Source organism: Papio anubis, chromosome 16, assembly GCF_008728515.1.
Source record: "Papio anubis isolate 15944 chromosome 16, Panubis1.0, whole genome shotgun sequence".
Taxonomy (NCBI): domain Eukaryota; kingdom Metazoa; phylum Chordata; class Mammalia; order Primates; family Cercopithecidae; genus Papio; species Papio anubis.
This window is the reverse complement of record NC_044991.1, coordinates 8,041,026-8,110,082: the sequence shown is the minus strand read 5'-3', so window position 1 is coordinate 8,110,082 and position 69,057 is coordinate 8,041,026. Positions and strand designations below refer to the sequence as shown.

At 51.9% G+C, this 69,057-nt stretch overlaps 3 protein-coding genes and 2 non-coding genes across 7 annotated transcripts; 2 read left to right on the top strand and 3 right to left on the bottom strand.

Moving 5' to 3' along the window:
- The first annotated feature begins 3,454 nt into the window (after positions 1 to 3,454).
- On the top strand, positions 3,455 to 10,327 carry SERHL2 (serine hydrolase like 2). Of its 2 annotated transcripts, XM_031656229.1 has the most exons (8): positions 3,455 to 3,561; positions 4,492 to 4,641; positions 4,786 to 4,899; positions 5,202 to 5,243; positions 5,601 to 5,620; positions 6,049 to 6,123; positions 7,883 to 7,992; positions 9,785 to 10,326. In XM_031656229.1, exons 1-8 carry the CDS (start codon positions 3,558 to 3,560, stop codon positions 9,915 to 9,917), a joined length of 648 nt encoding a protein of 215 aa, XP_031512089.1. In that variant the 5' UTR covers positions 3,455 to 3,557; the 3' UTR covers positions 9,918 to 10,326. The 2 variants fall into 2 exon arrangements, with proteins under 2 accessions (XP_031512089.1, XP_031512090.1); XM_031656230.1 differs by lacking the exon at positions 5,202 to 5,243 and having other exon boundaries at positions 9,785 to 10,327.
- An 8,821-nt stretch (positions 10,328 to 19,148) lies between these two features.
- Positions 19,149 to 19,250, bottom strand: LOC116270861. Its single transcript, XR_004179166.1, has one exon. It is a non-coding gene; the product is annotated as a U6 spliceosomal RNA (small nuclear RNA).
- A 6,110-nt stretch (positions 19,251 to 25,360) lies between these two features.
- On the bottom strand, positions 25,361 to 33,211 carry RRP7A (ribosomal RNA processing 7 homolog A). The gene is made up of 6 exons (XM_031656121.1): positions 33,087 to 33,211; positions 31,378 to 31,520; positions 28,261 to 28,378; positions 27,690 to 27,889; positions 27,227 to 27,317; positions 25,361 to 26,310 (listed from the first exon to the last, which is right to left on the bottom strand). The coding sequence occupies exons 1-6, from the start codon at positions 33,157 to 33,159 to the stop codon at positions 26,225 to 26,227; spliced, it is 711 nt and encodes a 236-aa protein (XP_031511981.1). The 5' UTR covers positions 33,160 to 33,211; the 3' UTR covers positions 25,361 to 26,224.
- Positions 33,212 to 34,857: 1,646 nt separating this feature from the next.
- Positions 34,858 to 64,824, bottom strand: POLDIP3 (DNA polymerase delta interacting protein 3). Of its 2 annotated transcripts, XM_003905640.3 has the most exons (9): positions 64,658 to 64,824; positions 52,636 to 53,026; positions 51,848 to 51,934; positions 49,556 to 49,651; positions 46,403 to 46,582; positions 45,758 to 45,835; positions 41,849 to 41,978; positions 37,527 to 37,593; positions 34,858 to 37,111 (listed from the first exon to the last, which is right to left on the bottom strand). In XM_003905640.3, exons 1-9 carry the CDS (start codon positions 64,714 to 64,716, stop codon positions 36,934 to 36,936), a joined length of 1,266 nt encoding a protein of 421 aa, XP_003905689.1. In that variant the 5' UTR covers positions 64,717 to 64,824; the 3' UTR covers positions 34,858 to 36,933. The 2 variants fall into 2 exon arrangements, with proteins under 2 accessions (XP_003905689.1, XP_003905690.1); XM_003905641.3 differs by lacking the exon at positions 51,848 to 51,934.
- Positions 64,825 to 65,113: 289 nt separating this feature from the next.
- Positions 65,114 to 65,263, top strand: LOC116270923. Its single transcript, XR_004179224.1, has one exon. It is a non-coding gene; the product is annotated as a U12 minor spliceosomal RNA (small nuclear RNA).
- Positions 65,264 to 69,057: the final 3,794 nt, after the last annotated feature.

Sequence of the window (69,057 nt, the reverse complement as noted above, 5' to 3'; positions counted from 1 at the left end):
GGCGAAACGCAAAGGGAACCCGCGTTCTGGGCTGAAGGCGAGGTGTAAGCAAGGATACAGGGTGAATTAGGGCAGGTGCGCCCACAATGCGGCGCTCCCAGCATTCCTGATTAGATGTAGGTACTCTGAGGAGGCAGGCCAGAGGGCTTTCCATGCCGGGGCAGGAATCCACCTCCCTCAGCCCGGTGATTGAAGCACCGGAGACTCCCACACAGGGAAGTAAGATCGGAGTTCCAGCTGAGCTCCAGCGGGGAGCTGGTGGCATGGCGCGAAGTGATTTCTCTTGTCTTCCTGGGGTGACGACAAGCCAGCCCAGAGGGTGGGAGGAGGGGAGGGTCACAGGAATGGAAGTGAAGACAGGCAGGTGGGGAAAGGCCGAGGTGTGATAACAGGATGTGAGTGTGAAGATGAGGATGGGGGGTGGAAGTGGGGGGACTGAGGCCACGAATCTGCCAGACAGAGAAGGGACTGGGTGCACCTGTGTTGAAGGGGCTGGTGGAGCCACAACAGATTGAGGTGAAGATGCTGGAGGTCAGGTCCCCATCCCGGGGTCAGGCTGGAGCCTGGTGCCCAGGCATAAATTTGGTGTCATCAGTGAAGAGGGGGTGCGGATGGGTCCTCAGGGCTGAAGAGGAAAGAGACGAACCCACCTCACAGGGGTTCATGTCTCAATGCCTCTGTCACCCCAGGATCTTCGACCCCTTGCATAACTTGTAAAAGGGTCCAGGCCCATGGAAAGCCAAACTGTTTACTGAACTGATGGACTGTACCGTGCATGGACCTTTCTAGAAGCAGTCCTGTCATCTCCCAGCTCCTAGCTTCCCCAGGGCCCCACCACTCAGAATAAGGGCCAAGCTCCTCGGCCCCACATGCAAGGCCCGTCGTAACCTCGTGCCACCCCAAGCCCCAGTCCATCGCCCGCCCTTGCCCACTGTTTCTAGCCATTGATAACCTTCCCTGCATTGCGGCTCCACCGGGAAGCTCCCTTAACTTCTGCAGCCCAATGTCTTCTCTGTCTCCAGGGGTCGGCTCCCCTGTCCCGGTCCAGGGAGAACTCGCTCCACAGATCTCTCCCCGCCTCGGAGTACTGTACGGTGGCTCCCCACTCACGAGCGCTGCCGGACTGGAGCCCGAGGGACCACATCCCATTTACTCCCAGAGCTTCCAACTAGCAAATGGTACTGAAGGAACAGGAAGTCCTGTTTTGAGAGCCCCCCAGCTAAACTGGGGTTTCAGTACCAGAGCAGCCAGCAACCTGCCCTAAGCAGAAAGGTAGGGGGCTAGACGTGGGTGCGTGCAGTGCACCTTACACAGGATACTTCTTGTAACTAGTGGACAACCTCATGCCTAGTGTCTGACCTATGACCAGAGATCCCTCACATGGGAAAGGCCTTTGTGGCTCTGCTGAGACTTGTGTCCAGTTTATGCTGCCTGCCTATCGGGCTGGCCCCGGGAGCCCGGCCTTGGGCAGCGCCTGGTTGTTCTGGTGGAAAGTGCAAATTCAACCCACCACTGCAGCAACACACAAGTCCAGAGATTTTTAATACAGAACATGGGCAAGGAAAGTGTAGAGAGACTGGAGGGAAGTCCTCATCCCTGGTCATGGGAGGCGGGAGTGAAGAGTCAGGCAGAAAGAGCGCGTGGCGACTAACAGCAGGTAGAAGGGAATGGTCAGGGGCCAGTAAGTTTGCTGGCTGTTCTTTTTATTTTTTTTATTTTTATTTTTATTTTTTTTTTTTTTGAGACGGAGTCTCGCTCTGTCGCCCAGGCTGGTGTGCAGTGGCGCGATCTCGGCTCACTGCAAGCTCCGCCTCCCGGGTTCACGCCATTCTCCTGCCTCAGCCTCCCGAGTAGCTGGGACTACAGGCGCCCGCCACCTCGCCCGGCTAGTTTTTTGTATTTTTTAGTAGAGACGGGGTTTCACCGTGTTAGCCAGGATGGTCTCGATCTCCTGACCTCGTGATCCACCCGTCTCGGCCTCCCAAAGTGCTGGGATTACAGGCTTGAGCCACCGCGCCCGGCCGGCTGTTCTTTTTAAAGGAAGCACGGGGAAAGCAGGAGTGCAGTCTGCTAGGCACTAGAGATGCCTCTAAGTGTTTTATTTTTTAGTGGTTGTGGTGGTGGCGTGGGGGAGTCTCACTATGTTGCCCAGCCCTGGTCTCAAACTCCTAGCCTCAAGCGATCTTCTTACCTTGGATTACAGGCCTGAGCCTATTCCCACCCTGTCAGACCTCTAACTTCTTATCTCTGCAGTCATTTGGGTGTGGTATAGGCCTGGAAACTGCCAAGGGTGCCTGAGCCCTGCTGCTTGTAGGAAAAAATTAAATCTTACCAAAATGGACGCCAAGGCAACATAAAATTATAAGAATTCACTACCAGTACTTGGCCAGGTGTTGCAGCTCACGCCTATAATCCCAGCACTTTGGGAGGCCGAGTCGGGCGGATCACAAGGTCAGGAGATGGAGACCATCGTGGCTAACACAGTGAAAACCCGTCTCTACTAAAAACCCCCCAGAAAATTAGCCCGGGCGTGGTGGCATGCGCCTGTAGTCCCAGCTACTCAGGAGGCTGAGGCAGGAGAATGGTGTGAACCCGGGAGGCGAAGGTTACAGTGAGCGGAGATTGTGCCACTGCACTCCAGCCTGGGCAACGGAGCGAGACTCCGTTTCAAAAAAAAAAAAAAAAAAAAGTTCACTACCAGTACATGTTCTTATTTGTCCTAGACTTGCCACTATTTCAGACTCAAAGGGTGCACTTCCCCTCTTTTGTGGTAGGATTTAGTGCATGAATCTGCTCACCCCAAACATCCTCTTCTGAACTTGGGGTTTTCGATCCTTTCCAGGCAGATATTGTTTATAATCCCTCAGCTGGAGGGTTCCTCTGGGTCCCCAGCTTATACATTCATTTGTTCACCTATACAACAACCATTAAGACTTGCTTGTCCAGGCTCTGCTGAGGACCCCAGAACACGGTGGGTACCCGGTGGTCTCAGGCTGTCGGTCAGGGGGCCTAGTAAGCCACTAAACAAAGAGTAGCCTTCAGCCCTGCATCGCGGGCCAGCGAACACTCAGAGGCCCAACTCGCTGTGGCTGCTCCCCAGGCCTGGTCCCGCAAGGACATGGGGGCGGCCGTCAGGACTGCCCAGGGATTGGGGCCCTGCTGGCTTCCAGCCGGTGGGCGCCGACAAGGTGGTGCGAAGGCGGGGCCTGGCGGGTGGGGCGGGGGCCTTCCTGGGGTGGAGCCGGCGGAGTGTAAGCAGGGCCCGCCCGGGGGCGCTAGCAGGGTGGTGAGAAGGCGGGGCCTTCTGAATGCGGACGGGGACTGTAGGAGTTGCAGGGCCTGCGTGGGGCGGGGCGGGGCGGCCTAGGGGTGGGGCCGGCCGGGGCGCAGGGAGGGCGGTGTGAAGGCGGGGTGTGAGGTGTGGAGGCGTGGCCTGCATGGGGCGGGGCGGAGCGGGAGAGACTAGAGGCAGCACCTGGAAGAGCGGGCGTCGCTCCCCTCCGGCGACTGAGCCAGGTGTGAGGGCGTGACGGCTGCGCATTCGCGGGAAAAGAGCGATGGGTGAGAACGCTGCACCAGGTCTCCTTAGACTCCAGTGGGACCAGGAGGCCTCGCGCGAGCGCCCTGCTGCCCACCCACCTGATTGGGACTGTGGAGGAGGGCGGGATGGAGTGGAGGGTTCGAGGACCGCGTCGCCCTCCTGGGTGTCGCAGCTCCTTCCTCGGCAGTCCCGGGGCATAAGAGCGCGACCGGCCGGGAGGTGGGGGCCCCGGGACACGGCCGCATGTGGCCTCGCAGGGTTCCAGGAGCCCCTGAGTTAGCCGAACGTGCGCGTGGGTGTCGGGGGCGCGCAGGTCTCCAGCCCGGCAGGGACAGCGGAGGCTACGAGCTCTGGGGGCAGTGGTGGGTCCTGGAGTCCCACCACCTACCCTAAATTTCCACTCCGTCCCTGTCGCCCAGTGTGATCTTGGGCATGTACTGCAGCGCCCAGTGCCTCAGTTTCCCACTCTGTGGAGTGAGAGTGACAGTGGTCCCACCTGCTGCATGTGTGAGGCTTTCTCACCCCTCTGGCCCTTGGGAAAGGCTAAGGAAACTGGCTGTTGACTCTGTTTACTCCGGTTTTACAGGAAAGGAAACTGAGTCTCAAGACAGTTTAGTACTTTGTCCAAGGTCACCCAGCCTGCAAGTGGTAGGGTCCGGGCATGACCAGCGCACCGACCCCAGCACATTCTAGAAGGTCCTGCCCCAGTTTAAATGGGGTACATGCTGTGAGGCCTGCCTCAGGTTTTTCCAGCCTAACTTATCTTTCCCTCCTCTGGGAGTCTCCACACCCATGTCTGGCTCTCTCTCCCCATAACCTTCTGGGGGCGCAGCTGAGTCTCTCTGGACACGACCCCTGGCTCAAGCACAGCAGGCAGAGATAAGGGGCTCAGGGAGCACCAGCTTCATGGATGAAAGAGAAGGAATGAAAGAGCTGGCTCTGTCTTTCAGGTCTGATCTCAGAGCTGAAGCTGGCTGTGCCCTGGGGCCACATCGCAGCCAAAGCCTGGGGCTCCCTGCAGGGCCCTCCAGTTCTCTGCCTGCACGGCTGGCTGGACAATGCCAACTCCTTCGACAGACTCATCCCTCTTCTCCCGCAAGGTGTGAGGCTGGGGCTGAAGGGAAGTCCAGGGGGAAAGTGGGCAAGAAGGTGAGGGGGGAGGTCTGTAGGGGAGTGAGGAGGGCGGGGAGACAGCTGGCATAGACACCTCTTCCTGCCCTCCAACCTGCTTCTGTCTGTTTCAGACTTTTATTATGTAGCCATGGATTTCGGAGGTCATGGGCTCTCGTCCCATTACCGCCCAGGTGTCCCATATTACCACCAGACTTTTGTGAGTGAGATCCGAAGAGTTGTGGCAGGTAAGAAGCAGTGTATTTTTCGGCACGGGTTGCTCTGGGACACCCCCTCTTAGCATTGGAGTCGGGGTAGGATCCAGGAAGCTGCACTGGCCTGGGAGTGGGCCTCCGCCTCAGCCCCGTCTGCCAGCACCACGGAGATTCTAGGAGTTGAAGAGTTTGCTTCCTCCTGTGGGTCCCCCAAGCTGGTCTCCTGGGTGAACACCCCAGATGCTGGGAAGGGATTTCCTCAGCCCGAGGAGTAGAAGCGAGAGGGCGGGCTGAGCCTGTGCACAGCCGGACCTTCTGGCTCCTTGTGTTTCCAGCCTTGAAATGGAATCAATTCTCCATTCTGGGCCACAGCTTCGGTGAGTACACTGACCAGCAGCTGACTGGGCCCGGAATAGGGCTGGGAGGGAAGGATAGGAGCTACTGCCCCACCGCTTTCCCCTGCGCTTATGAGATCTGCAGAGAGAGATGACAGCATCAGAGATTGACCACTGCGTCCTCTGACCTCAGGCAACTGTTGCAAGGGACACAGAGATGAGGGAAATGTGGTCTTTTGAGTAGTCGGGTCTGATGACGGGGCCATCGTGACCTGATAGTGAGCCCCCACCACCCATCTGGAGCCCCCCTCTCCCTCCGCCACTGGTGGGAAGAAGCTTTAGGGTTTGCAGCTGGGGAGGGAGTGAGGGAATGTCACCCACGGCTCTTTTGTCCCCCAGGTGGCATTGTGGGCGGAATGGTGAGTAGATGGCTTTGTCTGGCCAACTAGGGGTCCCTTGGGTGGGGTAGGGATGGTAGCACAGAGGAGGAAGAAGGTACCTGGGACAGGAAGTGCCTCGTCCTGTCACAGTAATAGTCATTATACCAGGAAGTTGGTGTAAACGGTGGAGACTTCTGGTAGAGTTAATGTTTTCACGCCCCCATACCCTGTCCCAGAGCACCCTGGAGTCCCACCATCGCCAGGGTCTGCAGCTCAGTGCTAGGTGCAGACTTGCGGGTGGTGGGGGAAGGCACACCATAGGATAGAATATTCTCCTTCTGGCCCCTTGGTCAGCACCCTCCCCGAGCCTAAAAGATGTTTCCAGGAACTCCAGGGTCCCCTGGGAAAGGCGGGAGAGTCCTTTCCTTCTTCCCCCTATTCATTCTCCCCTTCTGCTGTCCTCACAGTTTTCCTGCATCTTCCCTGAGATGGTGAATAAACTTATCTTGCTGGACTCGCCGCTGCTTCTCCTGGAATCGAATGTGAGAAGCGGGCTTTCTGCAAGGCATGTCATTAGAGGACCTGACCCGGCAGGCTTCAGCCCTGTCCCTTTGCACACTCATATAGCAGGAGGAGGCGGCAGAGGGTGGGAAAGGGGAGTCAGGGACCCGCTCTCCACCAGAGGACAGCTCTCTGCTGCTTATACCCCTAGGAGTGGTCAGGAGAAGGGGTGTGGGGGACCCCTTGGAAACTGGATGTGTGGCTTTGGGGATCTGCAGAGAATGCCATAGGGCTGACCATCATGCAGTGGTGGGGGTGAAGAGAGCAGAGCCATGGCTGGAGGATGTTGTAGGGCACACAGCTGGGCAGGCGCAGTGCACTCACACCCAGTCGAATGCCTTTACACTGTGTACACGTTGCACCACCACACATGACAGCCCTAAAAGTGAATTGATGGAACAAGTACTGACCTCTCTGGCCACGACTACCTATAACCAGTACTGTCCCTGCATCTGGGTCCTGGCCTGGTTGTTTACCTGCTGGGTGACCCTTGGCAAGTTACTTTGCCTCTCCGGGCCTTAGTTCCCGCTCCTGTAAAATGAGGTTGGGCTGAATGACGGCCAGCCCTGACATCCTGTCATTTTCTTGCCAAGGTCTCAGCCTCTCAGTTGTGACACAACTCCCATCAGTTTCAGGTTTTTTGTCCATAGAAGGACCACAGATCGGCCGGACGCGGTGGCTCATGCCTGTAATCCCAGCACTTTGGGAGGCCAAGGCGGGCGGATCACCTGAGGTCAGGAGTTTGAGACCAGCCTGACCGACATGGAGAAACCCTGTCTCTACTGAAAATACAAGATTAGCTGGGCATGGTGGCGCATGCCTGTAATCCCAGCTACTCAGGAGGCCGAGGCAGGAGAATCACTTGAACCCGGGAGGTGGAGGTTGTGGTGAATTGAGATCACGCCATCGCACTCCAGCCTGGATAACAAGAGTGAAACTCCATCTCCAAAAAAAAAAAAAAAAAAAAGGAAAAAAAAGAATGACCACAGATGCCATAAGGGCAAGAATCATGTCTATCTCTTTGTCACCTCACCCCGAACCCTGGCACCTAGGGAGGGCTCAGTAAATGTTCCTTGCATGAGCTCAGCTAGCTCAGGGACTATTGTGAGGATCCAGTTCACAGATGGCAGACAGCAGACACTCCCTTCTTTCTGCATTTCACCCACTGAATTGACAAGCGCAGTGCCCCCGGGGGCTTCCTCCTGGGTGAGTCAAGAGGGGCATTTGTTCCTCTTGTCCTCCATTCTCACGGGTGGGTAGATGGGAGTTGCCCCCTCTGCAGCCCCAGGCAGTGGGCCCGAGGCTGTCCTCACAGAGTGAGCCACGCATCCTGGGGGAGCTCGGAAGCCCCAGAACGGTGCCCTTTCCACCACTCCCTGTCTGCCACTGAGAATGATGGCATTTGTTGAACCAGAAGAAATCACCAACCCCGATGGTTCATGGCCTCTGGACCCTAATTTCATGCCTTTGCAAAGCACTCAACAGTTGACAGAGATTCCCCAACCTCCCCATCATCCCACCTGATCTCTTCAAGTGTCCCTGGCCGCAGGCAAGACCAGGCTGGCTGTGACTGAGATGAAACAGAGACTGGTTCAGAATCGCGGGACTGACTAGCCAGAGCTGCGCCTGTGTCCACTTTGCTGAGAGCGGCTCAGCGACAGCAGAGGGCAGGGCTGGGAGGGGCGGAGGCCTCGTCTGCAGCCTGGATCCCTGCCCACCCAGCCAACTGTGCCTCCTTAGGAAGTGGAGAACTTGCTGACCTACAAGCAGAGAGCCATAGAGCACATGCTGCAGGTAGAGGCCTCCCAGGAGCCCTCGCGTGTGTACAGCCTGAAGCAGCTGCTGCAGAGGTGAGTGCCTGGTGTGGATGGGGAGCTGTGGGGTCCATGGGAGGACACCCTGTGAGATGTGGGGAAGCGTCTTTCTCCCTCTCACCCAACAAGCCTGTTTCTCTCTGGGGTCACGCTGAGTACCAGGCTTCCCAGGGTCTTCAGGGACGTTATCTCCTTTCCCTCTGCCCCTGCTCCGGCCATGCCCCTTACTTACTCCAGTACCCTCCCCACACCTCTCAGCCCCCGCCTCTCCCCGAGCACACGCTGCTTCCACGCCTTCTCTCCCCTCTGGGACTCCAGCCTGGGCTCCCTTAGCTGGAATTCTCCCCTGTGCTTGCTCACTGGCTTCCCCACTCCTGGGGGCCTCAGCTGGGAACCCTGCCCTGACACCCCCAGGCGAGCTGTCCCTTCCTGCCTCCCTGCAGGTAACCACACCGTCCACCAAGAGCCTACTGACCCCTGGTTCCCGAGGCTCAGGAACCCCACAACCCCACTATGGCTGACTTGGTCATGTTTTGTGCTCCTCCTGGTATCTGTGGCCTCTAGGCCTTGAGTCTCCCACATTATATTTGTTCTGACGGAGAGTTTCTCACCGCCTCTCTCACAAGACGCCAAGACACACACACCTCTTCCGCCCCACTGCCCCACCACACGACGCCACACACACACCCTGCCGCCCACTGCCCCACCACACGCATCGCGCGCGCGTGCACAAACACACCCTGCTGCTGTAAACATGCCATTGAAACACGGGACACAGTCCAGGCTCAGTGGCTCACACCTGTAATCCCAGCACATTGGGAAGCTGAGGTGGGAAGACAGCTTGAGCCCAGGAGTTAGAGACCAGCGTTAGCAACATAGCGAGACCCTGTATCAAAAAAAAAAAAAAAAAAAAAAAAATTAGCTGGTCACGGTGGCACACGCATGTGGTCCCAGCTACTCGGCAGCCTTAGTTGGGAGGATTGTGCAGCCCCAGGAAGTCGAGGCTGCAGAGAGCCATGATCATGTCACTGTACCCCAGCCTGGGTGACTGAGTGAGACCCTGTCTCAATTAAAAAGAAAACAAGGGCCAGACGCAGTGGCTCACGCCTGTAATCCCAGCACTTTGGGAGGCTGATGCGGGTGGATCATGAAGTCAGGAGATTGAGAACATCCTGGCTAACATGGTAAAACCCTGTGTCTACTAAAAAATACAAAAAATTAGCCAGGCGTGGTGGCGGGCGCCTGTAGTCCCAGCTGCTCGGGAGGCTGAGGCAGGAGAATGGGATGAAATCGGGAGGCAGAGCTTGCAGTGAGCCAAGATTGCACCAATGCACCTCCAGCCTGGGCGACAGAGCGATACTCCATCTCACAAAAGAAAAAGAAGAAAAAAAAAAACACAAAAAATCATGGAACACATGCACCCTTTGTGGGTGACCTCCCTTTTCCTCCCTTTTGCTGCACCTTTTTTTTTTTTTTGAGACCAAATCTTGCTCTGTTCCCCAAGCTGGAATGCAGTGCCACAGTCTCAGCTCACTGCAACCTCCACCTCTTAGGTTCAAGTGATTCTCATGCCTCAGCCTCCCAAGTAGCTGGAATTATAGGCACACACCACTGTGTCCTGCTAAGTTTTATGTTTTTAGTAGAGATGGGGTTTTACTATGTTGGCCAGGCTGGTCTCGAACTCCTGACCTCAGGTGATTCGCCCATCTCGGCCTCCCAAAGTGCTGGGATTACAGGCACGAGCCACCATCCCCGGCCCTCCTCTCCTTTTTATCTGACCTCCTCTTTATTGGCCTCCAGGCACCCAGCATCTTTCTGTGTCCCCCAGGTTACTGAAGAGCAATAGCCACTTGAATGAGGAGTGCGGGGAGCTCCTCCTGCAAAGAGGAACCACGAAGGTGGCCGCAGGTAGGGGACTCCGCTGTCCAAGGCCGTTGTATATTTGTCACTATTCTTACTGAGGATGTCAAGGACTTGCCCTAGACTGGGCAGGATACTAAGCACTTTGCAAACAGCATCTCACTGAATCCCCCTCCTGCCTCACTCTCATCCCATTTACAGCAGGAGAAACTGAGATTCAGTGTTGCCAAGCGACCCAGGCGAGGCTATGCAGTTACTGCACATCCCAGAAAGCCACACTCTGGGAGAGTTTGGTCAGGTGTCTTGGACTAAATGTTGGTGAATGTTGCGGCCATGCTCTGCTGGACCTGGGGTGGGTGCCCAGCATCAGGGGCAGGCTGTGAGGACATCCCAGGGGCTGAGTGACTTGGGAGAGGCTTTTCACAATGGAGAGGTACAGCTGGTGTGTCTTGGCTTCAGGGAAGCTTCTGGCACAATCAATTTCTGCACATTGCTTTTTTAACACTCCAGGAATTTTCTTTCGCTGTTTCCTGTTTCTTTTTGGAGACAAGGTCTCTCACTCTCATGTAGGGCTGGTGCGGTGGCATGGCTCACTGCAGCTCCTCCACCTCCCTGGGTTCCAGACATCGTCCCACCTCAGCCTCCTCAGTAGCTGGGACTACAGGTGTGAGCCACTTCTGCACCTGCCCAGGAAATCTTTTTCTACAGGCGCCTATTGCCTAGTGAGGCTGCAGTGAGCAAGAGCCCACCGTCCCTCTCTCATTGGGGCCAGACCTCCAGCATCACAACTCCAGGGGCCGCCGCTCACAAAGGGCACCCCCTGGAGTTGAGCAAGGAGGAGTCCGGGCAGAGGCCTAGATTCTTGGAAGAGAAGCAGATGATAAACCGGTCAACAGGCACATGAGCGGTTAGACATTCTCTGGATGTAACGAGGGAAATACACACGCTCTAGAAGAGACTGGTGGCGGGGCCTGCTCCAGAGGGGTGGTCCGGGAGGCAGCTCTCCCAGGGTGAGGGAACAGCTGGAGGGAGATGCTGTCGTCGGACGGAAAATGTGCTGAGCTGGGCGAAACAGCGTGGCTTCCTGACACGGCCAGCCGAGTGAACATGGGACAGCCCTTTCCCTTTTGAGTCCCCTTGTGTGCTCAGGTGACAAACAAGGTCTTGGGTTTTTTGCGCTCATCGGATCAGGCGAGGTGGGCATGTGCCTTCCCTTTATAAAGTGCTGAGTGATGCAGGGGTCAGAAACTCCGGCACCTGGGGGTAGGTGGGGGGTGTTGTGGAGTCCACCATGCCGGCTGGGAGGGAGGCTATGGGATGTGTAGGGACTTTGGAGCTGGAGCCGGCCCACCCTGGCAGGCAGCTGGGCCAGTGCTAATCAAGTGGGAATTCAGTCTCATGTGGCCAGAATTTCCAGTTGCTCAGCTCTGCAGTTGATCTGCTGAGTTGTGGATTTTTAGGTGTCATGAATCCAGAAATGGATATGAGGTCTAAAGAGCGGCACCTGTGGCCTCGGTCGCCAGTTTGGGACCTGTTGGGTCTTTGTGATCATCTCTGAACCTTTATCTCGCCTCCCTGGAAACCCATCATGGGGAGGGGAGGTCAGGGACCCCAGGCCCAGGCTTCCTAGACATGCCTCACAGATGGCTGACCTAGGCACAGAAGAGAGTGACCATGCCAGAATTGATTAGGGAAACAGAATGGAAGGGTGAGGGAACAGGCAAGAGGGAGGGCTGAAGGAGGCAGGACCCCTGGTCTGGGAAGAGGTCGCTGGCTGGAACGCTAGGTGCGGACAAGCCCCTCTACAGCAGTTCTTGGCCTTTGGGACCCAGCTTGCAACGAATCTTGGGCAACTTCTTAAAAGAAGACAGTATCCCAGACCCCCACCCAGTGCCTCCACGCGCAAGCCAGCTCTCCCAACCTCCTTCCCTGCCAGCCCTCCTGAGAGTTCATACTTGCCTTCCCCTGCCCCCCATCATCCAACCTGATCCCTCCAGAATCCGGAGCTTTAATCACCAAGACACGTTTCCCCACAGTCCCGGAGTTCAGGGTCCAAGGTCAAGGCCTCGGCAGGGCTGGTTCCTTCCGAGGGCTGTGAGGGAGAATCTGTCCCCGCCTCTCTGGCTGCTGGGAGCCTCTGGAGTCTGTTGGCTTGTCTGAGAGGTTCTCTGGATGGGTTAGAGTGCGTGAGGAGGGGAGGGCTTGTGGAGGAGGCAGAGTGGGGAGGGCGGCGAGCATTGCTGGAGAGGCTGCAGCTCCACTTCCTCTTTTGAATAGGAGGGTCTGGGTGGGCCTCATGAGAAGGTGACTTTTGAGCAAAGCAGTGCAGGTGCAGGTGCGGGAGCTGCTCCCACGGACTCCAGGAGGAGAAAGGAGCTGGCAGGACAGGCCTGGAGGTGTGAGTGGGTGGTGCAGGATGGTGAGAGAGCAGAGGAGATGAGGTCTTTATCTTCTCATCTCAGTTCAAGCCCCACAATACTGGCTTTGTGGAAACCATCTTGAAGTGTTCCCATGAAGGAGGGAGGAGCCCACTCTGCCTGTGGCGCCCTAAGGACAGAGGGATCTGTGTCAGTATCTGGCCCCTGACCAATCATATTCACACATGCCTGTAATCCCCGCATTTTGGGAGGCCAGGTGGATCACTTGAGGCAGGAGTTCAAGACCAGCCTGGACAATATAGGGAGACATCCCCATCTCCACAAAAAATTCAGAATTAAACGGCATCACCATGGTGGCGCACCTGTGCTCCCAGTTACTTGGGAGGCTGAAGCGGGAGACTCACATCAGCCCAGGAGTCGGAGGCCTCAGTGAACCATGATTGTGCCACTGTACTCTAGCAAGACCCTGTCTTTTTCCTGTGTTTTTTTTGTTTTGTTTTTTGTTTTTAAAAATCAGGGTCTTGGTCTGTCACTCAGACTGGAATGCAGTGGCATGACCTTGGCTCACTGAATCCTCAGCCTCATGGGCTCAGGCGATCCTCCTACCTCAACCTCTTGAGTAGCTGGGACCACAGGTGTGCACCACCACACCTGGCTAATTTTTGTATTTTTCCATAGAGATGGGGTTTCACCATGTTGCCCAGGCTGGTCTCGAACTCCTGAGCTCTAGTGATCCTACTGCCTCAACCTCCCAAAGTGCTGGGATTACAGGTGTGAGCCACCGTGCCCAGCCAACCCTGTCTTAAAAATAAAACAAAAATACCTGACCCCTGAAGTCTCATGCTATGGGGATGGTTCAAATCTTCATCATAAGCTGGGCTGCATTCAGGTTGCAGGTATGATTTGTTTAACTTGTGCAGTTTAAACAAAAACATTTGGCATGGGGGGAATTTTGAATAGATTGCCCAGATTTTATTTTTTATTGTGCTCTTTTTATTTTTTGGAGGAAGGGCACAAGGGCCCTTATTTTAAATGGAAAGATTTTATGTAAAGATACAGATTTCTAGGCCGGGCGCAGTGGCTCATGCGTGTAATCCCAGCACTTTGGGAGGCTGAGGTGGGCAAATCACCTGAGGTTGGGAGTTCGAGACCAGCCTGAGCAACATGAAGAAACCCCATCTCTACTAAAAATACAAAATTAGCTGGGCGTGATGGCGCATGCCTGTAATCCCAGGTACTTGGAAGGCTGAGGCAGGAGAATTGCTTAAACCCGGGAGGTGGAGGTTGCGGTGAGCCGAGATCACACCATTGCACTCCAGCCTGGGCAACGAGAGCAAAACTTCATCTCAGAAAAGAAAAGAAAATATGTCTTTTGTATGGCTTCTGGAATTTGAATCATAGTTAAAAGGTCATGCTTGATACTAATACTATTTTGGGTCTAGTACTTGCATTTAAATATTTACTACATTGGATTCTTCTCTGGTGTACAGGGTGAGGTTTGAATCTGACTTCATCTTTTTCCAGATGGCTCCTCAGCTGCCTAATGCCATTTTTAGACAAGTCTGTCTTTACCCTGTTCACGTAAGGGGCTGCCTTGGTCAGACACTGAACGCCCATCTGTACTTGGGTCTGTCTCTGACTGCCTGTCTATGATCGTACTGTACCACACGCTTTAAGTTGAGGCCCAACAGAGGATTTTCTTTTTTTTTTTTTTGAGATAGAGTCTTGCTTTTGTCGTCCAAGCTGGAGTGCAATGGATCTCGGCTCACTGCAACCTCCGCACCCCAGGTTCGAGTAATTCTCCTGCCTCAGCCTCCGAAGTAGCTGGGATTACAGGTGTCCGCCACCATGCCCGGCTAATTTTTGTATTTTTAGTAGAGATGGGGTTTCGCCATGTTGGCCAGGCTGGTCTCAAACTCCTGACCTCAGGTGATCCACCTGCCTTGGCCTCGCAAAGTACTGGGATTACAGGCGTGAGCCACTGTGCCCGGCCTGAGGATTTTCATATCTGACGGGACCATCTCCCTTCATGGCTCTTTTACAGAGTTTTTCTACTAGTCTTTTTTTCTTTTCCTTTTTTGAGGCAGGGTCTTGCTCTGTTGCCCAGGCTGGATTGCAGTGGCAAGATCTCGGCTTACTGCAGCCTCTGCCTCCCTGGCTTAACTCTCCCACTTCAGTCTTCCCAGTAGCTGGGACTACAGGCGTGTGCCACCATGATTGGCTAATCTTTCAGCTTTCTGTGTAGAGATGGGGTCTTGCTTCATTACCCAGGCTGGTCTCAAGCAATCCTCCCACTTCGGCCTCCCAAAGTGCTGGAATTACAGGTGCCTGACCTCCTGCTATTCTTGCCTGTGTAATTTTTCCACGTGAACTTTAAAATCAGGTGAATTTAGGCCCCCCCATACAAATCTTGTTTGCATATCATATATGTATAGTTTAGTGTTTTTTTGTTTAATTTTTTGAGACAGAGTCTTGCTCTGTCACCCAGGCTGGAGTGTAGTGGCACCATCTCAGCTCACCACAACCTCTGCCTCCCTGGTTCAGGCCATTCTCATGCCTCAGCCTCCCAAATAGCTGGGACTACAGGCGCCCGCCATGACACCTGGCTAATTTTTTTGTACTTTATTAGTAGAGACTGGGTTTCACCATGTTGGCCAGGCTGGTCTCAAACTCCTGGCTTCAAGTGATCCATCCGCCTAGGCCTCCCGGAATGCTGGGATTACAGGCGCAAAACACGGTGCCCAGCTCATATATGTATGTTTAAATAATAAAGTAGTTCTTAGCTAACAGTAACCTGCACCATCACATTAAGAAACATGGTGACAGCACCTTGAACCTCTCCAGCCTCTCCTAGTAATCTCTGGCACCCAGAGGTGTGTAAATAATACCTGTCTATTCATTCAGCAAGCACTTTGGGAGCCCTCCCGTGCAGCGCCCTGGTCCCGAGTATACAGCTGTGCAGCAAGACCAGTCCTGTTTGTCTCGGCTGAAGTCTAGCAGAGGAGAGAAGCAGTCAATAGGCAAAGGATGAAGTGCCTATGCGGGCTGGGCGTGATGGCTCACACCTGTAATCCCAAGCAGCACCTTTATGGACAGATCATTGAGCTTGTGAGCCGCAGGTCAGCCTACAACATGGCAACACCACCCCTGCATTTCAAAATACACACTAGTTAAGCATGGCTGCCGTCCCAGCCACACTGGAGCAGAGAATTGCTTGAACCCGAGGCAGAGCTGTGGAGTCACACCACTGCACCTGAGCCTGGAGCGACAGAGGGAACTCTAATCTCAAAAAAAGAGAAAGTGCCATGGAGAAAAATAAGAAGGGGTGGTGGGGAGGCCTGGCCATGCAGGTATTTATAAGATTTATATTGGGAGGGAATGTTCTGCCTCTTATCCCTGTGGACACCTGTGCTCGGTCCCCTGTAGGTCTCTGCTGGGACGGGTTCCCACAAACACCCCTCTGTTCACGTCTCCATCCCTTCCAACCACCGGCAGCTTCCAGCTTGCGATTACCCCCAGGGCCACAGGGACCTCTGCCCTTCTGATTCCATGCAGGCTGCTCTGAGGCATGCTCAGGAAGGAACTGCCGAGTGTTCAGCCTGTATTTCTGAGGTCGAGTTGTTGCCACCGGTCACGGGGGCAGATGTCAGCTCAAGCTTGGCCGTTCACCCAGGCCTCCTCAACTGAATGGCTTACTGGCATTGGTACTTTTATTTGCTTTTTCCTAGGAACATTTCTGCATTTGTGAGGTCCAACATCCTCCACCCCAGCCTGTTTTGCCTGCTCCTCATTTTGCAATCTGTGCCCTTTGGGGTGGCCGGTGAGGGCCCGTGTGGGCTGACAAGTCCGTGGTCAGGTGGCTGGAGCGCCCTGTCCGAAGCTGGACTCCCAGGACAGGAGAGCCCTGGGGCAGCTGAGACGTCGGGGCAGAGCGCAGATATGGGCTCTGCTGAAAGGCCTGGGGGTTCCAGCAGAGCTGCCCTCTGAGCCCGCTGATTTGATGTTACGACTGCCTGTTCAAAGCTTCCGGCCCAGGTCTGGCTTCTGAATGTAGAGACCAGAGGCTATTCCTAGTGAGCAATTGCCTCTGCTGCCCCCCGGCCACGGGTTTGCTTATTAGCATCTTTATCGTTTTTGAAAATTACACGCTTCGGGTGCAGGCTCAGCTTTGGGAGGCACTGGGAGGGTAGATCACCTGATCAGAGTTTGAGAGACCAGCCTGGCCAACATGGTGAAACCCCCTCTCCTCTCAAAAATACAAAAAAAAGCCAGGCGGTGTCACTACCCATCAGGACCCTAGCTACCCAGGAGGCCGAGGCAGGAGAACCTGAATGGGAGGCAGGTTATGAACAGATCCCACTGCACTGCAGTCTTTGGCGTGCAGAGTGAGACTCCATCTCAAAAAAATTATATAGGTAATATACGGCATGATAATGTCAACTTAAACTGGCTTGTAAGTGTGCACTTCAGTGGCATTTTTTTTTTTGAGACGGAGTCTCTGTTGCCCGGCTGGAGGTACTTGATCTCAGCTCACTCTCAGTGTCCGCCTCCTGGTTCCCATATTCTTCCTGCCTCTGCCTCCTAATAGCCAATTACAGGCTCACACTCCTGCTAGTTTTTTTTTGTATTTTTTAGTAGAGATGAGGTTTCTACCGTGTTAGCCAGGATGGTCTCTGCATCTCCTGGACCTTGTGATCCACTGGGTCTCGCCTCCTCCTGGATTACAGGCTTGAGCCATCAAAGGGGCCTGCCCTGTAAGTGGTGGCACAGCCAGAGTCAGTGGAGGCAGCAGAGGAGGGAGATGGAGTCCTGAGGCACTGACCGCTTTGCACAGGGAAAAAAGCTAAAAGTCAGCCCGGCATCTGTTGAGCTGGATTCCTGATGAGGCCGTAGAAGAGGGGAGGGGCAGGATGACAGTTCGTAAAACAGCGTCCCATCTGGAAGCTCAAGTGTGCTACATCACTGGAATTTTTATTAATAGAAACTTGGCCATCTCTGCCACTATAGCCAGGACTAAAGCCACCCTCTCTGAGAGCCTTGGTTGTCTCAGCGTGCAGAAAGAAAGCGTTGGCCCATTCAGCTGGTTTCTGAGCAGCTTACATAGGGGAGCCGCACGCCCTGGGCCTGCCCCTGAAGCGGGGTTGTCGACTAGGTGAGGTCACGTTGAGGTCTTGACTGCCGCCTGCGGGTACTCCACGGTCGCGCTATTCGTGATTGTTCAAAATACAGAACACTGGACATGTGTGAGACTTCTGTCATTAGAGGTGGGGAAAGCTCAACGGGAGAGACTTCGAGAGCTGCTGGGTCTGTGGCCCAGGCTAAGAGATGAGGCTTGGCCCAGCGCCAGCCAGTGAAGGATTCTTTTTTTTTTTTCTTCAAGGGGTGTTTTAAAGTTCTGTATTTTTCTTTTTTAATTTTATTGGTTATTATTATTATTGATACAGAGTCTTGCTCTTGTTGCCCAGGCTGGAGAGCAATGGCACGATCTCAGCTCACTGCAACCCTTGCCTCCCAGGTTCAAGCAATTCTCCTCCCTTAGCCCCCAAGAAGCTGGGATTACAGGCACCCACCACCACCCGCAGCTAATTTTTGCATTTTTGGTAGAGATGGGGTTTCACCATGTTGGCCAGTCTGGTCTCAAACTCTTGACCTCAGGTGATCCACCTGCCTCGACCTCCCAAAGTGCTCAGATTATATACGTGAACCACCATGCTCAGTCTATTTATTTTAATTTTAGAGACAGGCTCTCCCTCTGTCACCCAGACTGGAGTGCCATGGCTCAATCGTGGCTCACGCAGCCTCAGACTGCTGGGTTCAAGTGATCTTCCCACCTCAGCCTCCCGAGTAGCTAGGACTACAGGTGTGCGCTATCACACCCTGCTGAGGTTTTCACTTTTGTAGAGACAGGGTCTTGCCATGTTGCCCAGGCTAGTCTTGAATGCCTGGGCTCAAGCTATCCTCCTGCCTCAGTTTCCAAAGTTTATAGGGATTACAGGTGTGAGCCACTGCACTCGGCCATTGTAATTGTTTTTCTAGATGAACAGCTAGTTATTCCAATACCCGCTGCTGGGTGGTCCTCCCTACCCACCAATACTCACTCACTGGTGGCTTGTCCCGTGTGTGTGCTGACCTGCGTGGTGGGAGTTTATTGCCAGATCCTAGTCAGTCTGGCTTTTGGAGATGCCCCCTTCCCTGTCCTTAGGGACCATGGCTTATGTGACCTGTTCTGTAGTGGGAGCCGTGGTCACCCATAATGCTGGAAGGAGAGGCTTCCCAGGGATGGAAAGACTTTGTTAGGACATAAACTAGTTGCAGAAGATTCACATTCCAAGATGGAGCTGGCCCAAAATCCTTTTTTTTATTTTTTTAAATGTCTGGCCAGGTGCAGTGGCTCACACCTGTAATCCCAGCACCGTGGGATGCCAAGACGAGCAGATGACTTGAGGCCAGGAGTTTAAGACCAGCCTGGCTAACGTGGTGAAACTTTGTCTCTACCCAAAAATACAAAAATTAGCCGGGAGTGGTGATACACACCTGTAGTCCCAGCTACTCGGGAGGCTGAGGCAGGAGAATCGCTTTAACCAAGCAGGTGGAGATTGCAGTGAGCCGAGATCGTACCAGTGCATTCCAGCCTGGGCAACAGAGTAAGACCCTGCCTCAAAAAAAAAAAAAAAAAACTTTTTCATATATATATATATATATATATATTTTTTTTTTTTTTTTGAGAGAGAGTCTTCCGGGCTACAGTACAGTGGTGTGATCTCGACTCACTGCAACCTCCGCCTCCCGGGATCAAGCGATTGTCCTGCCTTAGCATCCAGAGTAGCTGAGACTACAGGCGCCCTCTACCACGCTGGGCTAATTTTTTGTATTTTTGGTCGAGATGGGGTTTCACCATGTTGGGCAACTGGTTTTGAACTCCTGACCTCAGGTGATCTGAATTTTTTTTTTTTGGAAAGGAACATTTCACAAATTTTCGTAACATGCTTTTACAAGGGCCATGCTAATCGTCTCCTGTATTGTCCCAATTTGGCAGTATATGTGCTGATAACGCAATACCCACATTCTATTTATTTATTTAGAGAACAAGTCTTACTCTGTCATCCAGCCTGGGGTGCCATGGCCCAAATTTGGGTCAGTCAGTGCAACTTCTGCCTCCCGGGTTCAAGCAATTCTCCTGCCTCAGCCTCCTGAGTAGCTGGGATTACAGGCCCCTGACACCATGCCCAGCTACGTTTTTGTGATTTTAGTAGAGATGTGGTTTCATTCCGTTTGCCAGGCTGGTCTCGAACTTCTGGCCCCAGGTGATCCACCTGCGTCAGCCTCCTAAAGTGCTGGGACTACAGGCATGAGCCACTGTGCCCAGCCTAATTGTTGTGTTTTTAGTAGAGACAGGGTCAAGTTTACCTGTTCACATTGTGCCCAGGAAGCCCCTCCTGTGTGCAGGCCCGAAAGGCTTGGTCACACCCCGCTGTGAGATGTGGCAGCTGCCATATGAGAGCACGCAGGCCTTGAGAACAGTATGGGAACCCCTGTTTCAGGAAAGGCATCTCAGGTCATTTTAGTCTGAGAAGCAGAAAATAGCTGGCAGGCCAGGGTGGAACCAAGGCAGTGAGTTCTCTCAGGTATGTGTGTGTGTTCATAGCCATAGCAATTTTATATTCACGATGGTGGAGGTAGAGGAGTGTCGGCTGTCACTTAGTGGAGCTGGTCCTTACAAGAGCTTCCCGGAATTAATCCACTCAGCATGCCCTGCACTCTGTGTGCTGAGAACTAGGAATAGAGAAAATGCTGAGAGCTCCTGCCCTTAGAGTCCTCAAATCAGAGCAGCACAGTCCAAAGGAAGCAGAGTGAGCCTCATGGAAGTTCAAATTTGTCTAGCAGCTATATTAAAACAGGCCCAAGCCTGGGCGCAGTGGCTCACACCTGTAATCCCAGCACTTTGGGAGGCCAAGGCAGGCAGATCACCTGAGGTCAGGACTTCAAGGCCAGCCTGACCAATATGGTGAAACCCTGTCTCTACTAAAAATACAAAATTAGCCGGGCATAGTGGCGGGCACCTGTAATCCCAACTACTCGGGGGGCTGAGGCAGGAGAATCGCTTGAACCCGGGAGGTAGAGGTTGTGGTGAACTGAGATCACACTCCAGCCTGGGCAACAAGAGCAAAACTCTGTCTCAAAAATAAATAAATAAGCTCTATCAATTGTTTCCCCTATATTTTCGTCAACATCCATGTATGATTTCTCAGGAGGGCTCACACATGTGCTTGGACTGGGCATGACAAGGAAAGTTTTCCCAAATCCAGCTCTCTGTGGTCTCACCTACAGCACACTCACTGAGTGCTGCCACATCCCCGCCTATCCAGAGCAGAAATAAATACAAGACAAAGTGCAGAACATGAGGAGACTCAGAAAGGCCATGCCCATCCTGTGCACTGTAGGTCCCAGCAAGTTTCTTCCTGCTGGCAAGAAGGCCTTGTCCCAGCTGGGGTTAGTGCAGCCTGCGGACTGGGAAAGGTGGAAGGGCCACCCCTCAGTCCTGTAATCCAGCCTCCAGAAGTGGCTCCACGCTACTTCTGACTTTTAACTTCACAGCCATGCCCGCAGTGTAAAGCAGTAAGGGAATGGAGCCAGGCCGGCAGCCAGGAGCCCAGGAAGAGGTAGGGGAGGCCAGACTTGGAGGGCAGGAATCCCGCCACTGAGTGCTGGGGCATTTTAAGGAGGCGTGTGTGTGATGGTGTCCTGGGGCCCCATCTAGGGTGGAATTCACCCATGCTTTTATGTCTCTGCAGCTCATAATTTCAGTGTTACACTTCCTCGGCAGGGAGCTGTATGCGCATTCCATCAGGAAGCTGCAGGCCCATGTCCTGTTCATCAAGTGAGTCTGGACCAAGTGCCCTTCAGTCACCCCCAAAAGACACATGGGCGCCAGGAATCTCCGGGAGGGAGCCCTGGCAGGAGGCTCCAAGTTCTCTGTGTTGACCACACCGCTGAGGCTCAAGATCTTTTTTGGGAAGCCCCTCTGGCAGCAGGGTCATGGAAGGAGCAAGGTCAGAGGAGGGGAGGGCTCAGGCAGCAGGGGATGGGCCAGGGCTGTTCCACACCTTTTTTTTTTTTTTTTTGGAGACGGAGTCTCCCTCTGTCGCCCAGGCTGGAGTGCCATGACGCAATCTCCACTCATTGCAAGCTCCGCCTCCCGGGTTCACGCCATTCTCCTGCCTCAGCCTCCCGTGTGGCTGGGACTACAGGCGCCCGGCTAATTTTTGTATTTTTTAGTAAAGACGGGGTTTCACCATGTTAGTCAGGATGGTATCGATCTCCTGACCTCGTGATCCGCCCATCTCGGCCTCCCAAAGTGCTGGGATTACAGGCGTGAGCCACCACGCCTGGCCTGTCCCACACCTTTCTACAGGTGTCAGTGGGGGGCATGCCCAGGTAAGGCTCCATGACCAGTGAGCACAATCTCGGCTCACTGCAACCTCTGCCTCCTGGATTCAAGCGATTCTCCTGCCTCAGCCTCCCAAGTAGGACTACAGGTGCCCGCCACCACGCCTGACTGACTTTTGTATTTTTAGTAGAGACGAGGTTTCACCATGTTGGCCAGACTGATCTCCATCTCCTGACCCCATGATCCGCCCACTTTAGCCTCCCAAAGTGCTGGGATTACAGGTATGAGCCACCATGCCTGGTCCACCACAGACAATTTTTAAGCCATAAAAAGAAAGGAAGCACTGACATGGGCTCCAGCGTGGATGAACCTTCACGCTAAGTGGACGAAGTCAGACACAACCGTCTACGTGTTGTATGACTGCATTCACGCTCAAGTCCGAATAGGGCACACTGCAGAGACAAAGCCAGTTCATGGTTGCTCAGGACCGGAAGCCTGTGGGGGGGGCGGTGTGTGAAAGCGCAGAGGTTCGGGACTTCATTGGGGGTGGTGAAAATGTTCTGTAATTGTGACGATGGTCTCACAACTCACCGCATGTTCAGCTGACGACTTTCAATGGGAGGATTGTAAGACGTAAATTCTCTCAGAGCAAGTGTGGACTCCAGAGCCTGTTCAGATCCCAGCTCTGCTATTCAGGACGACCAGCCGTCGTCCTGAACTCTGCCCCAGCAGGCTAAAAATTTTGGCACTTGCTGCCAAGGGCTTTTCAGCTGAGTGTGAGCTGAGATTACTGAACTCAACCAAACTCCAGGCCGCGACCCGGCCAGGAGGGTAGCCTAGGCTTTTTCTCCTCAGAGGCCTGTCTCCAGGGTGATGTGAAGGCAGTGCTGGGAGGAGGTTCTAAGATGAACCCCAACAACCCCAACTCCTCACTCTTTCCAGAGCAGTCCACGATATTTGATGTGTGAGAAGAGAGAGAATAGCCTCTGACAGAGTCCTCTGTCGCTCATGATACACACACGCTGCAGGTTCCACCTCAAAGAGTGTAAGGCGTAACAGGCAGCTGGTGTCCGGCCACTGTCACCCACTCTGGTCCCACCTCACCCATCTCTAGTCCACCCTCAAAGAGGTTGCACTCAGGCAGCTGGGTGTCCCGCCACTTCTCTGTCACCCACCTTAGCCTCCCACTTCGCCCAGACATCTCGCACTGGGAAGACCCCTGGTCTGGCCCCAGGCCCAACAAGTGACCACCAGGATCTCTCTAGGCTCCCAATGCCTCCACTACTGGTCAGTCCTAGAGGCCTGTATGCATGTCATCAGAATTCAGGAAACAGAGACCTTTGGTGGGGAGATTCTTTTATCATCCTCGAGTACCCACCCTCCTTCCTGGGCCAGACACAATTAGGTGACCCAACTGCCAGAGGCAGTCCCACAGTTTTATTTTATTTTTTGAGACAAGGTCTCATTCTGTTGCTCAGGCTGGAGGCAAGCCGGCTCAACGGCTCTCACTGCAGCCTCAAACTCCCTGGGCCTGCTGATTCTCCCACCTCAGCCTCCTCGAGTGGCTGGTTCTGCAGGTGCCATCATGCCTCCAGCTAGTCCCACCTTTTTTTTTTTTCCTCAGAGATGCCCCACTCTGTTGCCCAGGCTGGAGTGTGCAGTGGCAAGAGATCTCGCTCACTGTAACCCTGCCACCACCTGCTCCACTCTCATGCCTCAGCCTCCTGGAGTAGCTGGGATTATGACACCTGCCATCATATGCAGTGCAAATTTTATATATATATATATAGCCTTTTTTTTTTTTTGAGAGGAGTCCTGCCGAGCGTTCAGTGGCTGTAGATCTCAGCTCACTGCAAGCTTCCGCCTCCCGGCTCCCGCCATTTCCTGCCTCCTTGGCCTCCCAAGTAGCTGGGGCTGCAAAGTCGCCACCACCTCAGTTAGTTTTTGCATTTTTTAGTAGAGACAAGCCACCACTGTTAGCTGTGATCGCCTTCCATCTCCTGACTCCAGTTTGATCCGCCTGCCTCAAGCCTTCCTTCCTGGATTATTTGAGTTGTTCCCGCCTCAGCATGCGGAGATTTTGGGGCTGGCAAAGGTAGTTTTAAGCCAATCTCAGTATCTTCGAGGGCTGAGACGGGCGGATCATAAAGGTTTGAGATTGAGACTGACTTAGCGAGCACGGTGGAACTTTCTTGCTTGGTGCAGCAAAATTAGCTGGCGAGGGTGGCGAAGGGCCAGAGTCCCGCTGCGCCCCGGTGTTTGCGGCAGCCCGCGGCAATCCGGAAATGAGCCAGCAGCCGAACGCCGCATCGTCCTGGCATGGTTTAACCGCCCTCGCATGGCGTCACCATGCCGTAAGCCAGCCGAACCGCAGCCCCATCTCAGCATTCACCGGTTTTTGCCCTAAAAGCGCCGCTTTCGTGCATGTGAAGTTGCCTGCTTCTGCACCGGTTTCATAGCTCTGCAGCAGAACACCAGCCGCCTTCCTCTGGCACTGCCCATGCCCAAGCCCATGTCCCAGCAGCACGTGCTGCTCGCCCCCATCCCGGCCCCAGCCTTGCCAAAGGGAAGTGCTTGCCCGCAGCCACTGGTCAGGAGCTGGCAGGTGGTGTCCTGTCTGGCTTCTTTGAAGGCAGGTGGCACAACTTCAGAGGCTGCTCAGGTCCCCATCTCATTATCTGTTCTCAAGGGGACCTCCTCCTCTAACACAAATTACAGCATCCTGCCTGCAGGCTCCCAGCCTCCCATTTCCCAGAGTCCTGCCCCTCCTCCTTCCCATCCCCCGGGCCCCAGGTAACTTCAGTCCCAGCCTGGGAGGCTCTAAGTCCTCAGGTCACACAGCCACTCCTGGGGTGCTATGGACTGACCTGGCTCCAAGGTGTAGAGTGTCCCACCTGGAGGTGCTCCTGCCCTGTGGCAGCTTGTAGGCTGGGCTGTGGGAGGCCTCACCCCCAAGGCCTATGGAGCTCCCTACCCTCCTGGGTCTCACACCTCTCCCTTCTCCAGCGGTTCCAGTTTGTGGAAATTCCCAGGCACCACAGCCCCATGAGCTAACCCCATTTGCCAGACACTGTGGGGTTCTTCCAAAGCACAAACACATGCTCTGTCACTGTGCTCAGCCTCTGAACTATGATTACCCTGCTGCTGGTTCTGGGTCACTGGGAATGGAGTTCCCTGAAGCCCTGCCAGGCCTGGGAAATGATCAGACTAAAAAGCCAGGTTCATGGAGCAGCGTGGCACATAAGAGACTTCTGCATCTACAGGCAGGTACCCTTCTGCCTTGAGATGTTGTTAATCTGTAACTCCAGCTCAAACCCCAAAGCCGGTGGACATGTGCTGTGTTGACTCAAGGTTTAATGGATTTAGGGCTATGCAGAATGTGCTTTGTTAAAAAAGAGCTTGAAGGCCATATGCTTGTTAAAAGTCATCACCATTCTCTAATCTCAAGTACCCAGGGACACAATACACTCCGGAAGGCGGCAGCGACCTCTGCCTAGGAAAGCCAGGTACTGTCCAAGGTTTCTCCCCATGTGATAGCCTGAGCTATGGCCTCCTGGGAAGGGAAAGCCCTGCCCCTCCCTCAGTCCCACACCCCCGTAAAGCGTTTGTGCTGAGGAGGATTAGTGAAAGAGGAAGGCCTCTTTGCAGTTAAGAGGAAGGCAGCTGTCTCCTGCTCATCCCTGGCAATAGAATAGAGTATCTCCGTGTAAAACCCAATTGTATGGTCCATTTACTGAGATAGGAGGAAACCACCTTACAGCTGGAGGAGAGAAATGCTGGTTGCAATACTGCTCTTTAATGCACGCCTGTATGTTAGTATATGTGCACATCAAGGCACAGCACCTTTCCTTAACCTTATGACACAGAGACCTTTGTTCACACGTTTTTGTGCTGACGCTCCCCCCACTATTACCCTAGGGGCAATGGTAAAGATAATGATCAATAAATACTGAGGGAACTAAGAGAGCTGTGGGTCCTCGTATGCTGAGCCTGAGCACCGGTCCCCTGTGCCCACTTTTCTTTATACTTTGTCTCTCACTCTCTCGAAAAATGCCCACAGGTGTGGTAGGTACAGGCCTCACTGGTCTTGAAGCCCAGCCTAGGGTGTAGTCAGGGGAAGGAGTGAGATTCCAACTTCAACATCTGTGACCTCAAGGGGGAGACAGAGTCTGGGTTCGGGGGGCTGCTGTCTCCTGGCTAATAATCTCCAGCCAGCTGCAGGGAGGAAGGGCTGGGGCCACCTAGCCTTTCCCTGCTGCCCAACTCGGTGGAAAATAAAAGCTTCTCGCATTCTCACTGCTTTCGAGGCTGTTTCGTTGCCAGCAAGGGCTTTTCCATTAAAGGAAAAGGGAAAACAGAACGGATTCAGGCAGGGTCCTTGACGGGAGGGTGTGGAGGCAGAAGGGGCAAGTCCTCCTCTGGACACGCCCAGGTCCCCAGGACTGCTGAAGCCCAAGACCCGAGGGGTGGCCTGGCCCTTACTCCTGGACTGTGTGGACTCTCATAGGGCTATTGGATGTGGTGGCCTCAACCTGGGGCCCGTTTCCCAGAGCTCAGCCTCTCGGAGACGGATGCAGGCCCTGCCTCACCTGATGTTCCTCCAGGCCCCGCACCTCCAGCCATCCACTGCGGCTCTTGTGGCTCAGTAGGGTCGGAATTTGCGCTGGGCCCGCAGCAGCTCGATCCTCTGTTTGTCCTCCTCGAACTTCTTGCGCAGCTGTGCTAGATCTGGGGGCGAGAGGAGGCGCGGGGCAGGGTCAGACAGCACGCCCCCGGGCAGCCGGCTTGCTCATGCCCCACCCCTCCTCCCAGTTATTGTGGGGCATGGGGGGCATGTCTCCCCCACCAACCCAGCCCCCTTCCCAGCTCTGCTTTGGGGACAGGGTCTGGATCCTGTAAGGAACAGGTCCCACTGCGGCCGAGTCCCGGCAAGGCCAAAGTGGCACAAACCCCGAGCTCTAGAGGATGAAGCCCCAGGAGCCAGGGGTATCCGCCTTCATCCCAAATCCATGCTAAGGGGAAGGGAAAGGTCCTGGACCGCCGCCTGGAGCAACCCTAGGATCTGCAAAAGGGACTCCCCACCCCTAGTTGGGAGCAGGAATGCCGACGGCACTTGGTCACTGTAATTTGTGGCCATGGCAGGCTGACAGGCACAGAGGGGAAGCTGAGGTCTAGAGCAGCACAAGTGGGAGCTAAGAGGCCAGCAGGAGGGAAAGCACCCAGCACAAATGCCACCTGGACACACCTGGCCATTACAATTTCCAACACACACAACCCCCTTATCCCACATACCCAGCCACACCCCTAACCAAACACACATATTCTGCAGCATCCTCCTGCAACTAATAGCTGGATCTCCACTCGCCAACCTTGCTGGCTGAGGCTGACGCAGAGCCAGCACTATGCACAGGGAGCCCAGGAGGTGGGCACACCCAGGTCCGAGCAAATGCATCTGCCTGTGAGCATGGGGATCAGCTACACAGGGTGCCAAGCAGGCTGCCTCTTCCCAGAGCCTCAGCCTCCTAGGCTAGGGGACTTCTCCCTCTGACCACCAGGTCTGCCAGGAGCTCCCCGCCAGAGGAGGTGGCCTCATCTCAAGCAGGCCAAGGCCGAGGGGCCTGAGGATGGGCTGGGCGTGGCTTACGCTCCATCTTGCTCTCCCGGTGCTGCCAGGCATAGAAGTCGAGCAGCTCCTTTCGGGCTGCCTGCTTCCCTTCTCCAGCACCCCAGGCTGGCTAAGCCAGTCCAGCATAGGCCGCTCCAGCGGTCACCATCACCAACCTCCTCGCCCATGCAGACCCCGCCCTCCTCCTGGGTAAATTTTTTGTAGCTTCCCTGCAGGGAAGGTGATTCTGTCATCCGATGGAATTCTGGGACCTCTTGCAGCCTCCAGCAACACACCCTCCACGCCCTCCATCCTGGGGTCAGAGCTGGAGCCTCAGGGACGGGCGGCTGCCTCCTCCCAGCTGTGGTGTGTTGGGGGCTCAGGATGGCGGGAGGGCATGGATCACGGGCGCTGCCTCCCTTCTCCACTATAGGTTCAAGGGAGACTAGATGTACTCCAGCCAGGTGCTTCAGGATCCAGTGGGGAAAGGGAGCCTGCCTACAGAGTGGCTAAGGACAGGCCGCCACCGCCCTCCCTCTGGGGCGCCACCTTCCCACAGCCACACAGGCGATGCGGTGCTCGGCCAACCCTGCGGAGCCTCTACCTCAGCGATCTTCTGGTCATGCGCCTCCATGAACGTGTCCACTTCCACCCTCAGGGCCTCAGGGTCGGGCATGGAGTCTGCGTAGTCACTGATCCACTCTGAGGAAAAGGGAAGCAGGGAAACGGGGCTTCCTCAGGCCTGGCATTTGGGCCCCACCCCAGGGCCTGCCAGGCTAATGGAGACCTTTTCCCACAGCGCCCGGGGCGCAGGTGCTAAGGAAACCCCAGGGGCTGCAAGCTGGGCCCTCGCTCTGCCTGCCCAGTATGCCTGTGCCGCTCTGTGCCAGGGGCTCCGGCTAACGACTCCCTGGGGACCCAGACACAGCCCCGCAGTCCTCCTGCCCAGGCCTCCACATGCCACTCTCAGGGAGCATGGACTTGGCTGGTGACATTCAGACACTGTCCTCATGGAGTGTCCTGCCAACCCAGAGCCCAGAAAGGAGGTGCCAGTCACCCCCTGAGGTACTAACTGTGAATGCCACTCTTCACAGGGTGGCTCTCTGTGGACACCAGCAGGGGGCCCTTCAGGGCCAAGGCCGCTGACACCCCACTTGGCTTCTGGAACACCACGTAGGCTACCTGGAACCCCTGAAGAGAGAGACAGATGTCAGAGGCTGGGGGTGCCTCCGCATGTCTGGCACAAGGTCTCCAGGCCCGCCCTCAGCCTAGCCGGTGGCTACACCAGGGGAGACAGTGCTAGGCTACTCCTGAGCCATGGAGAGAACCAGAGGCCATCCCATAACCCAGGTCAGGGGCAGCCACACTTCCAGTGATCCTGCTTCTGCGGGAAGTGACAGCTGTTCCCAGCTCTTCCTCAGAAGAGGGGACACACAGGCTGCCTTTCTTCCAGTCACAGGAGGGATGCTGTGACACGCAGGGGTCGCCCTGGGCCAGGGCAGGTTTTTGGAAGCCAGGCCTGGGCACACACCATGCCAGATGCCACTGTGTGGGGAGGAGGTGTGGGCTCCAGGGCCACTGGGAAAGCCGTGAAGAACAGTGCTCCTGCAGACCCGGCCCCTAAGCCTGGGGAAGGAGCTCCCTCAGCGGGGGAAGCAGGAGGGCAGCCGGGGGAGGCCCCGCAAGCGCCCAGCAGAGACGGTCCCTGAGCATTAACACAGGATGGAAAAAGCCAGGCAAGAAGTGCAAGGATGTGGCAAATCTGGGAAGGAATTGCAGGCTTTGTCACCTGGACAGAAGCCTCCTACACCACACAGGGTGAGATGGGCCTAGGACCAGAGAGTCACTCTGACGCCCCACTGCCAGCTCCCCAACACACTGTGGGGACAATGCCCACCCCCTCACTCTAGTAAATGGAACCCCGTATATGCAAGGCTCACCGAACCGGGCTTGGGATGAAACTTCACCTTGACTCCTTTGCCTCAAGTCTGGCTTTCCTGCAACTCCCAGACTGGACGAGCCGGCAGGAGGACGTGTGGGAGGCGGGACAGGCTTCCTGCCGCAGGAGAGGGTCAAGTGTGGCACATCTGCAGGGCATCCAGCCTCCTCCACGCTGCAGGTGGTACCTGGTCCAGCGATCTGAAGGACCTGTAGGCGCTTGCTCTCCAAGAACTGCATTTCTCTGTGGGGCACCACAGCCTCCGAATCTGTTCTGGGTGGGGATAATGGTGAGGTCAATATTCCCATTTTTTATTTTTTTGAGTTGGAGACTGCTCTGTAAATGCTGATTCCTATAGCGCAGATTCCTCGGCTCATGCAACCTCCACCTCCGGGAAGGTTTGGCAGTGATTCTCGTGTCTCTGCCCCTGAGTGTTGGGATTACAAAGCCTCACCCACCACCACCCGGCTAATTTTTGTATTTTGAGTAGAGACGGGGTTTTGCCACATTGGCCAGGCTGGTCTTGAACTCCTGACCTCAGGTGGTCCGCCCGTTTCAGCCTCCCAAAATGCTGGGATTACAGGCATGAGCCAGCGTGCCCGGCATATTCCCGCTCTCTCTCACTGGAGACAGGTAGGGACATTCTTGCTGTTATTCTGATTTTATATATATGACAAGTTTTACTACCTGAATCAGCAGTGGTGACCCTATGCTGTGACAGTCAGGACGGAGGTTGTCTGTCTAAATCAGCAGTGGTGACCCTATGCTGTGACAGTCAGGATGGAGGTTGTCTGTCTGAATCAGCAGTGGTGACACTATACTGTGACAGTTAGGATGCAGGTTGTCTGTCTGAATCAGCAGTGGTGACCCTATGCTGTGACAGTCAGGATGGAGGTTATCAGTGGGGGTTCTGGGATGTGCTGCTGTGTCTCCACCTGGGTGCTGACTACACAGGTATGTTCTGTCTCTGGGATGCAGCGAGCTGGACACTTGCCACTGGGGCCCTTCCCTGTACACATGCTGCACTTCAAAAAAGGTCAGAACTCACACCCCCTCTTCTACACGCTTCTTTTTTCCCTAAGTTTAGAGGATTCTTTTACAAATTAGAGTTTCTTTTTTGAAGACAAATCCAACAATTCTCTTGAGCAGGGGTGGTGGCTCACGCATGTAATCCCAGCACTTTGGGAGGCTGAGGGGGTGCGGATTACTTCAGGTCAGGAGTTCAAGACCAGCCTGGCCAACATGGTGAAACCTTGTCTACACTAAAAATACAAAAATTAGCCGGGCATGGTGGTGGGCGCCTGTAATTCCAGCTGCTTGGGAGGCTATGGCAGGAGAATCTCTTGAACCCAGGAAGCGAGGTCGCAGTGAGCTGAGATCGCAGCGCTCCAGCGTGAGCAACAGAGGGAGCAATTCCCTTAGTTTAGTTTTTGTTAAAAAAAAAAAATTAACAGTTGTGTTTGGATAGAACGAGAGGCACTTTTTATTTCCTTATACTTTCCTACTTTTAAACTATGGACACGTATAATCTCAAAGAAAACACGGAATTCAAACAACTTCGGGTAATACGTAAAAAAGCCTTGGGCTACTTAGGATTATACTTTTTCTTTTTTTTGAGACAGAGTCTCACACTGTTGCCAGGCTGGAGTGCAGTGGCGGACCTTGGATCACTGCAACCTCCGCCTCTCAGGTTCAAGCAGTTCTTGTGCCTCAGTCCCCCAAGTAGTTGGGATTACAGGCGTGTGCCACCATATCCAGCTAATTTTGGGGGGTTTTGGGTTCTTTTGAGATGGAGTCTCACTCTGTCACCCAGACTGGAGTGTAGAGGCGCAATCTCGGCTCACTGCAACCTCCGCCTTCCAGATTCAAGAGATTCTCATGCTTCAGCTTCCTGAGTAGTCAGGACTACTGGCGCACGCCATCACGCCTGGCTAATTTTTTGTGTTTTTTAGTAGAGACGGGGTTTCACCATGCTGGCCAGGCTGGTCTTGAACTCCTGACTTCGGGTGATCTGCCCCCTTCAGCCTCCCAAAGTGCTGGGATTACAGGCATGAGCCACCATGCCTGGCAGGATTATACTTTTAAAGACATCTTTGAAAAACCTGTTTCCTGACTGGAGATCAAGGTAGCCCTCTGGACACTCTCCTCTGGGGCTCCCATTAGCTGTGTCCGTCTCACCACCAAGGACTTGGTGGAGGCCAAGGGAGCCCCCACCTAGAGCCCACAGGTCCCCTCCCAGACACTAGCTCACCTCTGTGCAGTATGGGGGCACATTGAGGACAAAAAGAGTCCTCTTCTGAGGCCAGGTGGACTTGGTGCCTTGTCGAACGTCGTGTGCTCTCACATAGAGGTAGTGAGAAGCCTGCTGCTTTTCGGAGAACTTGATTGGAATAGCTGGAAAGGAAATGGGAGGGGAGGGATGGCCAGGCTACCCTGAGCTGAGGTCAGCAAGACATTCACACAACTTCCTTTCTCCACATCCCTGTCTAGTCCTATCTGCTCATCAATCCATCCATCCCTTCACCAACCCCCCGACCCTACCCTTTGGCAAAGCCTGTGCGGGCTCTAAGAGTCTGCCCAGGAGGGCCTCCCAAGGTGGTGCAGGGAAAGAGAAGATAAATGGGCAATGATTACAGATGGGGGCGCAATGAAAGGGAAGCTCGAACCCTGCGGCTCTTGGAGTGAACACCAAAATCTTAACCGTGGCTGGAAGCTCCGAGAGACCCTGCCTGCCACTGTGGCCTCTTCTCGTACCATCTTCCCCCACCACCTTGGATTCTCCCTGTTCCCCTGGGTACACCAGGGCCTCACACACACTGGCCTCTCTTACCTGGCGCGTCACCCTCTTCCTTCCCGCTAACCTTCAGGTTTAGCTCAAACCTCGCTTCCTCAGGAGAGCCTCAGCGTCACCCCCAGCCCTTCCTGCCAGGTCAGATCCCACTGCCTGTGCCTTCACAGCTTCTCTTAACAGTCTGTAGGCTATACTGATGAGATTCTTTGGTTAATCGCTGGCACACCCATGACTGTAATCTCATAAAGCTAGGAACTGCTTCTATTTTTCTCACACCTCCGTCAGACTACCGGTTGGCATAGAGCTGCGGTCCCTGAACTCAGGAAGCTCAGTTGCAATAACGGAGAAGACAATTACCAAGTAAGCATACAGCAAACTTGTATCAATTATGAAAGAAACATTACAGGGTCATGGGGTGGCAGAGGTCTTCTTTCCATAGGCTCTCAGGGATGGCCTCTTTGAGGAAGCAACATTAAAGCTCAGACCAGAAACGCCAATAAGCAACAAATTGGCACAGCACGTGCAAAAACCCAGGGGGGAAAAAGCACCTTGCCTCAGAGAAACAGAAAAAGCTTTAGGTCAGCACCAGCCAGACCACGTGGCCCACACAGGTTAAGAAGTCTGCTTTTTGTTTTAGAAGCTACCTGATAAAGCCACTGGAGGGAATGCAGTGGATGTGGGGGCTATCGTGGGCGTGTGAGACATGATCTAAATTTTAAAAGGACTTAAAAAGAACATTCTACCACATGGGTGGAGAACAGAAGCAGCGGCAAGATGAGAAGGAGGGCAACCAAATAGGAGAGCCCGTAACAGCCCAGGTAAGAGCTGCTGGGGGCTGGACTAGGAGCGGAGACGATGAGAAGGGGATGGGCTCACCTGGATGAGCGAGTGTGGACGGAAATGGGTTTGCCCTGGGTGAGGAGTGGACAGAGGTGGGCTCACCCACGGGAAGCGTGGACGAAGACAGGCTCGCCCCGGTAGAGTGGGAAGACAGAAGAGCGCCTCCTGCGTCCTCGGAGCCTCACGACCTCCCGAGCCTGGGGCCAGGGGCCACCGGGGCTCACACCTAACCGTGCGGCCGCTCCTGGGGACCCTCGGCCGCCGCCAACCCCCAAACACCTCCTGGCGATGCCTGACCGCCCCCGGTCTCGCCTCCCGGAGCCCCTCACCTGCGTAACCCGGTGGGCTCGGGATACGGTCGTCCCGTTCCCGCGCCGGCCGCTTCCTCCTGCGCGCCACCATCTTGGCGCCCGGAAGCGCGGGGTCCGCCAGAAGTTGTGGTTCGGCGCCGGCGCGAGCGCGTTTCCGTGGCGTCTGTCCCGCCCCCTGGCTCCAGGCCCGCCTCTCCGGCCCCGCCCGCCAGGGCCCAACCTTCATCAGCTGAGTCAAATCAGCGCGCCAAGTGGGAGGGAACGTCAGCGTTGACCCCGGCCAGTCACGAGTGCGAACTCAGCTTTCCACTCATGCATTCACACATTGAATAGGCACTGTGAGAGAAATCCAGGATGGCTGCTAGGTTTTCAGTCGGGGCAACTAAGAGGATGGTGTTGCCATTGACTGAGATGGGGAGACTGCAGGAGAGGGGCCAGCTTGGGGAAAATCAAGTGGATCAGTTCTCTGTGGGCCATGGTGAGACGCCCATTAGGCCTCTCAGGGGAGATGTCAGGTGGGCAGTTCCACATGAGACTCAGTAGTCAACTTTTGTTTTCCTGCAGTCTCACTCTGTTGCCCAGGCTGGAGTACAGTGGCATGATCACAGCTCACTGCTACCTCTGTCTCCTGGGTGCAAATGATCCTCCACTTTAGCCTCCTGAGTAGCTGAGGTCATTTTTCGTTTTTGTTTTTGTAGAGATAGGGCCTCACTCTATTGCCCAAGCTGGTCTCGAACTCCTTACGCTCAAGTAATCTTCCTGCCCCAGCATCCCAAACTGCTGGGACTACAGGCATAAGCCACCATGCCCAGCAGATAGTCAACTTTTTTTTTTTCTTTTGAGAGTCTCGCTCTGTTGCCCAGGCTGGAGTGCAGTGGCGTGATTTCACCTCACTGCAACCTCCACCTCCCGGATTCAAGTGATTCTCCTGCCTCAGCCCCCCAGTAGCTGGGATTACAGGTGCCCACCACCACGCCCCTCTAATTTTTGTAATTTTTGGTAGAGACGGGGTTTTACCATGTTCGTCAGGCTGGTCTCAAACTCCTGACCTCATGTGATCTGCCTGCCTCGGCCTTGCAAACTGCTGGGATTACAGGAGTGAGTGAACGTGCTGGCCCCAACAGGCAACTTTTAATGTGGTGTGTCAAGGCTCCCAGAGAATGGTCCACACACAGAAAATGGGGAAGTGACAGTCTTTGAAAGCCTAGGCCCAGAAATGGCAAAGTCACATCTGGTCAAAGTAGTAACAGAGCACACTTGGGTTCAGGATGGGCATGGGACCCCATCTTCTGAAGAAAGGAGTATCAAATAATTTGCATCCCTGGAGGGGAGCAGTGGCTCATGCCTGTAACCCCAACACTTTGAGAGGCCGAAGCAGGAGGATCACTTGGGCCCAGGAGTTAAAGACCATCCTGGGTATCATATCAAGAACCTATTTTTTTAAATAATTAAGTTGCACTCCAAATGTTGAAATCCCTGAAGATCAAAACCCTTGGCTGCGTGTAGTGGCTCATGCCTGTAATTCCAACTTTGGGAGGCTGAGGAAGGCAGACCACCTGAGGTCAGGAGTTCAAGACCAGCCTGTGCAACATGGTGAAACCCCATCTCTACAAAAATTAGCCAGGCATGGTGATGCACGCCTGTAGTCCCAGCTAATTGGGAGGCTGAGGTAGGAGGATTATTTGAGTCTGGCTGCGGAGGTTGCAGTGAGCCAAGATAGTGCCCCTGCACTTCAATCTGGGCAATAAAGTGAGACTTTGTCTCAAAAAAAAAAAAGATAACTCAAAGGTAGGAATACCAAATGTTTATTCAGAAATGGATAATACATAATCACCCTTCATCCCTTAATGCCTCTTCCTCTCCTTCTGCACGGGAGACACAGACGGGTAACACAGGGGCATGGGAAGTGAAGGAGGACACAGGAGTAGCCCACCACCTTCTCTTCCCGGTCTCCCAAGATTACTGCTTATAGAGTGGAGGCGGCAAACAGGTCCCCTCAATGTACCAGATGGTCACCTACAGCACCAGCTCCAGATGGCCACGTGGCTGCAGCTGGACTCAATCAAACTCTGTGACAACCAGAAGATCCCCGCTTTGGGATCAGAGGGAGGGTAAAGCCATGCAGGCAGGATATTTACCGTCCCCACCCTAAGCAGAGTCCAAGCACTGAGTCCCCTGTTCCCAGTACCTGAAAAACCAGGTCCTACTGCCTTCTGGATGCTCTCTTGGGCCAGGAAGGGTAAAGTGTGGGAGGAATGTCTTCCAGCTGCTAACGAGAAGTCTGCACCCACTTGAAGGGGTTAAGAGAATAAAAAGCAGCATTCTTTAAAGAACTGGAAGTGGAGCACCACCAGGCCCCTTCCTTGGACTTTCCCGGCCTGGACAGCCTCAGAGTCTGCAGACTGAAGCTGAGTTCAAACCCTGGGTCCTTCCTGCCTGACAGACTGACCTCTGGAAACATGAGTCTCTGAGTTTTTCTTCACTGGGTCAGCCTCAAGCAAGTCTCGGGAACTCTTGAGTATCTCTGGCATGCGCCTTTCCCAGCACTTGCTACTGATTTTGCAGAGCTCCCAGAACTGTGCTCCCCAACTGGTTCCAGCTCTGCCAGCCTGGATTCCCTTCATTCCCAGCAAACCAGCAGGGGACCACTCAGTGACACCAGGGACAACACTGGCCTGGTCATTCAGGGACTGCCCCCGGGCTCTGTAGTTTTGTCCCAACTGCCTGTGCCTATACTGGGGAAACAGCTTGCCTGGTAGAGCTGCCCTGCTCCCTTGACTCCTCCTCTGCCAAGGCAGGAAAATAACCCTCTGGTCATGGATGGATGGGTCACTCACGTAAGTGGGAACAAACAGTGCCCCTTGGCGGCAGCTGGATATATGCCTCCAGGCACTCCTGACCACTGTCCTGTAGACAACTTAGGCCAGAAATGGAGAGCCAGGAGCAAACCGACCTCTTCCATTCAAATAAGCTCCAAACCCACAGCATTGCAGAATGGGAGGTTGAACCTTTGAAAGGCCCAACCAGAGGAGAGCTGGCAGCTGCACAAAACCAGGGTGTGATGAGTGCCAGGCGAGGTGAGAACCAGGAGGGCTCACAGCACAACCCCCTCCTAGCAGAGACATCCAGAAGGGAAAGAGAGCTAGGGTAGGGCATTCAGCACAACTCAAGGAAAAGGGAAAGGTGAACTCTGGAGCACTTCCTCTGGGCGGAGACAGCACGGGCCTCCAAGCCAAGAGCTTGGACACTCTTCCCAGCGGTGAGCCTCATCCTGCCCTTGCCATTAGTGAGGCCTGGAGCCACTGGGGAGAGGACAAGAGGCCTGAGACCTGCTCCCCACCCAGGCACCTCCAATGACCAGGCAGAGGAGCGGCACAGCTCTCAGGCCGACCTGGCTCCCATCAGGATATCAGGGTTTTCCATCCCCTCCGTTGTCTGAAAAGCTTAATACACACAAAGGACAGGCAGCCCGTCGGCCCCTGGAAAAAGCAGGGTCCTTCAGACGGCCCCCGCCCTGCATCCCATGGGGCCACAAGAAAGCCACCCAGAGAATTCAGTGTACCATTTCCAGATAAGAAATCAGCTTGGGGCTGAGGCTGGCGGAGGCACACTGAAAAACACAAGCCTAACTTGGTGATGAGATGGAGAAGAAACATACTACAGGAAACGTTAACGTACAGAGAAAGCACATGGCAGAACACAACACAGAAATGCGGGTCCCATCCAGTGAGGAAGCTCTTTACCCCTGGTGACCCTTCCCACAATCAGGGGTCTCCAGTCCGATGGCCCGTTGGTCATAAGCTTTGCCTTGGGGAAACAGAGCCACCCTCCTCTGCCCCCACTTCCAGCTGCCTCACTCCCCTGCTCAAAGCTTGATTTTGAATTCTGTGGGCTGCGTGGTCACAGAGGCCCCTGAGGACTTGAAGAGTGCCTTCAGGATGGTGTCAGGGTCCACTTCGGCAGGGGGGTTGGAGGAGGAGGCAGAGTTCACCCTGCGAGGCAGCTCACTCTCCTTTTTCACCGATGGGCTGTCACTCAGCCGCCTGTGGAGAGCAGAGAAGGGTAAAAAAAAAAAAACTAATTGGGGAACAAAAAGAGGGGTAGCATCTGGCTCTGTCTCCATCAGAGCCAATCATGAGGTGGAGTTCTGTGTTCCTAGGATGATGATGATGCACACAGCTGGGAGACCCAAGCAGCCTCCCCTCCACCTTCCACTCACATATTTCTAAATCAGAAGGCTGAGAACGAGATCATAATGCTAGCCCCTGTAGGGTCAACCCCTGGGGAAATGACAAAGCAAACCATTTTGGTTGAGTTTAAGCATTTGAAACAACCAGCTGCCATTAGAACAAAGGAAACGGGATGGGGGGATGAAGGGGAGCTGTGATGCAGGCAGTTTACCCATTAGAATAAAAAGAGATGGTTCCCTCTCCCCAGCACCCCGCCTTTGGAACTCACAGCAGGATGGGCTGGTCTGAGGTGATAACGTTCCCATTCATGTGAAGGTTGCACTTCATCGGCTGCCCTGAAAAACCAGAGAAAGAAAAAGGCTCTGCTATGAGACCTCAGCTCCTCACACAAGAGGACAAGGGCTGTACCTCCATTATCAACGGTCAAAACACCCACCACGGCGGTTCTGGCTCCGCAGATGGAGACCTGGCTGCTAGGTTCCAATCAAGCCAGACACTAAGAAAATCCAAAGCGTGAGGAAACCTCAGCAATGGCGCACCAAGAGGCAAAGTGGCCACAAACCTTGCTTCATACAGGAGGAGATGAGTGAAAGTGAAGGAGAAATGAGACTCAATGTGAAGCCATCCAAGTAGTAAGGGAAAAGGTTTATGCTATCAAATTCAGTGAAAAGATGATCAAAAGCATTCGTACAGGCTTCTACTCTATCTACAAAGGATGAAGCACTAGGAAGACCACACTCCCACTGTATACAAAGCACAACGTGTGTAATGGTAATAGCACAAAAAAGAGGAAGAAGAAACAAGGCCATTTGGGAGTAACATTTCCATATCTTACTCGAGTTAAGTTAGTGAATACATCATGAAAGGAATTAAAATATTAGGAAAAAAATGTGAAAGAAAAGCCACTGAAGAGGAACAAAAAAGTAAAATGCGGTCAGGCGCGGTGGCTCACGACTGTAATCCCAGCACTTTGGGAGGCCAAGGCGGGCGGATCACAAGATCAGGAGATTGAGACCATCCTGGCTAACACGGTGAAACCCCGTCTCTACTAAAAATACAAAAAATTCGCCAAGCATGGTGGTGGGCACCTGTAGTCCCGGCTACTCGGGAGGCTGAGGCAGGAGAATGGTGTGAACCTCGGAGGCGGAGCTGCAGTGAGCAGAGACCGCGCGCCACTGCACTCCAGCCTGGACAACAGAGCGAGACTCCGTCTCAAACAAACAAACAAACAAAAAAAGTAAAATGGAAGAAACAAACCTAATTATCAATATTAAATATGAATGGCTTAAATAATCCAATCCAAAGACAGATTGTCAGATTGAATTAAAATTTAAAAAAGACACATTTTTCTTTCTTTTTTTTTGAGATGGAGTTTCACTCTTATTGCCCAGGCTGGAGAGCAGTGGCACGATCTCAGCTCACGGCAACCTCTGCCTCCCAGGTGCAAGTGATTCTCCTGCCTCAGCCTCCCGTTTAGCTGGGATTACAGGCATGTACCACCATGCCTGGCTAATTTTGTAAAGTAGAGATGGAGTTTCCTCATATTGGTCAAGCTAGTCTTGAACTCCCAATCAGGTGATTCTCCTGGCTCAGCCTCCCAAAGTGCTGGGATTACAGGCGTGAGACACTACGCCCAGCCTAGGAAACACATTTTTACAGTCGATGAGAGAAAAAGATTGAAAGTAAGAGTGGGCCAGGCACGGTGGCTCATGCCTGTAATCCCAGCACTTGGCAAGGCTGAGATGGGCAGATCACTTGAAGCCAGCTGATTGAGAGCAGCCTGGCCCGCATGGCAGAAACCCCATTTCTGCTAAAAATACTAAAAATTAGCCAGGTGTGGTAGTGCGCGCCTGTAGTCTCAGCCACTCAGGAGGCTAAGGCACGAGAATCGCTTGAACCTGGGAGGCAGACGTTGCAGTGAGCCAAGATCATGCCCCCGCATTCCAGCCTGGGTGACAGAGCGAGACTCCATCTCACAAAAAAAAAAAAAAAAAAAAAAGCGTGAACAAAGATATATTACCCAAACAGCAACCCTAGGAAAGCTGGTCTTTTACTTATTAGCTATTAATAATATAAAATGAAATAGACTTTAAAACAACAACAAAAAAGTTACTAGAGGTAAAGAGGGATTTAAATTTAATTAAAGGGTCAATTCATCAGGAAGAATATAATCAAACATATATGCAAGTAACAACAGAGCCTCAAATATATGAAATAAAAATACACAGAAGTGAAAAGAACAGACAAACAGTAATAAAGATCTTACCGGGCGCAGTGGCTCATGCCTCTAATCCCAGCACTTTGGAAGGCCTAGGCAGACGGATCACTTGAGGTCAGGACTTTGAAACTAGCCTGGCCAACATGGTAAAAACCCCATCTCTACTAAAAATACAAAAATTAGCTGGGCGTGACAGCGTGCACCTGTAATCCCAGCTACTTGGGAGGCTGAGACAGGAGAACTGCTTGAACCCAGAAGGGAGAGGTTGCTGTGAGTCAAGATCATGCCACTGCACTCCAGCCTGGGCGACAGAGGAAGACTCCGTCTCAAAAAAACAAAACAAAACACTCCATATTTCACTTTCAATACTAGATAGAACCAGGCAGATCAACAATGAAACAACACTTGAACAACATGACAAAGCAACTAGACATAATAGACATGTACAGAACACTCCACCCACAACAAGAAAATACATATTCTCCTTAAACACTCAAAGAAGAAAAGAAAATCTGGAAAATTCATGAATATATGGAAATTGAAACAATCCTAAATAACCAGTGGGTCACAGGAGAAATCACAAGGGAAATTAGAAAATAATTCAAGATGAATGAAAATGAAGGCATGATATGGAATGCAGTTAAAGCAATGCTTAGAATATATAGCTGTAAATGCACATATAGTCATGTATCATTTAACCATGGGAATACATTCCAGAGTGCAGTGGCATGATCATAGCTCACTATAGCCTCAACTTTCCAGGCTCAGGTGATCCTCCCACCTCAGCCTCCCCAGCATCTGGGACTACAGGCACACGCCACCATGCCCAGCTAATTTATTTTTTGAGACAGGGTCTTGCCACATTGCACAGGTTGGTCTCAAGTTTCTAGGCTCAAGTGATCCTCCTGCCTCAGTCTCCCAAAGTGCTGGAATTACAGGCTTGAGCCACCACACCTGGCTGTACAGCATGTTACTCTACTGAGTAGGCAACTGTATTTGTACATCTAAACATAGAGAAAATATAGTAAAAATATGGTATTATAATGTTATGGGCCCACTGTCATATATGTGGGCTTATACAGCGTATGAATACATTAACAAGCAGAAGTAAAAAAACCTACAGAATGGGAGAAAATATTAGTAAATCACTTATCTGATAAAGGACTTAAGAATATGTAAAGTACTTTTACAACTCAATAATAAAAAAGAACCTAAAAGGCAGACAAAGATTCTGTACTGGCATTTCTCCAAAGAAGATAGCCAGGCACGGTGGCTCACGCCTGTAATCCTAGCACTTTGGGAGGCTGAGGTGGGCGGATCACCTGAGGTCAGGAGTTTGAGACCAGCCTGGCCAACATGGTGAAACCCCATCTCTACTAAAAATACAAAAAAATTAGCTGGGCGTGGTGGCGCGTGCCTGTAGTCCCAGCTACTTGGAAGGCTGAGGCAGGAAAATCGCTTGAACATGGAAGGCAGAGGTTCCTGTGAGCCAAGATCATGCCACTGCACCCCAGCTACAGAGAGAAACTCAAAAAAAAAAAAAAAAAAAAGAAAAGTATCTTTCCACATCCAATATGACAAAATAAGAAAAAACAAGAGAAATTTAAAATTTAAAACAAAATTAAAAATAATTTTTTTAATGACATACAAATGGCCAGTAAGCACATGAAAAGGTGCTCAACATCATTAGCCACGGGGAAATGCAAATCGGAACTCCACTGACTCACCCAGGGGAGTTCACCCAGGTGCCAAGATTTAGCCAAGGCTCTAGGTCTTTTATTTGTAATTTTTTTACTGTTGTATTGTTTTATTAGTCTCTGCTTCTCCACTTCTAGCACAGGGCCTTGGTCCACAGTAGGCACTCAATACATACTGAAAGAACAAATGAGTGGAAAAGGAACATGGCAGACAGAATAATTCTCTACAGGCTCTCTGGAGATGAAAAATACGAACCTCAAGTCAATAAAGTCTGTTGTTTACCCACTAGGAGCAGCTCTCACCCAGGAGCCAACATTCAGACAAGACTCCAGGGCTTTGAGGAACGTCTGCCCTAGCACTAAGCAGATCAACATATGGAGGGAACGGCTGTGCCTCTTGGCCTCCCTGGCAAAATCGCTTAAGAGAACCATCCACAGAGAAACGCTGTTTTCCTTTTTGCTGGGCTCAAAAGCTTAAGGGCTGGGTGAAAATCCAGGGCCCTGTGTAACCCACAGCTCAGGACTACTCAGAGACTGCACAGCAGTTCCTGGTGCAGACGAGGCCCCGGAGATGGGTTCCACCCATCTCAGAGAGACTTCCTCTGGAAAGCCTGCTACCTGACAGCAAGTAGAGAGGAGTGGGAGGGTCAGAGGACTGCCTTCTCCCTAACTTACCGTCCAGACACCGGTTGTTGTACTTCTTATATGCGGTGATGGCATCGTCCTTTTTCACAAACACCACCTCTGCTACCCCAGGATGGACCAGTCGAGCTCGCTTGAGGGCCCCACACACACAGAAAAGTTCCTGCACACAAGAGGGGTTGGGATTGGGGAAGGATTTCTCACCGCCTGCCACTCACACACTCTGAAGGCCCTGGGGTGTGGTGGCTCCACTGCAGCTAAATATGCCCCTGTGCCTGAGACTGCAGGGAGGTTCCACGTTAGGTGGTGCTCTTGAGACATCCACAGGCCTCAACACAGCACCAGATGAAGTCAGCAGTGGGAAAGGGGCTGGGTTTACAAGACTTGGATCACCTGGGATCTCCCAGCAAGCCACCACCAAAGTCTTCAGTGCCCACCTCAACAGGGATAAAATAGTTATGAAAATTTTCTCAGAGAGCCCTGTCATGAGAATACATGTATACAAAGAAAGACAGCTGCTAACATGTCACCTGAGAATCTGTTAGAAATACAAATTCTGAAGTTCTACCCAGAGTCCTGGTTTGGCTGGATTGAAGGGTTTCCCCAGACATAAGACTTTGAGTGATAAAACCAGGAGAGTCCCTAGCAAAACTGGGACAGTTGGTCACTCTAAGTCAAACCTGAGTTTGATCCCCCAGGCTTTGCTTCCTATCTGCTATGGGACATCTAGCAAGTTACTTAACTTCTCTAAGCCTGTTTCCTCTTCTGAAAATAAAAAGAACTAGCTTACTTTCGAGGGTTACTGGAAAGCTCAACAGAGATCATTTTTAAGCAGTGCTTTGCACACATCATTGACTCCAATCTCCACCCCATTTTACAGACAAGACAATTAAGGCCAGAGAGGGAGCAGAATGTGAAGACAGACAGAGCCTGACTAGCACTCACGCCATTTCTTCACCTGCAACTGCCTTCACAAGGTTGCTGTGAGGGCCAAAAGAAGGTTTATGAAAAGGTCCTTGACATGATTTGTTTTTAATGGTAAATATCAAAACAAGATGTCCCTCTGCACCTGTGGGAGACTGGTTCCAGAACCACTCACAGATACTAAAATCTGTGGATGCTCAAGTCCCTGCTATAAAATGCTGTAGTATTTACGTATAACCTATGCACATTGTCCACTATACTTTAAATCATCTCTAGATTACTTACAATACCAATGTAAATGCTATATAAATAGTTGTTATACTGTATTTCTAAAATTTGTATTATTTCTCATTATACTGTTATTTTAAAAAATTTGAATATTTTCATTCAGTGGTTGGCTAAATCTGCAGATGTAGAACCGACAGATATGAAGGGCCAACTATAAATAGTAGGTGTAATTCCAATTTTATTTCCATTGTCCTTTTAACATTGCCTATTTGGGTAGAAGAGGAGAGAGGATGATTATTACTGGCAATCTCCCCTGAGCGCTGATCATGACTGGTGTTCAGTTTTCCACCATTATATATCTCCCAGGAGTCTGCCTAAAGTGACTGGCACATAGCAAGTACTCAATAAATGGCAGTCGTTATTACGCTTATAAACAGTTTTAATTCTTTCCTTTTTTTGAGACAGAGTCTCACTCTGTCACCTAGGCGGGAGAGCAATGGTGTCAACCTCCACCTCCTGGGTTCTAAGTGATTCTCCTGCCTCAGCCTCCCGAGTAGCTGGGACTATGGGCACGCACCACCACGCCTGGCTAATTTTTCTATTTTTAGTAGAGATGGGGTTTCGCCATGTTGGCCAAGCTGGTCTCGAACTCCTGACCTCAGGTGATCCACCAGCCTCGGCCTCACAAAGTGCTGGGATTACAGACGTGAGCCACTGCACCCAGCAATCAGCTTTAATTCTTAATGACTTGTCAAGTATTACACAAAACAAGCTACAATTTCCATCCTCATATGCACCATTCACAGCACTGTCCCTGTAAAGGAGAAGGGCGTACGAGGGACCCATTTCACAGCATGTGTGTGTTTCATAATTAAGATTTAACCCAGGCCGGGTGCGGTGGCTCAAGCCTGTAATCCCAGCACTTTGGGAGGCTGAGACGGGCAGATCACGAGGTCAGGAGATCGAGACCATCCTGGCTAACATGGTGAAACCCCGTCTCTACTAAAAAAATACAAAAAACTAGCCGGGCGAGGTGGCGGGCGCCTGTAGTCCCAGCTACTCGGGAGGCTGAGGCAGGAGAATGGCGTAAACCCGGGAGGCGGAGCTTGCAGTGAGCTGAGATCCTGCCACTGCACTCCAGCCTGGGCGACAAAGTGAGACTCTGTCTCCAAAAAAAACCTCAGCTGGGCTGGGCACAGTGGCTCACACCTTTAATACCAGCACTTTGGGAGGCCAAGGCAGGCAGATCATAAGGTCAGGAGTTCAAGACCAGCATAGCAAACATGGTGAAACCCCGTCTCTACTGAAAAATACAAAAATTAGCTGGGTGTGGTGGCACGTGCCTGTAATCCCAGCTACCAGGGAGGCTGAGGCATGAGAATTGCTTGAACCCAGGAGGCGGAAGTTGCAGTGAGCCAAGATTGCACCACTGCACTCCAGCCTGTGCCACAGAGCAAGACTCGTCTTAAAAAACAAACAAAAAAACAAAACAAAACAAAAAAAACCCAAGGCGGGCAGATCATTTGAGGTCAGGAGTTCGAGACCACCCTGGCCAACATGGTGAAACCCTGTCTCTACTAAAAATACAAAAATTAGCCAGGTGTAGTGGCAGGTGCCTCTAATCCCAGTTACTCAGGAGGCTGAGGCAGGAAAATTGCTTGAGCCTGGGAGGCAGAGGTTGCAGTGAGCCGAGATCGCACCATTACACTCTAGCTTAGGTGACAGTGAGACTCTATCTCAAAAACAAAACAAAACAAAACAAAACAAAAAGATTTTAACAAATGTAGTGACCAGTGCAGTCTGTTAGTCTGGGACTCAACTGCAGGGAGAGGCTGGATTCTCCAACTGTATTCATTTTGTGATCTGACAGTTCAAAGGATGCCTGGATTTCTAAACTAATGGCTCTTTTGGCTGCCTGAATGAAAATGATGTTGAAAAAAGTCCTAGCTGCATCCAGAACCCCACTCACAGGCACTTGACAGGTTTTGCCCATGACTGCCATGGGTGGGACAGGATGGACCAGGAAGGTGGATACCACCAGTCCATCTCACCTCTCTCACTTTGGAATCATCTTGTAAAACCTCCAAAGGACACAGAACGTTCCAAAGACTCATAGGAAAACACAACTACTGGATATTGCCCAGTGGGACTAAAGGATCCCATTTAGGACCTATTACATCACAGATATCCCCTGACTCTGACATTCAGGCCAGGCACCTGGCCTTGGTTAGAAGCTGCGCAGAAGAGTGAAGCAGCTGGGCTGACTGCTACTGTTTGAAAGGCCCGATTCCAGGGGTGGCCCTTGGCTGGCATCTGGGAACTCGGATCTCAGAAGGGCTCCTGCCACCCCACAGTTCACTGTGCCTGGACTGTGCAAACAACATGGTTTCTACTCAACAGCTGCTTTTCTTCTGGGAGTCTGGAATTTTGGTACGTGCTACACAAAGAATGCCGAAGTGACCAGTCCCCAATAAAACCTTTGGGCACCGAGTCTTTAATGAACTTCCCTGGTGTCACATGTGTTGTCACAACTTGCTGCGAGTTGCACCCAGCATCCTGTGCAACTCTGCTGGGAGGGGCCTCTGGAGGCTTGTGCCTGGTTTCCCCCCAGCTTCACCCCATGAACCATTTGCTCTGCATCCTTTTGCTGTCATTAGTCTCAGCCCTGAGTGTGACTATATGCTGAGTCTGGTGAGTCCTAGCAGTCATCAAACCTGAGGGTGGGTCTTAAGAGACATTTGCCACAGAGGCGGTTTGAGATTTAAATGTTTGGTAGGTCACAGTACTTACAACAATGTCCTCCTCCGTGACCCGAGGGTGCAGATTATTCACAGTCATCTTGGTGCCTTCCAATGGACTGAGAACAGGCTGTCACAGACAAGAGCGTTACCAGAAGCTGGATAGCTGATAAGCATTCCCACAACAGAAATTCCTCCAGGCACGTGACTAGGAAGGCTCAGAGGAAAGCTCCATGGAGAGTTACCACAACTGGGCCCCCTGAACTTCAGTGTCCACTACACCCCCCACCACTCTATGCTAAAAGCATGGACCCTTTTCCATCTCCCAAATACGCAAGCCTCTTAGGCCCTGAGCCTCTACCTGAAGGCTGCTCATGCTTCCAGACCCACTCAGCTAAAAGAGCCCTTTTTCCCAGATTTCCCAACTGGAATGAGATGCTCTGTCCTCAGCACTCCTAACAGCTTTCTTCTGGGAGAGTCTAACATATCACCAGATACCGTAACCTCTCAGCAGGTCTGCTGTCCCCAGCGGCCTGCAAGGTCTTCGAGAGTAAGAGTCCCTAGGTCTTGGTTTGCTCATCTGTAGAATGGGGGTGGCAATGCCCACCTCACAAAGGTGTTGTGGGGACACAATGAGATACATATAAGCATACAGCCCTCCTGACCCCAACTGCTGTGGTCACCACCGTCACCTCACCTCAGCAGGTGGCAGCTCTTTGGGGGGTTCTTCCTTGTTCACCAGTGTCCGGGACATGTTGGTCAAGGCTTTTGTTCGAACAGAGGAAGGGAGAGCAGGAGCTGTGTACGCGTCATTCTGAACCACTTTGGTAAGAGGGAGGGCCTTGGACATGGAAAGCTTGGAACTACTTAGCCCAGCCTAAACAAAGAGACAGAAAAGAATCTGAGAAGCCAGACCTGGAATGTTCTGAAGAAGCCCCAAGGGGCTGACAACTTGCTGAGAGCATGAACCCTCTACGCCTCCCAGCTCTCCAATTCTATTAGAGGTCTGGAGCCAAAAAAGCTGCCAGCTGCCAGTGACATCCCATAGTGAAGGGGCAGGGGGAGAAAAAAACACACAGCCTGAGCGCGCACTCACAGAAGCCACTCTCCACAGTGCTAGAAGCTCTTGACAGGAAGCTTCCATACAGCCCTGACCTGGAAAATTACCTAAGAGCCACAGACTCACCCATACCACTTAGACTTTCTAAAAATTCTACAATAATGAGGCTGGTCAGAAGGCCAAACGCTTGGCCAGGCATAGTGGATCACACCTGTCATCCCAGCACTTTGGGAGGCTGAGGTGAGAGGACTGCTTGAGGCCAGAAGTTCAAGACCAACCTGGGCAACACAGTGAAACCTCATCTATACAAAAAATGTAAAAGAGCCGCTATGCCTATGGAGTAGCCATGATTTTATTCCTTTGTTTTCTTAATAAAGCTGAAAAATTAAAAGGCCAAAAGGTTGAGGCCAAGTTCATTCCCAGATATGCTTCTATCACAGTGTGCTGATCACCACACTTAAGAAGGCCCAGAACTCAGCTTTTTGGTTCCTCTTCTGGCCATCCAGAGGAACCACACACAGCCTTGGCCTCATCAGCTCCTGGACAGTCAGGGACACACGGGCATTCGGCAGCGCAGATCACCAAAAACAGCCCCTCCCATCTCGATATGGTCCCTTGGAAACAAAACTCCCCTGTATTGTGTCTGAGGAAAAAGGCGCATAAAGCAGAAGTGACGGGAGCCCTGCTGATTTAGGGCAGTGTTTAAAGGCACTGACCCAGGGAGAAGGGAGGAACGCAGCAGCCAGAAAGGCAGATCAGAGAATGGGCAGGGGCAATCCACCACGCTTCTCCAAGTCTGGGAGAAGCAGCGTCACCCCAGGCTGGATTCCACATTCCTCAGGCGGCTTTCTGAGTCTCCAGAGCCAGGACAGCACAGTGACTACACACAGGGCCCTGAGAACCAGACTGCTCAGGCTTATTTTACCTCTCCATGCCTGCTTCCTCATCCATAAACGAGGGTAATCAACAGTACCCATCTCACAGGGTACAAAACGCATTAGTATAAATATGGCATTTATTCAATTAGGGTATCAAATAGGGATAGAGACTCACTGAGCAAGGTGATAGTTCCCTTGATAGCAGACTTGAGCAGTCTAATTACTGGAAAGGCCTGGTCCCTTTGTAAAGAAACAAACTGGCATCATTCAGCTTCACGATGTATCTCTCTTTTTTTTTTTTTGACACGGAGTCTCACCCTGTCACCCAGGCTGGAGTGCAGTGGTGCAATCTTGGCTCACTGCAACCTCCATCTCAGGGTTCAAACAATTCTCCTGCCTCAGCCTCCCGAGTAGCTGGGATTACAGGCACGCAGCACCATGTCCAGCTAATTTTTGTATTTTTAGTAGAGACAGCGTTTCACCATGTTGCCAGGCTGGTCTCGAACTCCTGACCTCAGGTAATCTGCCCACCTCGGCCTCCCAAAGTGCTCGGATTACAGGCGTGAGCCACCGCGCACAGCCAGCTTCATGTTTCTCTCTTTTTTTTTTTTTCCAGATGGAGTCTCGCTCTGCCACCCAGGCTGGAGTGCTGTGGCGTGATATCGGCTCACTGCAAGCTCTGCCTCCCAGGTTCACGCCATTCTCCTGCCTCAGCCTTCCGAGTAGCTGGGACTACAGGTGCCCACCACCATGCCCGGATAATTTTTTTGTGTTTTTTAGTAGAGACGGGGTTTCATCGTGTTAGCCAGGATGGTCTTGGTCTCCTGACCTTGTGATCTGCCCACCTCTGCCTCCCAAAGTGCTGGGATTACACGCGTGAGCCACTGCGCTCGGCCCATGTTTCTCTTAATTACTAACCAGGAGTCTGGTCCACATACTCCAGACAGTAACCAAAACTGAGTCTTTGAGCTTCTGAAGGAAAAACAAAAGAGGTGTCTGCCATAAGGACCCACCTGGGCAGCCCACTGGCCTCCCTGTCTGACACTTGGCTGTACTACTGAGCTAAGCAGCATGGACCTCCCTGATGCTCCCAGATGCTGTTTTCTTTCCTTCTCTGCATGATGTCTGATCAACACTCTAGCCCAGCAAGCTTTCCCTGCATGCAGGCTGCACCTGGCAGAGCCCACAGATCAGGTGAGATGTATTCCTGCTAATGTCAACCAAGGGAATCCAGACTCCAAGAGCAGCGCCCGAGCTGCTGACCATAGAGGGTCACAGAGCATGCAGAACGACCAGCCACCAAGGAAAGAACACAGACTCCCCACTGTGGGATCACTCACATTTTCCCTATAGTGTCTCAAACATAGCACCTGGGAGCTGCAGTCCTGCACTTCACTTGCTGTGGGACCTTGAACAAATCAGGAGGCACCCCAGTGTCTCAGCATTTATAAAACTAAGGGGTTGGACTAACTCCAGCTCTGAAAATCTTACGGCCCAAAGGAAGAAATATTTCTGCATTGAAAGGCTCTATTCACACGGGGCGCAGTGGCTCACCCTGTAATCCCAGTACTTTGGGAGGCTGACGCAGGCAGATCACTTGAGGTCAGGAGTTCCAGACCAGCCTGGCCAACATGGTGAAACCTCATCTCTACTAAAAACACAAAAATTAGCTGGGCGTGGTGGCAGGCGCTTGTAATCCCAGCTACTAGGGAGGCTGAGGCAGGAGAATAGCTTGAACCCGGGAGGCGGAGGTTGCAGTGAGCTGAGATTGTGCCACTGCCCTCCAGCAGCCTTGGGGACAAGAGCAAGACTTCGTCTCAAAAAAACAAAAAAAAAAACAGGCTCTATTCACCACAACCTCTCCCACCTGTCTGATCAGACATGCAGCGTAAGAAAACATGAAATGCCATACCATGTGGTGAAGAAAGCCGCCGGAGGCTGCAAACTTCATCTGTTTAGTAGGAACGGAAGCTATACCATCATCATCTTCATCCAGGTCATATAAATTCTGAGAATATAACATAAAGAAATATAAGCAAATGTGGCATGTGTGCCCTCAACAGACATCTAGAACAGGCATGGCAAGGAAATGGCTGCTGGAGAGAGAAAGGGACCAAAGTAGAAGTGGGCACAGGGGTGATGGTGCCTGGAAAGACTGGGGCACAAGTCCTGACAGGCGAACTCCCTGTCAACAAGGGCCCAGTGAAAGTCCTACAACTTCCAGATACATTCAGAAGTCCCTTTTTCCCAGTGGGCACTATCTACGAAGAGTTCCTAAAATGTTCCTTTATATCCTTTGGCTTGGAAAGTCCATCCTTGTTAATACGACCTACAGAAATAAATCCAAACCCTAGTAAGAACTTTATCTACAAAGATGTTCATAGCAGAAGGATTTCTAACAGTGAAAATGACAGGAAAATGGTTTAAATAAAACTGGAATGCCAACTATATGGATTTTGTAATTACTAAAACGTTTACAGTAAATGTGAAATGTCGCAGAAAAATGCTTGAGTTACAAAGTGAAAAAAGAATGATAGAAAATTGGATAAGAATATAACCCTGGCTGGGCGCAGTGGCTCACGCCTGTAATCCCAGCACTTTGGGAGGCCGAGGAGAGCGGATCACGAGGTCAGCAGATCGAGACCATCCTGGCTAACACGGTGAAACCCCGTCTCTACTAAAAATTAAAAAAAAAAAAATTAGCCAGGCGCGGTGGTGGGCACCTGCAGTCCCAGCTACTCAGGAGGCTGAGGCAGGAGAATGGTGTGAACCTGTGAGGCGGAGCTTGCAGTGAGCCGAGATGGCGCCACTGCACTCTAGCCTGGGTGACAGAGCGAGACTCGGCCTCAAAAAAAAAAAAAGAAAAGAAAAGAACCACAACCACAACTATGAGTTAAGTAAAAAACAGACTGGGGCTGGGCACGGTGGCTCACACCTGTAATCCCAGCACTTTGCGAGGCCAAGGCAGGCAGATTACCTGAGGTCAGGAGTTTGAGACCAGCCTGACCAACATGGAGAAACCCCATCTCTACTAAAAATACAAAATTAGCCAGGCGTGGTGGCGCATGCCTGGAATCCCAGCTACTTGGGAGGCAGAGGCAGGAGGATCACTCGAACCCGGGAGGCCTGGAGGTTGTGGTGAGCTGAGATTGCGCCACTGTACTCCAGCCTGGGCAACAAGAGCGAAACTCTGTCTCAAAAAAACAAAAAACAAAAAAACAGGTTGGGCATGGTGGCTCACACCTGTGCCTGTAACCCCAGCACTTTGGGAGGCCGAGGCAGGAGGATCGACTGAACCCAGGAGTTGGAGACCAGCCTGGGCAACATGGCAAGACTCTATCTCTACAAAAATTAGCCAGATGTGGTGGTATGCACCTGTGATCCCAGCTACTCAGGAGGCTGAGGTGGGAGGATCATTTGAGCCCAGAAAGTCAAGGCTGCAGTGAGCCATGACTGCACCACTGCACTCCACCCTGGGGGACAGAGTGAGACCCTGTCAAAAAAAAAAAAAAAAAAAAAAGGGGGGGGGTGGGGGGACATGTAAGGAACTATGGCAAAATTTCAACAGTGATTGGCTTTGGATAATAGGAACTTGAGGGACTTCTTGGCAAGTTTTCTATATTAAGCACATAGAACTTTTATTTTAAAAAAAAATTAACAACAAAAAAAATTTTATTAGCCTCTCTGTCCCCTATGCCTCCCTTCCTCTATTAAGAATCTATTAAGAAGTCGCTTCTTGGCTGGGTGCGGTGGCTTATGCCTGTAATCCCAGCACTTTGGGAAGCTGAGGTGGGCGGATCACAAGGTCAAGAGATTGAGACCAGCCTGGCGAACACTGTGAAACCCCATCTCTACTAAAAATACAAAAATTAGTGGGGTGTGGTGGTGCACGCCTGTAGTCCCAGATACTCAGGAGGCTGAGGCAGGAGGATCAATTGAACCTGGGAGGCAGAGGTTGTAGTGAGCCGAGATTACGCCACTGCACTCCAGCCTGGCGACAGAGCGAGACTCCGTCTCAAAAAAAAAAAAAGAAGTTTCTTCTTTAAATTGCAAAAAGTTCACTGTAACCCTGCCTCCAGTACTACCAACTGGGAACCTTGGGAGCAAGCCTCAGTCCATGCACCCAAGTAGGCCTCATTAAAAAACATGTGCACGCCTACATGTTCACTATGTACACACACACTCTCTCTCTCACTCACTCTACCTGTTTGGCCTGGTGGTTATTGACAACATTGATTCTCATTCCAGCAGGATGGGGATGAAGTGGTGCCATGGCTTTCTGCTGTGGAACCTGGAAACACTCAGTGGTCAGAATTCACCCCACAGGGTCCACATGCATTCTCTAGAAGGAGGGGGTTACTGAACTTGATACATGGTGCGCATGCAGCTTTGGTCTTTGGTAAAAGGCACTACAGAGGGCCTTATCCCCCACAGTAGGAAGTAAAAGAATCATCATCAACCCAGAGACCACATGGTATGCACATGTAGGGCTTAACGGACTTGGCTCACTAAATGTTTGCTGCGGCCGCTGCTGTTCCTATTACCAAAGCTGCTATGAAGGTTAAACGACATTGTTTCCTTTCCCTCTGTGGTGGCAGCTGTGAAGGGTGGCCAGTGCCCTGGACTCAGGGCAAATCCCACTGGGCCTGGGGGTGGAGTGAGGACTGTAAGATCATGTATGTTAAGTGCTTGCCACATGGCATGTGCTCAATAAATCTTTTGTCCTTTCCTCTCTCTTCCACCACTATCTCACTTGGGAAAGTCACTAAATTTCTATGGGCCTCCTCTTTCTTTTGTACAGAACTGAGATAATACCCTTCCTTCCTTGTATAGTTCCTTGGCTATAACGTACTTAAAGCCCCTGTAAGGAGCAAAGTGCTATACCAACACTTGAGAGGATAGTAGTTTTGCCCAATCACTCCTGGCACCTTGCCTCTAAATCTACCTTTGTTACTAGCTTTCTGGGAATTCATGACAAAAGCCACAACTTACCTGGATGGTTTTGGTGAGTTTCAGAGCAGGGGTCACTGTCCCCACAGGTGGGTTTATGAAGGCAGCAGGGGAACTCCTCTTCAAGCTAATCTTCTCCCGGGCATCAGCGACCTGGCGGGGCTTCTGGGGCGCCGTGGTCTGCTGCTTGCGAGAGTTCAACATCTCTCTGGCATCCTGCACTTTCCCTTTGATCCGAAATCGGGCATCTTTCTGCAAAAGCTTCTCCCGGGCATCCTTGACTCCCAGTTTGAGCCGGGCATCTGAGAGGCCAATCTTTTGCCGGGCATCAAATCTCTGCTGGAAAGTGGCTGTGCGTGTTGACTGGCTGAGAAGGCCTTGCTGGATCCCAACTCGAGATCGGACACCTCCAACCCCCGGTCTGGCATTAAGCCTGTAAATACAAATTGCAATCAATATTAAGTGGATCTGGATATCAACAGCAGTCTATGAAAGTGGAACTGTGGTAACACTGGGGACAGAGGAGGTCCTGGAGAATCAGAAAGCAGTTCCTTGCCTGTGCCTGAGTAAATAATTATGCTTACATGATGACTCCTTTTCTGGTTTCATGATGGCTTTTAACTTTGCATTTTAAGCAAAATTAAGAGGGAGGGGCTGGCAAGTTTTATCACTAGCTAAGACTGTTTCGCTTCCTAGACCACCTGTCTTGAGACACCAACATGGACAATAACTTCCCAACAATGCCAGTCAAATAAAATAAACATCCACCAAATATAATCCCACTCATCTGAAGAGTAACTTTAGTTTCCAAAGCCCATCCCCATCCATGTTCTCACTCAGCCCTCTCAGCACCCTGAGAAGTACTTACTATGCCCACTTCACAGTGGGAGAAGTAGGTTTGGAGAGGCTCAATGACTAACAAAGAGTGTCTTTAAGGAAGGCAGACACCATTTACTGGGCTAGGACCAAGAGAGCAAACATGTGGGTCTGGCTTAGAGCTAGAGGAAAACAGAAAACACAAAGACTTGGTAGGAAAAAAACATAAAGTTGCAATAGCAAAAATATCAAATACAGAAACCACTGAAATTGGAAATGATGGGTTCAGGGTTCACTGTTTGAGTAATGGGTACACTAGAAGCCTAATCCTCACCAGTATGCAATATAATCCATGGAACAAACATGTACATGCACTTCCTGAATTTAAAATAAAATATATTTTTTTAATTGGAAATGAATGAAACTCCATAAACAGGCCCTGGTCTCTTTCTTGGGTTCCTCTGTTGGCCTACAATGGCTTCAAAGTGAACAGACGGCCCTCCCCAGTACAGCACTGGAGATCCTCCCCAAGGTCTTTGGGCTTCTTCTGTCACCTGCCACTCTCAGGCCTCTCTACAGTAGCTACCATCAACGGCCACTCCTGTGGCAGAAGCTCCACCTGGGGACTCCTATGTCAAGGTGTGCTCTTTGGAAAATCCTCCCCGATTTCTCCAGACCAGCTCTTCTCTGTGCCTATTTTTACACATGCTTGTTTCCTTTTTTCTCTCCCTACCTGGGTGGGGCTGGGAGAATGGGGTTCATTCCTTTTGCAGGGCCCAGCACCTCCTAAGCAGCATTGAGCCCTGGCTGAGTGTCAGAAACTCCGGTGGCGCTTCTTAAATACGGAGCTATCCAGATCCCACCCTAGATACTGAATCCAAAATCTGGGGGGAAGCCTGGTCATCTGCATTTCTAACTCCATGGGTGATTCTGGAGAAGAGCCATGTTGAGGATCTCTGACCTGGTGTTAGAGGGTAAACTGCTGCATAAGCGAGTTCCTATACTGCCTCCCACTTCACTGCCTGGACCTCCCAGGAGGCATCTCTCATACTGGGCCAGTCACTGGCACTCTCCCACTGCTGCATTCAAGTGGCTGGAGTGAAGACTGGCTGTCAGTTCCTTTGCTAATAAATACCAGAAGTATAGCCAAAGGTGAGCCTACCTGGTACCAATAAAAGCAAACCTGGACCTTCATCTTGTTATACCTCAAATAATGGAAAAACACCCACTGCCTCCAATATGCCAGTACCAGACCTACGGTGGCAATACAGACTGAACCTGTGTCCCCCCAAAATTCCTCTGTTGAAACCTAATCTGCAATGTGATGGTGGTAGGAGGTGGGGGCCTTTGGGAAGTGATTAAGTCATGAGGACAGAGACTTCATGAATGGGATTAGTGCCCTTTATAAGGAAGAAGCCCCAGAAAGCTCCCTGGCCCCTTCCACCATGTGAGGACTCAGCAAAAAGACCATCTAGAACCAGGAAGCAGGCAGGCCCTCATCAGACATGGAATCCGCCAGCATCCTGATCCCAGACGTCCCAGACTCTCTGTGAGAAGGAAGTTTCTGTTTTTTCTGTGTGTGTGTGTTTTTTTGTTGTTGTTGTTGTTTTTTTCTGAGACTCCTCTTGCTCTGTTGCCCAGGCTGGGGTGTAGTGGCGCTATCTCGGCTCACTGCAAGCTCCGCCTCCCGGGTTCACGCCATTCTCCTGCCTCAGCCTCCCGAGTAGCTGGGACTACAGGCGCCCGCCACCATGCCCGGCTAATTTTTCATATTTTTAGTAGAGACGGGGTTTCATCGTGTTAGCCAGGATGGTCTTGATCTCCTGATCTCATGATCTGCCCGTCTTGGCCTCCCAAAGTGCTAGGATTACAGGAGTGAGCCACTGCGCCCGGCAGTTTCTGTTTTCTATAAGCTACCCAGCTTATGGTGTTTTCTTATAGCAGCCTAAATGGACTAAAACAGGCAGTGATGCATGCCATCATTTTTCTCTTTGGAAAGTGGCAAATTAAGATTTAAAGATTTTCCAGTGAGTTCTGGGTAGAAGGGTCATTTATACAGTTAATCAGATAAGGCTTAAGGTTTACTTGCCCATCCCTGCCCTATTTTTTATTTATTTATTTATTTTATTTTTTGAGACGGAGTCTAGCGCTGTCGCTCAAGCTGCAGTGCAGTGGTGCGATCTCAGCTCACTGCAAGCTCCGCCTCCCGGGTTCACGCCATCCTCCTGCCTCAGCCTCCTGAGTAGCTGGGACTACAGGCGCCCGCCACCGCGCCTGGCTAATTTTTTGTATTTTTAGTAGAGACGGGGTTTCACCGTGGTCTCGATCTCCTGACCTTGTGATCCGCCCGCCTCGGCCTCCCAAAGTGCTGGGATTACAGGCGTGAGCCACTGTGCCCGGCCCTGCCCTATTTTTTAATGTGAGGACTCTGGGAGATGGAGGCACTAGAGAAAGCAGGGCCAAAGGAAGGGGGTGTTCAGGGGGCCGGTATGCATGATTAGAAAGAAATGGTTGTATGTGGTAGATGGCATCCACCCTCCCTAGGACTGGGCTATCCTAGGCTTTGTGTTCCATGGCCTGCAAAGTCATGGACAAACTGGGGCTATCCTTTGGGGTAACCTCAGAAACCTGCAGCTAGGCCAGGTGCAGTGACTCACACCTGTAATCCCAGCACTTTGGGAGGCCAAGGCAGGTGGATCACTCGAGGTCAGGTGTTCAAGACCAGCCTGGCCAACATGGTGAAACCCCGTCTCTACTAAAAATGCAAAAATCAGCCAGATGTGGTGGCACGCACCTGTAATCCCAGCTACTCGGAAGGCTGAGGCAGGAGAATCGCCTGAACCCAGGTGATGGAGGTTACAGTAAGTCAAGATTACACCACTGCACTCCAGCCTGGGCGACAGAGCAAGACTGTTTCAAAAAAAATAAAGGACACGATCAATGAAAACTTTTGAGTATTACTCACTACAGGTTGACAATTTTTGGCACAGACTTTTTTTTTTTTTTTTTTTAAGAGACAAGGCTGGGCACAATGGCTCATGCCTGTAATCTCAGCACTTTGGGAGGTCAAAGTAGGAGGATGGCTTGAGCCCAGGAGATCAAGAATAGCATGGGCAACATAGCCGGACTCCCTGGGCATGGTGGCTCACACCTGTAATCTCAGCACTTTGGAAGGCTGAGGCAGGACGACGGCTTGAGCCCAGGAGTTCAGGACCAGCCTGGGCAACAAAGTGAGACTCCATCTCTATAAAAATGAAAGCAGAGGGCCGGGTGCGGTGGCTCACGCCTGTAATCCCAGCACTTTGGGAGGCCGAGGCGGGCAGATCATGAGGTCAGGAGATCGAGACCATCCTGGCTAACATGGTGAAACCCCGCCTCTACTAAAAATACAAAAAAAAAAAAAAATTAGCCGGGTGCGGTGGCGGGTGCCTGTAGTCCCAGCTACTCGGGAGGCTGAGGCAGGAGAACGGTGTGAACCTAGGAGGCGGCACTTGCAGTGAACCGAAATCGCACCACTGTACTCCAGCCTGGGCGACAGAGCAAGACTCTGTCTCACCAAAAAAAAAAAAAAAAAAAAAAAAAAATTGAAAGGACAGAATCTCATTCGGTTGCCCAGGCTGGAGTGCAGTGATCACAGCTTACTTCAGCCTTGACCTCCTGCCTCAGCCTTCTAAGTCTGGAGCCACCATGCTCAGCTTTAGACATCCTTTAAATGTTACAACCCCATGAATCAGGTTATTGTTCACATTCTATCAATGAGGAAACTCAGAACCAAGGAGATTAACTATCCCAAGAGCTACTAACGGGTGAGGAATGGGTTTGAACTTCACTGTGCCTGGTTCAAGCATCAATTAAATAAGCATGGGTTAAAAGTAAACATCAAAACTGGAAGAGTTACGAAAAAACTTTAAAAAATAAAAAAGGCTGGGAGCAGTAGCTCATGCCTGTAATCCTGACACTTTGGGAGGCCAAGGCAGACAGACTGCTTGAGCCCAGGTGTTCGAGACCAGCCTAGGCAACATGGCAAAACCCTGTCTCTACAAAAGATACAAAAAAATTAGCTGCAAGTGTTGATGCACACCTGTAGTCACAGCTACTCAGGAGGCCAAGGCAGGAGGATCAACTAAGCCCAGGAGGTCCAGGCTGCAGTGAGCCAAGATCACGCCACTGGACTCCAGTCTGCGTGACAGAACAAGACCCTATCTCAAAAATAAAAACAAAATAAACAAAAACAAACAAAAACAAAAAACAAAACCAAAAACCACCACCAAAACAAAAAGAAACAATCTTCCTTATTAGTGTCTGGTAATTCAGTTTCAATATGTTGTTAAACCCTTAAAAATTTACACATATATAAAGGAAGGATGAACACTGTCCCCAGGCTGAAGAAATATTAGGATTCCGGTCATGCCCAGGGATACAGAGCACTCTCTAGTGACCAAAAGGTGAGCACAAGCAGCGAGGCAAGCGGGCAATGCACGCACTGAGAACTCACACAGCACAGTGCCTGCCTGGCAGGGAGGACCACCAAGATGCTTTGTGCTGGCATTTTTATCTATTTGAACAGCCTAACAGGCACATTTGTGGGTGGGAGGTAACGGTAGTTGAGGATGTAGTAGGAGCTCCTCACGGTGGGAAGGAGTAAGCTATTTCCCCTCAATCTGATGCACTCAGTTCCCTGGTTCCACCAGTGCTTTCAACTTCTTTCGTGAACAGCTTGAGGGGGCTTCAGTGTTCAGGCTTTTTATAATCACAGCTGCTCTTCCTGCATGAAAAGACAGCTATTCATCCCAGCAGGCAGCCGTACTGGTTTCAGGCAGGCATTAGTCATCGGAAATTTTTCAAATCAACACTCCTGCTAGGGGTAGGTCTCTAAAACATAGACTCAATTATGTTACCCTTCCGCTTCTAGAACTGCTGAGGGCTCCTTAACAAAGCCCAACCCCTGGGGGGAGCCTCGGGTCTGGCTCCAGCTTATGGCTGCAGCCTCACTCCCCACAGTAGTGACTACTGACGTTCCCAAAACACATCCTGCACTTTTATCCTCAGTAAATGTTTGGGAGGGGGAAGGAGGAAGGTTTTGAGTGAGTCTCGTAACGCCCCATATCCATCGCACTGAAACTACAGCTCTGCAACTGCTTCCAGGCCTTCAGCAGGTATTCCGCGAGGTCCTGGCAAGAGTGCTGCTGGCAGGTGAGAAGGCAAACACTCCCTGGACCCCAAATTCTCTCCCCTATATCCCCAACGGGAACCTGGCATACATGTGATGACCAGCAGGGAGGGTCTGTCTGGGCTATAGGAATATCTCACCCTCCTGGCTCTGTCTGGGGAGGGCAGGGCTACAGCCCGCTCAGGACAGATGTCCAGTCCAAAGGATTCAGGCCCATGAAGTGGGGCCCTGGATTATTATAAAGTAGATTTTAACCCACGGGTTTCAAATCCTCTGGGTTACGGGAGGCGGAGGTTGCTGTGAGCCAAGATCGCACCAATGCACTCCAGTCTGGGCCACAGCGCAAGACTCTGTCTTAAACAAACAAACAAACAAAAAAAACTTCTGGGTTAGGGGATGTATGTGTTTAGGTCATTTTTATAGAGAGAAAACAGCTTAATTCTAACTATGACTGAGGGTCAACTCTGAATTAGGTGTTTTAGAAACACAAAGAAAAGGCCGGACACAGTGCCTCCTCACGCCTGTAATCCCAGCACTTTGGGAAGCCGAGGTGGGCGGATCACGAGGTCAGGAGATCGAGATCATCCTGGCTAACACGGTGAAAACCCGTCTCTACTAAAAACACACAAAAAAAAATTAGCTGGGAGTAGAGGTGGGCGCCTGTAGTCCCAGCTACTTGGGAGGCTGAGGCAGGAGAATGGCATGAACCTGGGAGGCGGAGCTTGCAGTGAGCGGAGATCGTGCCACTGCACTCCAGCCTGGGGGACAGAGAGAGACTCCGTTTCAAAAAAAAAAAAAAAGCAGCACAAAGAAAAACAAGACACTAAAATACTTTCCCCTGCTGGGCGCACTAGCTCACGCCTTTAATCCCAGTACCTTGGGAGGCCAAGGCGGGCGCATCACCTGAGGTCAGGAGTTTGAGACCAGCCTGACCAACACAATGAAACCCTGTCTCTACTAAAAATACAAAAAATTAGCCAGGCGTAGTGGCGCACACCTGTAGTCTCAGCTATTCAGGAGGATGAGGCAGGAGAATCGCTTGAACCCAGGAGGCGGAGGTTTCAGTGAGCTGAGATTGCACCATTGTACTCCAGCCTGGGCAGCAAGAGCAAAACTCTGTCTCAAAAATAAATAAAATAAAATAAAATACTATCCCCTTACCCAAGAGTCTTGTGCAGATGTTTCATTTTAAAACATAATTCTTTGCCTAGAGTTATGTAATAACCCATTTCCTCCCTTTTGTGTTTAGGTTTATATTTCCTTTATCTTATTTCAACAAGGAAACAAGCGGTCAGCACCAGGATCAGAGTCCTGAGCTGAACTGCAAAGTTTACAATCCACCCTGTCCCCCCACAACCTCCCACTTCCAGCTCCAAGGACTCCCCAGATGAGGCATCTGGCCCAGAGAGCTGCTTAACTCTAGCCTCCAGCACACTCAAGGCTGCCACACTGAACTGCTTGGAGGCAGCAGACAGCAAGCTATTCACTGAGGGTTAAACTCATCAAACTAACAAGAGGGGACATGTCAACTGACTTAACTGGGGATGCCCTCATATCTAAAGGAAGAAACTGCTGGGCACAGTGGCTCAGGCCTGTAATCCCAGCACTCTGTGAGGTAGAGGCAGGAGGACTGCTTGAGTCCAGCAGTTCGAAACCAGCCCGGGCAACATGGCGAGACCTCGTCTCTACAGAAAATACAAAAATAATTAGCCAGGCATGATAGCATCTGCCTGTGGTCCCAGTTACTTGGTAGGCTGAGGCAGGAAGAATGCTTAAGCCCAGGAGGCAGAGGTTGCAGTGAGCCGTGATCTTGCCACTGCACTCCAGCCTGGACAACAGAGCAAGACCCTGTCTCAAATAAATAAAGGAAGAAACCAACATGAGGGGCAGGCCAGCACTGCACCTGGTGCCTAATGCTATCCTGAGGAGACTCTCTACGGATCTTTCGCAACTAAGGTCACTGGAGATGTGCTGTGGTAAGGAAAGACAGCCTCTCACCATGGAAGAAGGTATCACTCAAAACGACCCCCTTCTGGGTCAATCATTTCCCATTAGTCAAGGAATCTTTTACTAATTAATTGGAGGCCTAGGTAATAATAATGGTAATGACTCTTCTCTTTCCTTTTTAAAGAGATGAGGTCTTGCTCTGTCAACCAGGCTGGGGTGCAGTGGTGCAAGCATGGGTCACTGCAGCCTTGAACTCCTGGGCTCAGGCAATCCTCCTGCCTTAGCCTCCCTCACAGCGGCAGTTACAGGCACGAGCCACCACTGCATCCAGCTATGACCCTTTTCTTGACTCAAAAGGTGTGAAGAACACAAAACAGAACGGCTGCTTTTGAGAACAAGCACATTCCACAAATGTGATCCTTGGGATCACAGGAAACAAAGTGAGCAGAGTGGTGGGGAAAGAGGTTATTTACACTTCCTCAAGCTGGATCTTTGGCTATTTCTACCAAGAGGAAAAAAGCTTTCTTAAACAACAAAATTCTTCCTGGAACATCCATGCAACATTAAAACCACAGTTCCAAGTATGCAGATTTCTTCTAGGCAGTATGTAAAATAGAATATATGGCCGGGCGCACTGGCTCACACCTGTAATCCCAGCACTTTGGGAGGCTGACGGGGGTGGATCATTTGAGATCAGGAATTCAAGACCAGCGTGACCAACATGGTGAAACCTCGTCTCTACTAAAAATACAAAAAATTAACCAGGCATGGTGGTGCATGCCTATGGTCCCAGATACTTGGGAGGCTGAGGCAGGAGAATCGCTTGAACCCGGAAGCCAGAGGTTGCAGTGAGCTGAGATCATGTCACTGCACTCCAGCCTGGGCAACAGAGCGAAGCTCCAACTCAAAAAATATAAAGACATAAAATAAAAATAAACTTACTGCAGGAAATGACATCTGTTCATTGAATTTGTTCAGATCCTTCACATTATCTTAACAGGGACCCCTGGATCTAGTTTTTCTTTGTTGGCTGTGCAAGTGAGATAAAAATGGAGTTTCCAGAAGATTTAACTCAAACCCAGCATGCACTCCAGGTTCTCCCACACTAGTCTCTCTGCCTGCACTCTTTGGCCCAATCCAATCCTCACATAATGACAAAGCAATATTCTCGTGCTAAAACTTGAATCACGTTACTCCTTAAGAAGCCTTCAATGACAATAACGAAAACTAACATCTATCAAGCACTTAAGTGCCCGTTGTCAGAAACTTTTCAATGCATTTTAGGTATATTAATTCACTCGATCCTGACAATAACCTAATAAAGTAGACATTACTCATGTTTTATAGATAAGTAAAGAGAGCAAGGCATGGTTAAGTAACTTGCAGAGGGTTCTACGGAAAGTGGGAGAAGCCGGGATTGGAACCCTGACGGTGACTCCAGAGTCCCAGTGCTCACCTATGCTCCAGGGGCACTGTGTGCTTCTATTCCTTTAAGGAAAGGTTCAAGATAATTACCAGCCTTTGCTGAACACTTGCCACATGGCACAAACTTTAAAACATACCTTCTGGCGGGCCGTGGTGGCTCATGCCTGTAATCCCAGGACTTTCGGAGGCCGAGGGGGGTGGATCACCTGAGGTGAGGAGTTCCAGACCAGCCTGGCCAACATGGTGAAACCCCATCTCTACTTAAAATACAAAAATTAGACAGGTGTGGTGTTAGGCACCTGTAATCCCAGCTACTTGGGAGGCTGAGGCAGCAGAATCGCTTAAACCCGGAAGGCAGAGGTTGCAGTGTGCCAAGGCTGTGCCACTGCACTCCAACCTGGACAATACAGTGAGACTCCATCTCAAAACAAAAACAAAAAAAACCCGGCCGGGTGCAGAGGCTCAAGCCTGTAATCCCAGCACTTTGGGAGGCCGAGACGGGCGGATCACGAGGTCAGGAGATCAGGACCATCCTGGCTAACACGGTGAAACCCCATCTCTACTAAAAAATACAAAAAATTAGACGGGCGAGGTGGCGGGTGCCTGTAGTCCCAGTTATTGGGGAGGCTGAGGCAGGAGAATGGCGTAAACCCGGGAGGCGGAGCTTGCAGTGAGCTGAGATCCGGCCACTGCACTCCAGCCCAGTGGACAGAGCGAGACTCCGTCTCAAACAAAAAACAAAAAAAAAAACAAAAAAAATCTTTCTCACATTTAATTCCTTCAACCAGGAATCACCATTACAAATGAGGAAACTGCCTAGTTTAGAAGTCCCCTGGCCAGGGAAACAGAACCCAACTGTTTCACGTGCCAGGTGTATCCAACTGCAAGGCCCCTGTTCCTGTGGATCCACACATACCCCCCACCCCATTCCTGCAGCCCCACCTACTGCCCAACACAAAACTCTGCACACACTAAAGCCAAAACCGTACAGATCAAATAGACTACAGTGCGGTCCACCTGTAGTCAGAAACTGGGGGAGTGACCACAGAGAGAGAAGAACCTGGTGTCGATCATTCTGTCGTTTCCAAAGGAACCTACAAAACCTGGATGGATTTAGAAGTGGCCAGAGGAGCCAGCGCCAACTTCACATCAGACACTAGGCGGAGATGTGACAGAGCTTTCGCAGTCAGTAGCTGAGGAAACAAATACTAATGCATGCCCGTTATGAACCAGAAGCCAGGTAAGTGCTGGCTGCGAATTACCAGGTGGTGGTGGCAGTTGTAGTTGATACAAGTGTCCAGGATGGGGAAGGAGGTGAGGGATACATTTCAGACATCAAGAGAAAAACCTAGCCACAGGCACACGGGTGATATGAATAAACATCCGCTGAATGGCCGGGCCTGTGGCTCATGCCTGTAATCCCAGCACTTTAGGAGGCCGAGGCGGGTAGATCACATGAGGTCAGGAGTTCGAAACCAGCATGACCAACATAGTGAAACCTCCGTCTCTACTAAAAATACAAAAATTAGCCAGGCGTGGTGGTGCACACCTGTAGTCCCAGTTACTCGGGACGCTGAGGCAGGAGAATCGCTAGAACCGGGGAGGCGGAGGTTACAGTGAGCCGAGACCGCACCACTGCACTCCAGCCTGGGCGACGGAGCAACACTCCGTCTCAAAAAATAAATAAAAATAAACATCTGCTGAGAAAACATATGTCTGAGAAAACAGTATCTAACATATTTACATCCTGGCTATTTACAAAGACACTTAAACTTAATGCGTGTTGGGAAACTATTGGGCAAAGTTCTCACTTCTTCATACAGGTGAACTCAGCTCACAAAGACTTGAAATGACTAATAACATTTAACTGTCATGGGGAAGTTTGGGAGACATGACTGCAAATCACCTCCATGGCTCCTCAACCAGCTCAAGCACTTTCTTCTCCCTAAGGAAATAACCAATCTCCAGCCCAGCCCACTTGTTTTTCAAGCCCATGCAGGAGGCCAACTCAGCCAGCAATTAAATCGCACTCAGCCCCGCCGCTCAGTTCTCCGAGGTCTCGGGCAAGTCACTCTACCACTCCCAGCCTCAAGTTCCCCATCAGTAAAAGTGGAGTAACATGAATTGCTAGCAGACAACAGGACCGTGAAAGATCAAACGAGGCATCGTTTATACGAACAGGCTTAGAAAACTTAAGACGCCGCACAAAGGGAGGCGAGTGTTAACAGAGGCCGCGTGGACGGGGATTTGGACTTGCGCCTCAGCTTCGGCCGTCGGAGCAAGTCACTTCCCTGCTGCTAAACTTCGGTTGCCTCAACTATAAGATAGGTGGAGACCAAGCAGCCCCGAGATCACGGAGCGGGGCCCAAATGCCAGTCCAGACAGGCCAGGGGGCTGCACCGCCAAGACTCCCGGACCCCGGAACGCGGGGGCCCTAGGGTGCAGCCCCTCAGGTCCACGAGGCGGCACTCTGTCCCGCCGCGGCCCCGTCGGCCTCCCAGGCCCGCCGGAGGGACTGCGCCTCGGCCAGTGGGCGGGCGGTCGGGGCCGCTGCGGCGACGGCGGCGGCCCGGCCAATGAGGAGCGCGGCTGCTGTTGGGGGCGGGCGCACCCGGTCCTCCGCGTCGCGCCGGGCCGCTCCCTCCCCCGCCTCGAGCTCCACTATGCCGCGGACCCGAAACCCCGAAGAAAAGAAAGGTCTCTCACCGTCCTTTCGCCACCGCCCCGCGCTTCCTGATGAGTTCGTCCAGGGAGATGTCCGCCATCTTGCTCCGCCGAGCGAGCCGAAAGCTGCCGAGACACCCCCAGCCCGCGAGCCCGCCCCTTCGGCCGCTACAGAGCGACGAACTACTTCCGACGTCCGCCGACCAACTCTCGCGACAGCCAGCTAAACGCAAGCAAGAACCGGAAGGGGCGGGGACGCTCCCCGTGAGCCTTCGCGGAGCTGGCTGCTCATCTGCATACAGAAGGTCGACATATTATGAATTATTTATTCTCCCCGACGAAAAAACATTAAATGAAAAGCAACAAAATAATTTCATTAACAAGTAAGACAAACTTCAATGGAAGTGGATCATTACCTCAACGGTCAACTATGATACTCATCATACGCCAAATGAGAATATGATTCATTACCTAGGAAATAAGAGTTACCGTTTCTTTATGCCTTAAACTTATGAGTAAGGAAAATAACGATTCGGGGTGACGCCCGAATCCTCACTGCTAATGTGAGACGAATTTTTGAGCGGGTAAAGGTCGCCCCTAAGGTGACCCGCCTACTTTGCGGGATGCCTGGGAGTTGCGATCTGCCCGATCCCTTTACATCTGAAAAGTAGACTGGGCGCGGGGTGGCGCAGTTTGTTTCTTTCCGGTGCATGGTGGGTGCGTTCTCGTTCCTGTTTTCTCCTGCCCGCGCCGCCGGTTCCTAGGGAGTCCAGTTACCGGCTGGGGACGCTCTGCACTTCATCGCTGTCCCCAACTGCGCATTGAGTCAGTCCAAGGTTGCCCACAATATTGACGTTGTGACCCACGAAACTGGCAATTTCCATACATGCGGACTTAACCCAGTTCTCCCAAACTTCCCTGTATAACCGCTTCTCTGTGCTTCAGAAAGATACGTCCGGCCCCGGCCTCACACAGCAGCTCAGTTAATGACAGCGTGTCTTCACTTTGCGACTTTATAATGTAGTGCTCTTGGGGGTGAGAGCCGGACGACTGCCTGGCTCTCGTCCCGGTGGCGGCGTGACCGGTGGCGGCGTGACCGTCACGAGCAAAGCACTTCATCTCTCTGCCTCTGTCTTCCTAATATGTATTATGGAGCAAATAATTTATAGGGCGTTGGGAGAGTTAAAGAGACTAATGCATTTAAGTGTTAAATACAGGGAATGACTTTTGCATTGATACAGCCCCAGCCTCCAGCATGCGCCAGGCATGAGGTAGGTGTTCGGCACATATTTGTCCAATCACTCTAAAAATACACTCCATGCCCTTAGAACAGATGGGGTTAAGTCCTCTTGGCCATCAGGCATCAGGAGCTCCGTACAGAAACTGGGTAAGAGGCCAGTGGCGGTGGCCACGCCTGTAATCCCAGCACTTTGGGAGGCCGAAGCGGGTGGATCACCTGAGGTCAGGAGGTTGAGACCAGCCTGGCCAACACGGAGAAACTCCGTCTCTACTGAAATTTAAAAAAAAAAAAAAAAAAAGAAAAAATGAAAAAAAAAAGCCAGGTGTGGTGGCACGGCCTGAAATCCCACCTACTCAGGAGACTAAGGCAGAAGAATCACTGGAACTCGGGAGGCGGAGGTTGCAGTGAGCCGACATCGCGCCATTGCACTCCAGCCTGGGCAACACAGCAAGACTCCATTTCAAAAAAAAAGAAAGAAAGAGGGTAAGAGCGATTGTACAATCCTTCTGCCTCAGCCTCCCGAGTAGTTGGGACTACAGGCTCACCCCACCACTCCGGGCTCCCTCCCAGGCCTCTTTTCCTCACCCATAAAACGGGACCATTAAGCCTTTCCTCCCTTCCAGGCGTGCCAGGAGGAACGCGCGACGGGAGGACAGGCTGGCCAGTGGGGTCAGCTGGGCAGTGTAGAGCAGATGCGGAGGACGATTTTATTTTTGTTTTTATTTTTGAGATGGAGTCCCGCTCTGTCGCCCAGGCTAGAGTGCAGTGGCATGATCTCAGCTCACTGCAGCCTCCGCCTCCCGGGTTCAAGCAATTCTCCTATCTCAGCCTCCCGAGGAGCTGGGATTACAGGCGCGTGCCACCACGCCTGGCTAATTTTTGTATTTTTAGTGCAGACGGGGGTTTCACCATGTTGACCAGGCTGGTCTCAAACTCCTGACCTCAGGCGATCTGCCCGCCTCGGCCTCCCAAAGTGCTAAGATAACAGGCGTGAGCCACCGCGCCCGGCCGACTTTTTTTTTTTTTTTTTTTTAAAGTCAGCACAACTGATCATAAACATGTAATCTAAGTCTGGGATGGCCCCCTCCCCCGCGGCATTTCAGAGCTTTGTTTGGACGTTTGGTCCCAAAGACAGGGATGGCGGGCACGTGGGGGTGGGGACTGGTGGGGCTCTGGCCCTCCCAACGTCCCGGGGCATCCCCAGAGTGAAGCCCCTTGCGGATCTCCCAGCCAGGGCCCCACTCCCTGTCTTTTGTGGACTCGCAGGACTTTTTGCTCAGTGAGAACAAACGGAGTTTCTAGCAGAGCAGCTGCGCCGCAGCGGAAGGAATTCGGGTCCTGCCCGGGAAGCCGCGCCCCAGGCGGTAGAGCCTGGCAGCGTCTGCGGCCGCGACTCCGGGGATTCTGCTCCTGCCCCATGTATCCCCGGGACCGGCTCAGCGTTTGCGTGCAGAAATAGTCTGTTTCACCAGAGTCTTTTTTTTTTTTTTTTTTGAGACAGTGTCTCACTCTGTTGCCCAGGCTGGAGTGCAGTGGCTTGATCTTGGCTCACTGCAAGCTTAGTCTCCCACGTTCAAGCGATCCTCCTGCCTCAGCACCCCCAGTAGCTGGGATTACAGGCACACGTCACCAAGCCCTGCTAATTTTTGTATTTTTAGTAGAGACGGGGTTTCACCATGCTGGTCTCGAACTCCTGACCTCAGGTGATCCACCCGCTTCGGCCTCCCAAAGTGCTGGGATTACAGGTGTGAGCCACCGCACCCAGTCTCCTTTCTTGCTCTTTTATAACTCATTTGGAGCTGTGTTGATTTTTAAATTCTTCGCATAGGTAGGTGACACTGCCTGTGAATTCTGGAGTGTAAAGGACCCGTTACAACTGTTATTTTAAAGGTGTTGTCCAGGTGCAGTGGCTCATGCCTGTGATCCCAGCACTTTGTGAGGCCGAGGCAGGTGGGTCACCTGAGGTCAGGAGTTTCAGACCAGCCTGACCAACATGGCGAAACCCCGTCTCTACCAAAACTACAAAAAATTAGCCGGTGTGGTGGTGCACACCTGTAATCCCAGGTATTCCGGAGACTGAGGCAAGAGAATCACTTGAACCCGGGAGGCAGAGGTTGCAGGGAGCCGAGATTGTGTCACTGCACTCCAGCCTGGGAGACAGAGCGAGACTTCGTCTCAAAAATAATAAATAAAGGTGTTGAGTCTGAATGGAGAATAGCCGCCATAAAGCCCTCTCCCGTTTTCTGAATGGGGAAATAGACCTGCAGGGGGTAGGAATCAGGTCCAATTCATCCCCTTTTCCCAGGTCCCGGAGGTAGCCTCTTGTGGGCTCAGGCAGGCCTGTGTTCAAATCCTGTGCCTTTCAGCCTTAGACAAGGACAAAAATGAGGATGAGACCTAATGTGTGTCCACTGCTAGCACAGTCCCTGGCCACAGTGTGGAAAAGGCCATTTTGGGTCTGAGATTCCTTTTCCTGCCCCTGTAGGTAGTGAGGTGGCCAGAGACAGAATGGAAAATGAGAGATGAGAGGAGACAGGGCTTTCCTAGTCCCTGGGGTTGGTCTTGGGCCCTCCTTCCTGTGAACCTGCCCCGTCCCCTCTTCTCCCCCACTCCCCTCCAGTCACACTGACCTCGCTGTGCTCCTGGGGTCACCCAGCAAGTCTCCATAGCACCAGCCTAGCCCCGTCCCCCCTCCAGCCTTGTCATCACTGCCTCCTCCAGCCACCCACCTTCTTTGATCTATTTCTGAAAGTTTATTCCACAAGCTGGTTCCAATGGCAGGGCCTTTGCACCTGCTGTTTCCACCACTTGAACACCCACCCACCCCGGCAGGGCCAGCTCTCTCTTCCCATCCCAGCCCAAATCCATCTCCTTGGGGCCTTCCTGCTACCCCATCTTAAGAACAGCCCCACACCCACTTTGCCTCATCACTTCTGTAATTTACCACCGTGCAGATGGCATCCTCTGACTTCCCTGAGCCTCGAGACTCATCTGATCTTGACGGGAGGCAGCAGCCTAGTGGTGGATTGGGGTGACTAGGGTTGCTTGGTTCCAGCTGGTTTGGTTCTGGGGATTGGGAATTTTTCTTCCTGTGTATATTTCTCTGCACTTTCCAAATTTTCTATCACAAAGATACATCAAAAATAAATGCCTGGCCGGGCGTGGTGGCTCCTGCCTGTAATCCCAGCACTTTGGGAGGCTG

Coding starts and splice junctions, on each gene's coding strand:
- SERHL2 (XM_031656229.1), top strand. Junction 4,642..4,785: donor CATCCCTCTTCTCCCGCAAG/GTGTGAGGCTGG, acceptor TGTCTGTTTCAG/ACTTTTATTATGTAGCCATG. Junction 4,900..5,201: donor GATCCGAAGAGTTGTGGCAG/GTAAGAAGCAGT, acceptor TTGTGTTTCCAG/CCTTGAAATGGAATCAATTC.
- RRP7A (XM_031656121.1), bottom strand. CDS start 33,159: ATGGTGGCGCGCAGGAGGAAGCGGCCGGCGCGGGAACGGGACGACCGT. Junction 31,521..33,086: donor GAGCCCACCGGGTTACGCAG/GTGAGGGGCTCC, acceptor TTTCCTTTCCAG/CTATTCCAATCAAGTTCTCC. Junction 28,379..31,377: donor TGCCCCCATACTGCACAGAG/GTGAGCTAGTGT, acceptor CTCTCTCTTCAG/GGGTTCCAGGTAGCCTACGT.
- POLDIP3 (XM_003905640.3), bottom strand. CDS start 64,716: ATGGCGGACATCTCCCTGGACGAACTCATCAGGAAGCGCGGGGCGGTG. Junction 53,027..64,657: donor GGGGCGGTGGCGAAAGGACG/GTGAGAGACCTT, acceptor TTGTATTTACAG/GCTTAATGCCAGACCGGGGG. Junction 49,652..51,847: donor ATAACCACCAGGCCAAACAG/GTAGAGTGAGTG, acceptor TTATATTCTCAG/AATTTATATGACCTGGATGA.